The 72,089-nt window shown below is 41.8% G+C and overlaps 1 protein-coding gene across 1 annotated transcript; it reads left to right on the top strand.

The window, feature by feature from the left end:
* The first annotated feature begins 27,854 nt into the window (after window positions 1–27,854).
* On the top strand, window positions 27,855–49,893 carry CBX6 (chromobox 6). Its single transcript, XM_063426383.1, has 5 exons — window positions 27,855–27,931; window positions 36,454–36,497; window positions 46,302–46,367; window positions 46,956–47,022; window positions 48,194–49,893. The coding sequence occupies exons 1-5, from the start codon at window positions 27,863–27,865 to the stop codon at window positions 49,037–49,039; spliced, it is 1,092 nt and encodes a 363-aa protein (XP_063282453.1). The 5' UTR covers window positions 27,855–27,862; the 3' UTR covers window positions 49,040–49,893.
* The last annotated feature ends 22,196 nt before the right edge of the window (window positions 49,894–72,089 follow it).

Below are 72,089 nucleotides of genomic sequence, written 5' to 3'. Positions count from 1 at the left end.
AAAGCCTTATGCAGCACCCGCAGCCCACTGGACCATCAGGGAATCTACTGGACTACCAGAATATGTATTATCGTACCCTTTTCTGCCAAGGAGGTAAGCAGGAGGGAGGAAATGTTATTTAAAATTACTGTGGTACTTGTATGTGTGGTGAGACTGTGTTTAACACAGCATCCCTACATACTGTCACTCCCACCCACTCTGCCTTGTCAAACTCACCACCCTGCCATACTAACCCTGTAACACCCCCCCTCACCTTGCCACACTAAGTCTGTAACACTTACCCCCTCACTTTGCCACACAAATCCAGTAACACTCACCCCCCTCACCCTACGGCATTCACCACCCCTCACCCTGCCACACTCACCATGTAACACCCTCCCTCAACCTGCCACACAAATCCCCAAACACTGATCCCCCTCACCCTACGACATTTACCACCCCTCACTCTGCCACACACACAGTCACATTCACCTTCTAACTCTGTCACACTGACCCATCCCTCAACTCTTACACTCATTTCCCCTTCACTCTGTCTCACTCACCCCAAACACTTCCAACACTCACACCCCTCATTTTGTCACATTTCCCCCCCTCACCCTGCCACAGTAACCCCTTACTCACCTTATCACTGTCACTACTTGGAAAATAGTCATCTTTATACAGTCACCTCCCACACATGTAACAGCCTTACCATAAACACAACACACAAAGACCACAAGAAGCCCCACTTATACACAATTTGTTAATTGTTTGTTTAGCTAGTGTTACTACTCTCACTGATAATCTAGTAAATTTATGTCCATGGTTTATGACTTTCACCTATCTGATCCTTCATATCGTTTTATCCCAAATGTTCTCTCCTTTAGTTTTGCATCTCTAATTGCCTCAATAGCCCCATGTCTCCCCACCCATAATAGTGTGTTTTATTTCTGTTTTTTTTTTTCTAACCTCAGACCTTATATTTCAGACTGGGCCCCTTAAAACAGCATTAACACCCAGCACTCCCAAGCAACCAAGTCCTGCAGAATCTTCTGAGCAGAGGTATCATCTCTGGAAGATTGCCCACCCCATGGTCATTACCTTACTTATAGATAGTGCAAATCAGCTGGTTTCCTAAACACATCAATCAGGTCACTAAACCTCTCCTCACCTGAAATCTCTGTTAACCTACTGCATCCTTACAATGGTCTAAACACTCATTGATATTTGTGTGTGTTTGTATATATGATCTCCATATCTATATAATACACATTTTCTCTAATGTTCTCACTTCTATTTTTCACTTTAACCCTAACTTCTCTCATTACTAAAATATCCCTATCCTTTCACTCACCTGTCCCTGGCAACACAATCGTCATTACTTCCACCTTACTCCCCTCCCCTCTCTATTCATTCCATGCACTCTACACATACCTTTCCAGCCTATCTCCACCAAAATCCTCTAATCCCTCCTACAAAACTTTCAAATCCTACTCCCACCTTCACTTCCTTTCTATCCTTCTGCTCCTAGCAGCTGGTGATGTCTCTCCAAACCCCGGTTCCATCTCGGCAAACTCACCACATACTAATCCAAGGACCAACACTAATCTCATACTCATCATACAAAAAGTGTCACATATACACATTGATGCACTGTCTACCTGTGTATGTGCCTGAGAGTGTGTCTGACAGAGAGTATCCTTGTGTGTGCGAATGTATGTCTCTGTGAGCATGTTTGCGTTTTTGTCTGAGACCCTATGTGTATGGGGTAGCTGATGGTAAGAGGGAGCGGGGGGTGTGATGGTGAGAGGGAGCGGGGGGTTGATGGTAATGTGAGAGGGAGCGGGGGGTGATGGTAATGTGAGAGGGAGCGGGTGGTGATGGTAATGTGAGAGGGAGCGGGGGGTGATGGTAATGTGAGAGGGAGCGGGGGGTGATAGTAATGTGAGAGTGAGAGGGAGTAATGTGAGAGTGAGAGGGGGTAATGTGAGAGTGAGGGGGTTAATGTGAGAGTGAGGGGGTTAATGTGAGAGTGAGGGGAGTTAATGTGAGAGTGAGAAGGGGTAATGTGAGAGTGAGTAATGTGAGAGTGAGAGGGGGTAATGTGAGAGTGGGGGGCTAATGTGAGAGTGGGGGGGCTAATATGAGAGTGGGGGGGTAATGTGAGAGTGGGGGGGCTAATGTGAGAGTGGGGGGGCTAATGTGAGAGTGAGAGGGGGTAATGTGAGAAGGAGGGGGTGATGGTGAGTGGGGGAGGCTGAGGGTGGTGACGGAGGGTTATGCTGAGGGTGGTGATGCTGAGGGTGGTGTGGGGTAATGCTGAGGGTGGTGAGGGGTGATGCTGAGGGTGGTGATGCTGAGGGTGGTGGGGGGTGATGCTGAGGGTGGTGGGGGGAGTGATGTTGAGGGTGGTGGTGGGTGGTGAAGATGAGGGTGGTGAGGTGTGATGCTGAGGGTGGTGGGAGGTGAGGCTGAGGGTGGTGAGAGGTTATGGGGGATGGTGAGGCTGAGTGTGGTGGGGGGTGAGGGTGAAGGGGTGGTGGGGGTGAGGCTGAAGGTGGTGGGGGTGAGGCTGAGGGTGGTGGGGGTGAGGTTGAGGGTGGGGAGGGGTGATGGTGAGGGTGGTGGGGGGTGATGGTGACGGTGGTGGGGGGTGATGGTGACGGTGGTGGGGGGTGATGGTGACGGTGGTGGGGGGTGTAGCTGAGGGTGGTGTGGGTGAGGCTGAGGGTGGTGGGGGGTGATGGTGGGGAGGGGTGATGGTGAGGGTGGTGAGGAGTGATGGTGGTGGGGGGTGATGGTGGTGGGGGTGAAGCTGAGGGTGGTGATGGTTAAGGTGGGTGGTGGTGGTGGGGGGTGAGGCTGAGGGTGGTGGGGGATGGTGAGGCTGAGGGTGGTGGGGGTGAGGCTGAGGGTGAAGGGGTAATGGTGAGGGTGGTGAGGCTGAGGGTGGGGAGGGGTGATGGTGAGGGTGGTGGGGGTGATGGTGACGGTGGTGGGGGGTGATGGTGATGGTGGTGGGGGGTGATGGTGACGGTGGTAGGGGGTGATGGTGACGGTGGTGGGGGGTGTAGCTGAGGGTGGTGGGGGGTGAGGCTGAGGGTGGTGGGGGGTGATGGTGGGGAGGGGTGATGGTGAGGGTGGTGAGGGGTGAGGCTGAGGGTGGTGACGGAGGGTTATGCTGAGGGTGGTGATGCTGAGGGTGGTGGGGGGTAATGCTGAGGGTGGTGAGGGGTGATGCTGAGGGTGGTGATGCTGAGGGTGGTGGGGGGTGAGGCTGAGGGGGTGATGCTGAGGGTGGTGGGGGGAGTGATGCTGAGGGTGGTGATGTTGAGGGTGGTGGTGGGTGGTGAAGATGAGGGTGGTGAGGGGTGATGCTGAGGGTGGTGGGAGGTGAGGCTGAGGGTGGTGGGAGGTTATGGGGGATGGTGAGGCTGAGGGTGGTGGGGGTGAGGCTGAGGGTGAAGGGGTAATGGTGAGGGTGGTGGGGGTGAGGCTGAGGGTGGGGAAGGGTGATGGTGAGGGTGGTGGGGGTGAAGCTGAGGGTGGTGGGGGTGATGGTGACGGTGGTGGGGGGTTTAGCTGAGGGTGGTGGGGGGTTTAGCTGAGGGTGGTGGGGGGTGATGGTGGGGAGGGGTGATGGTGAGGGTGGTGAGGGGTGAGGCTGAGGGTGGTGATGGTGATGGTGGGTGATGGTGGTGGGGGGTGAAGCTGAGGGTGGTGGGGGTGATGGTGACGGTGGTGTGGGGGAGGAAGCTGGTGGTGGTGGGTGTAGCTGAGGGTGGTGGGGGTGAGGCTGAGGGTGGTGGGGGTGATGGTGGGGAGGGGTGATGGTGAGGGTGGTGGGGGGTGATGGTGGTGGGTGGTGAGGCTGAGGGTGGTGATGGTGGGTGATGGTGGTGGGGGGTGAGGCTGAGGGTGGTGGGGGTAATGGTGAGGAGGGGTGATGGTGGTGGGGGTGAGGCTGAGGGTGGGGTGATGGTGGTGGAGGTGAGGCTGAGGGTGGTGGGGGGTGATGCTGAGGGGGGTGATGCTGAGGGGGGTGATGCTGAGGGTGGTGGGGGGAGTGATGCTGAGGGTGGTGATGTTGAGGGTGGTGGTGGGTGGTGAAGTGGTGGGGATGAGGCTGAGGGTGGGGAGGGGTGATGGTGAGGGTGGGGGGTGATGGTTTTGGGTGGTGAGGCTGAGGGTGGTGATGGTGGGTGATGGTGGTGGGGGGTGAGGCTGAGGGTGGTGGGGGTAATGGTGAGGAGGGGTGATGGTGGTGGGGGTGAGGCTGAGGGTGGGGTGATGGTGGTGGAGGTGAGGCTGAGGGTGGTGGAGGTGAGGCTGAGGGTGGTGGGGGGTGAGGCTGAGGGGGGTGATGCTGAGGGGGGTGATGCTGAGGGTGGTGGGGGGAGTGATGCTGAGGGTGGTGATGTTGAGGGTGGTGGTGGGTGGTGAAGTGGTGGGGATGAGGCTGAGGGTGGGGAGGGGTGATGGTGAGGGTGGTGGGGGGTGATGGTGGTGGGTGGTGAGGCTGAGGGTGGTGATGGTGGGTGATGGTGGTGGGGGGTGAGGCTGAGGGTGGTGGGGGTAATGGTGAGGAGGGGTGATGGTGGTGGGGGTGAGGCTGAGGGTGGGGTGATGGTGGTGGAGGTGAGGCTGAGGGTGGTGGGGGGTGAGGCTGAGGGGGGTGATGCTGAGGGTGGTGGGGGGAGTGATGCTGAGGGTGGTGATGTTGAGGGTGGTGGTGGGTGGTGAAGTGGTGGGGATGAGGCTGAGGGTGGTGAGGGGTGATGGTGAGGGTGGTGGGGGTGAAGCTGAGGGTGGTGGGGGGTGATGGTGACGGTGGTGGGGGGTGTAGCTGAGGGTGGTGGTGGGGAGGGGTGATGGTGAGGGTGGAGAGGGGTGATGGTGGTGGGGGTGAGGCTGAGGGTGGTGAGGCTAAGGGTGGTGATGGTGATGGTGGGTGATGGTGGTGGGGGTGAGGCTGAGGGTGGTGGGGGGGGTGAAGCTGATGGTGGGGGTGAAGCTGAGGGTAGTGGGGGTGAGGCTAAGGGTGGTGGGGGTGATGGTGGTGGGGAGTGAAGCTGAGGGTGGTGGGGGGTGAGGCTTAGGGTGGTGATGGCGGTCAGGGGTGAGCCTGAGTGTGGTGGGGGGTGATGGGGAGAGCCTACCTTTCCCTGGTGGTCCAGTGGGCTCCCTGGTGGTCCGGTGGCCACTGCTCCTGGTCTGCAGCTCCGCAGAGCTGCAGACCGTGTAATCTCGCGAGATTTCAGAGCGTTTCCGTGGTAACCCGCGGCAACGCTCTGATTGGCCAATTCTCGCGAGTCACATGGTCTGCAGCTCTGCACACTGCGGAGCTGCAGACCAGTGTCTGCGGTGGCCGGCCTGGCAGCCAGGAGGGGCCTCGCACCCGGCGGCATACCGGGCAAGCCGCCGGGCCCCCTCCTGGTGTCAGGTCCTCGGTCACTGACCGAGGACCTGACACTCTCTGCCAACAGGCGGTTTAGGCGGCCGCGAGGCCCCAGCCAGTGCGAGGCCTTAGGCGGACGCCTAAACCGCCTAATTAGAGAGCCGCCTCTGCTCCCCCTCTGACACTGCTACCCCTGCATCTTAGTCCTTTGGTGGTCTTCAACTTACCCACAGCCCAAGAAACTCTGAATGTAAAGGTGGTGGTGTAGGGTTTCTCCTCTCCCCTCACTGCTCCTTTAAACCTTTACCCACCCCCCTTCCCTCTCATTCCCATCATTTGAAATACATTCAATTCGCCTTTTCAAACCCTTCTCTGCTAACATTGCTGTTATTTATCGTCCCCCTGGTTCACCTCTTCTATTCCTTGACCACTTTGCTACCTGGCTCCCCTATTTCCTCTCTTCTAACATTCCATCCCTAATTCTCGGGAACTTCAATATTCCTATTAACCCACCTTTGACCTCTGCAGCCTCTAAACTACTTTCAATTACTTCCTCCCTCAGGCTATCACAGTGGGCTAATTCTCCCACCTATGTAGCTGGCAATACCCTTGACCTAATCTTCACTTATGCATGTACAGTATCTAATATCTGCAACACTCCGTTTCCTCTCTCTGATCACCACCTCTTGTCATTTGTTCTCATGTACCCCCTCACCCAACAACCTCAGCCTAACCCCCCTCAACTCAGGAGGGACCTTAATTCTCTTGATCTCCAGCAGTTGTCAGCTGATATTGATTCACAACTGCTGTCCATCCCTTCCCTCTCCTGTCCTTCACTGGCCATCTCTGCATATAACACTACCCTCACCTCTGCCTTGAACGCTGCAGCACCGCTCCAAACAAGCACCTCGAGGAGGACCCGCCCCCAACCATTGCATACTAAATCAACACGCTACCTGCAAAGATGCTCCCGTTGTGCTGAACACTCCTGGAGGAAGTCTCGCACTGTGGGGATATTTATGGGATAATAATAGTAAACAGTTGAGAATTGCCCACTATTTCACTTCTCAGATCCCAAAGATTGTTCGTTATCATGTAAGTGAAATGTATTCCATATAAATAAAATCACAATTTGTTATAAAAATAGATACAATTTATTGTGACAAATTAAATAATAATAATATGTAACATGCGTGATAATAATCAATGAATATTTTGTATAACATGGTATGCAATACAATGGCAATACACATTCCAATGGTTAACATAGCAATTGTCAAGACAATATTTATGATGGGCTTCACAGAGACAAAGAAAAACTTTCTTTCACACAGCTTGCAGCGTAAGGCCATAAAACTTTAGCTAACAGTTAGAATAACCCTTTCAATGCTGGCTAGACCTCCTAGGTAATTAAGACCTATTCTCATGTAATTTGAAATAAAATAACACCTAAACCAGCTCATTAGTCATTTCCTGGAACCATCCAATAAGAGTAATCTACCATGTTCTATAAGCAGAATTTTAACTTGCCTAAACAGATATTTTATCTTATTTTAGAGCAAATCAATACACCTGGATAAATATCACGATATGCTAACATGTGATGTAATGTCTAATATATAATTACTCTTTTCCATCTGCAGAATGGAATGTTTAACTATATATTCCTTGGTTAACTAAGATTTATAAATATCGAAATCTGACCGTGATTTATCCAGTCATATATCATGCTTTTAGAAAATGTTAATTAATTTAGATTAATTAAATAAAACCAGCATAATTACCAGTTGAGTAGACATTCTCATCAGATGAGTAGGTAGCTAAGTGTCAAGGAATGTTTCTTTCTCGCTCTGACTCACTTGCTTCTTACTTCTTGTCTTTCTTCTCCCCTTGCTTACTTCGTTGCTCACTTTGACTTAGCCTGCTTCCGACTGCCTTGCCCCCGACTGCTCACTCTCTTGCTTACCTCTCTCTTCCCTTTGTCTTAACTTTTTAAAGGGAAAGATTCTCTGTTCGTCACTAGGTGACAGACCAATAGAGAAACTGGAGGTGTGGTTACCTTCCAGATAGCAATTTAAGTATTTGGTCTATAGAGGGCAGTCTCGTTCCACTAAACATTCCTATCCAGGAAAGAGATAACTTTACCTGGTGGCTATTCTGACGTTATTTAGCTTATCTTTATGGTTATGTATAACTTAAGTTTTCTGTCAGTTCAAAGAGTTTGCCTCAGTCTTAGTGTCTGCAATTTCTGTCATAATTTCTAAAATGACAGTTTAAACTAAAATTGACCCCTAACTTACAATGGGATCTTGTAATATTTAGAAAGTAAAATTCATTACTAATCTTCTCTGTCACTAATGTCTGGGTTTAGAATTATTTCTATTCCATTAGCATCTAGACAGAGAATCCATCCCCCGTTCTCATTTTTTATCACTTGGTTTGTATATACAATGCATTCTTTAGCTCCGGCTAGGTTAGTCACAGAAAGGATAGAAATGTGTGTCTTTGTTAGCTTGAAATCCAAAATGGAGTCTGCTCTGTTCTGAGTGATTCAGGCAGTATACACTTTTAATTTCTATCATAGCCCAAAATGTCTGCCGATATAAATATCCTGACAGCACCCAGTCAGACTTTCTCCATAATAGATTCATATTGTGTTCATACAGCGCAGCCCTTGCCCTTGCCAAACAGTCCTACTTTTCCTCTCTCATTAGTTCATGCTCCCACAATCCCAGACTTCTCTTTGACACCTTTAATTCTCTTCTTCGCCCTGCTGTGGCCACCCTCCAAACTAACCTTACTGCTCATAACTTTGCATGTTACTTTACTGACAAGATTGAACAGCTAAGGAAAGAATTCTCCCCTCCTTGCCATTCTGTTCCACAACCACACATAGATCATGCCTTTCCTACCCTTCAGGCATTCTCCCCGGCTACTGACCAAGAGGTGGCTGCTCTTCTCTGTTCCTCTCGCCCCACCACTTGCCCGCTCGATCCTGTCCCATCTCACCTTATTCTCACCTAGATCTCTCTCCACTTGTCTCGTGCCTTCCTTAACTCACATCTTCAACTGCTCTCTCTCTCTTCTGGCATTGTCCCTGCTGACCTTAAACATTCCACTGTAGTACATATACTAAAAAAAACAGCCCTCGACCTGTCCACCCCCCCTAACTATCGTCCCATATCCCTGCTCCCTCTTTCCTCAAAGCTTCTGGAAAGACTTGTCTTTACCCGTGTGTCTCATTTCCTCAATTCCAACTCTCTCCTTGACCCTCTTCAATCTGGTTTCCGCCCTCTCCACTCTACTGAGACTGCGCTTATCAAAGTTACTAACGACCTAATCACAGTTAAATCCAAAGGCCACTACTCCATACTAATTCTTCTTGACCTCTCAGCAGCCTTTGACACCGTTGATCATTCTCTCCTTCTTCAAACTCTTCAATCGCTTGGTCTCTGTGACTCTGTCCTCTCGTGGTTTTCCTCTTATCTCTCCCAACGCTCATTCAGTGTCTCTTTTTCTAATGATACCTCCTCCCCTCGTCCTGTCTCGGTTGGAGTCCCCCAAGGCTCTGTCCTTGGTCCCCTTCTATTTTCTCTTTATACTGCCTCTCTTGGCAAACTTATTACCTCTTTTGGATTCCACTACCACCTGTACGCTGATGACACCAGTTATATCTCTCCTCCCCAGACCTCACCCCTGCCTTCCTGCAACGTGTCACTGCTTGCCTTTCTTCCATCTCTGACTGGATGTCGTCCCGCTTTCTGAAACTCAATCTCTCTAAAACTGAGCTCATTGTCTTTCCTCCTCCTAATACTGATCCTCCTCTCTTGCTCTCCCTTCAAGTTTGTGCTACCCACATCAGTCCATCCTTGCAAGCGCGCTGTCTTGGCGTCATACTTGATTCTGGCCTCACATCCAGCATGTTGCCAAATCCTGTAGATTCCATCTTAAAAACATAGCCCGCATCCGCCCCTTTCTTGCACCAGATACTACCAAGGAGCTTGTCCATGCTCTAGTAATTTCCCGCATGGATTATTGTAACCCTCTCCTGATTGGTCTTCCCAAAAGCCGTACTGCACCGCTACAGTCCGTAATGAACGCTGCTGCCAGACTGATTTTCCTCTCCAGTCATTTCTCTCACACCTCACCCCTCTGTCAGTCCTTACATTGGCTGCCTGTATGCTACAGGAGTCAATTCAAGGTACTAATTCACACCTATAAAGCACTGAAGAACTCTAGCCCCTCTTTTATCTCCTCACAGATCCATAGGTATGTCCCTTCTCGGTCTCTCCACTCTGCCCGTGACCACCTCCTGTCCGTTGTCCGCACCCGTACGGCCAACTCACGCTTGCAGGACTTCTCGCAGGCGGCTCCCTTCCTATGGAATAGCCTGCCTACCTCCATCAGACTCTCCCCTAGTCTTGCATCTTTTAAGAAGTGCCTTAAAACCCATCTCTTTAGGAAAGCTTATGGCCTCCCAGAGTAACCTCTACCTCACATACCTGTCTCTTGCTCTCTCCGAAAGGGCAACCCACCTTATTTGACTGCAAATTCCTGTCCTAATGTGTTTTACACCCCACCTCCTATAGAATGTAAGCTCGATTGAGCAGGGTCCTCTTCAACCTATTGTTCCCGTAAGTTCTTTGTAATTGTCCTATTTATAGTTAAATCCCCCTCTTATAATATTGTAAAGAGCTACGGAATTTGTTGGCACTATATAAATGGCAATAATAATAATAATAATAATAATAATAATAACAACAAAAACAGTTTATAACCTGCAGTGGATCTCACTGATTCCAGCATGCACCAGCTGCCTCCACTTTAACCCCTTAAGGACCAAACTTCTGGAATAAAAGGGAATCATGACGTGTCACACACGTCATGTGTCCTTAAGGGGTTAAAGGAGAAATAAAAAAGTGCCCAACTAAGTCTTTGCCCCAGGTGAAATAATGTCTAGGTCTGCCATTGCCAGGAGGGTACCAGACATTCTGATCTAAAATACACAATGTCTGAGGGGTGTGTCTACTAGCAGGTTTATAGGTCTTGTGAGTCTGATAAGTGCACTTCTCTTCCTACATCATATTCATCTTCCAATGTAAGAATTCCATAACGTTACAGATTGTAAAGTATTGATTGGCTGCAAAGAAAATCTATGGTTTGTCGATATTACATGCCAGGTAACCATGCAAATCTTAAAGATATATGGAACTATTTTACTCTTGCTCTCAGAGAGAGGTCTGCCAAGATACTGATAGATTTGTAGTCCAAGCTGAAACTAGGATTAATGTCAAAGGGCCGTTTTATATAATAATGCAAATAAAAAATAATTTAAAAACCAAATAATTATTATTCTTGACCAATATCTAAAAAAAAAAAAAATCTTCTCTGAAAGCATTTACTAAATTTGAAACTCCAGGTAGATGCGAGAAGGAAATATATATAAAAAAATTATAAAATAAAAAAGATTACTACATAGGTCAGATGCACTGCAAAAATGTTAAGAGAGGATGAAGGTAAGTAGTAAAAGAAAATATAGTTGATGCCATTAATCATAAAGAAAAATAAATAATTGACTTTGTGAAGCTATTAGCAAAAGCCAGAAATCTTTGTGTACGCAGCCTAAAATGTACAACTGGAATTTTTTTAAAACATAAAGACATTTGAAATGAATTTTCTTGTGGGTTTTTACATATTACTTAAAGTAAATTAAGTACGTTTTATTATTAATATGTTTTGTAAACATTCTGGAAATTCTCTACCAAAAATATGATTTTTGTGTTTCTTTGTTGCGTTTTTGGCATATGTTCACTTTATATTGTTACTGCTTTCAGTTTCTACTTTGTTAGTCTATTTCTTCTTGTTCTCTCATCTTTGTACCCCTAGCGCACTTTAGCTTGGTGAAGGTTTTTATGTGTGAAAAGTGTGTATCCTTTTATTTTAATTTTACAGAAAGGGCAGATTTTAATTGGCACTTTTGTAAATTAAGTTTGTTGCACACCCTGGTTTTCCAGCAGACAATAGGTCCTCTTAATTCCTGATTTGGATAGCTCAGTCGAGGCAGCAATTACCCAGACCATATGCCTTGCAAAGAGCTGCATTGGGAAGTCTGTGATTTGACAGACACCTAATTCTGGGCGGGGTTAGAAGGGGAGGGCTTGCAAAGGCAGTAGTTTTACAAACTGTTTTAGATTTACTCCAATGAAAAAAAAAAACAATTAAAAAAAACGCATCTTTTAATTTGTGATACAGTTACTAAACAGTCATTTGTATTTATTTCAATGTAGTGGTTATAGTGCTAGGAGCACCCTGGTGATTCCCCTTCCCCCATGTAAGTAGTCCAATCATTTAGTAAGCTGGAAGTGAGAGCTGAGAGACAGATTATGGTGTCAAGTAATTCTGTGGGATACAACTTTTAGATTTAAGTTCTAATAAGTTTAGATTTAGTTATTACATAAAAATAACTCTTCCTAACACTTTCCCACTTAATGTTGGTAAAAAAAAAACACCTAAAAACAAAAATCTGTTTAAAAAGTGGAGACAATTGTATATACAGCAGTTTCATTTAAGCAGATTATAAATGTCATAATGTTATAAAGCGGTATGAAACTGAATAATGAAATCCACATAGTAACAGAAAATATGAAGGTTTTTAAATTAATATTTAATCCAGTTTTGTTTTATTATTGTCCTGCTATGGTTACATAGAGGCTTAAATTGGTTGCATGGCTCCTATCACTTGGCTCCTAACACTAGTTTCTATGTAAATCTTCTGGTATTTGTTACATAGGATCCTTTATCCATACAGTTAGACATATAAAATGTTCAGCTTGAGGGTGAACATAGAAATGTGTGTAGATTTTTATGATAAATAGAAGATAGGTTTGTAGTAGCTTTTAAAGCTTATTAATTATATCTGGCCATTACAACATAGATTAATTAACAGTTAAGATGCATGATGGCCTGAACAACTCTGTTAGTGCAATAGACTATAGCAAGCATGTCAAACTCAAAGGCCAGTATGGGCCAAATAAACAAGGTTTAAGTTTATGTGGGCCAAAAAAAAACCCCCAAAAAACCCGTAAACTTTTCATAGAAACGTAGGTTTATTTTGAAAAGTACAGTAAAAAAAAAGAAAACGGCATCCCCCTCTACTAAATCCCAGCACCCTCTATACTAAAACCCAGTCCTCCCCCTCTACTAAATCCCAACATCCCTCCTCTACTAAACCCCAGCCCCTGTTTAAAAAAAAAATTACACTCACATTGCATCTGTCAGTATGCGACTTCGGAGTCCAGCCTCTGGTATACCCCCAATGGTGCCGTCCGCACCCTGTGCCAAAGCGCATCCTCCCGCTACTCCTTGAAACCTTGGAAAGGTGGAGCACGTTGATGTGACGTGGCTTTGCATGTCTCTGTGCACCTCCAGGTCCTCCACTGTCCAGCCGCGGCCATCGCAACACTGACCAACACACACTCGCTGACAGACACACGCACTTACAGACACACACTCACTGACAGGCACACACACACACTGACAGACACACACACAAACTTATTCACTGACAGACACACACACTCACTGACAGACAGACACACACTCACTGACAGACACACATATTTACACATTTGTGCACACTCACAAATCAGTGTGTTGCTCCCTACCCTTCCTGCTCCTCACGCGTGCTGTTTAGTGATGCCGGGTGCCGGAATGACGTCATATTCCGGCACCCGGCATCACTACAGAGGGCGCGCGCGAGGGAGCAGTGAGGACCCGGAAGACTGAGCTCCCTTCGCTGCATCCTCCTACCTCTTCACCCGGCTGGGTAAGTTTTAGCAGAGTAGGCACCTGCAATGTGGGGAGAGCAGGTGCCTACTCTGCCTCAACATGTCAAACTCACGGCTCGCTGGGCCGCAAATATATTCATTGTGGGCCGCATGCGGCTCGCAGGCCGCGAGTTTGACATGCTTGGACTATAGTAATCTTCATTTACTGAACCTATATTTTGCAATTCTATGCTATAGACTGACTGGCAGAAGAGAGAGGGAGAACCTTCCAACAGACAGGTTCCCTTTCTCTGGCACAGCAATTAGCCTCATGTACTGCCTAGTTGCTCTAGTCACTTGTCATTATGAGGAAATGTCCCCAAGCAGGGCCAATCCTACCAGAGCAAGTATATTTATCTCAAGATATTCAGTTTAATATATTAGTCATTTATGTAATAAAAACTGTATTCACGGGGGGCGGAGCTTGCCGGCGCAGCCGAGCGGACGCCATCTACTTGGGCTCCGATAAGATAACTGATTCCCCGCGGAAAAAAAGGATGTACCAGGGGCAATCACACCCCGGCGACACCACCATCAGCTTGGGGGATTGACCTGCTGCCCACCGATGCCCTTCTTCCAGCCGCCGAAATCGGGCAAATCTAAGCGCCGGTCCGGGGCCTACAAAGCACCGGCCTACATTAGCTGGGACACGCTTCTTGGAGGTGCAGTACTTACCAGAGCTGACGAGATACCTCCACAACCCCCACAGAGTCCCACAGCAAACCCGGTGGACATGAGGCGCAAACAGCAAAAGCCCTCGCACGGAGATGTCCAGGACTCAAGGGACATAAGCACAATGCTGCAAAAGTCGGCACCATCCAAAATGGCGGCCGGGAAGAGCGGGAGCACGAGGAGCACCTCAGACAGGATGGAACACAAGGGGACACAGGCCCCAGTGGTGAGGGATGACACGGATACCACACATCTTGACTCCATAACCAGCAACCTAGCCACTAAACAGGACTTACAAACTCTCTTACTGAACATACAGAAACTATTGGCAGCGGACACAGCGGCAATTAAAAAGGACGTCCAGCAGGTCACAGACCGCGTCAGTGCCACAGAGAATGACATGCAAGATGTCCGCACAGAGATATCAACTATGCAAAACACCCTAAGCAAACTTCAGTCCGCTAACCAGGTACTTACCTCACAAATTTCAGCACTAGAAGACCGCCACAGGCGTAATAACGTCAAGATTCGCGGGGTCCCTGACACAGTAACAGCAGAGGAACTGCCCCACTACCTGCGACGCCTAGTGGCCTCTGTGCTACCGGCCCCAGCGGCGAGAAAATTTACTATTGACGGGGCGTACCGCTTAACTGGACCCACCAAGGCACAACCAGCTGCCCCCAGGGATATTATCCTCCGCTGCATATCATATCAGGACAAAGGACACTTGCTGACAGCCCTGAGGGACAAAACCCCATATACATTCGAAGGCTCCCAGCTCACGGTCTACTAGGACCTCACAAGGGCCACCCTACAATGGTGCAGATCTCTACAACCAATCACATCTCAACTACGCACGGCAGGGATCGCATACAGATGGGGGACCCCACGATCCCTACTGGTATCACACGAAGGAGCCACACACAAGCTGGGAACTGTCTCCGAAGGACCAACGCTCCTGAGTGCACTGGGTCTACACATGTCCACCGCTATCCCATCTGGGCCGCCGAACCCTGGAGGCTGGGATCCAGCTAACATTGCGATATTTGAACCAAGAACTGGTGCAGCCACGCCCCCACCAACCTGACTATATAACATGCTACAGAAAACCGCACCAAGGCTGTTACCCATGGTGTGCCTGCGTTTCCTTTATGTTTGCTTGTTTTCTTTTTCTTTCATGTTATCTACAAATGTTCTACAGCTCTCTCACACTCTTGACCACCCTGCCAACCATGACATACATGCTGTAACGCAGCATGAGCAATATAGCCTGACACGGCCTTAAAAGGTGTCTAATATACCGCACCTATGCGCGGTCACAGACCGACGATCCCCGCTGGCAAACACATTTTATACACCCCCCCCCCACACCCATGGTTAGGGGCACCCCACGCAGAGGAGAACCTCAACACCAGAGGTGCTCAGACCTACACTACTAGCATGGAGAAGGGCTACTGCCCCCCTCATAACACAACGGGCACCACCGGTCACACTCCTTACTTCACCCCTCACTCTTACTCTACTCTCCCAGTTCAACATGCAAAACACAACCCTCATGCAATCTCTAGATCGAGTCCTACATCACCCCCTCAACCTGTCATTTGTAAATGTAATCTTGACTCGTGTTACCTTGTTTAACTACCATATAAAACGGTGCCGATACCCTAACAAGTGATGTGATCTTGTACTATCATCTTAACTGTATTGCTGATGTTTTGAAGCGTTAATATGTCTATGCAACGCACCAACAAAATAAAGAAATTTACACAAAAAAAAAACTGTATTCACCTCCTATAGGTGTGTTAATGTTAAATGTATAAAAATCTATGTTATAACCCAGCGGTTATATAGATATATTTTCCCGGTGCTATGATGAAAGCACCGAGAACTGTGCCTCCCTCTCCCTTGCCGGCTCTGTGCCCTCTCCCTCTCCGGCCCGTTAGCAGTGTACTGCTGGCAGCCGGCAGGGGAGGGAATACCCGGGGAGCTCTAACCTGCAGCTCCGCCCGGTTCTCCTCTTGTGAGCTCAGAGCGTTTCCGCAGTTATCACGGCAACGCTCCGACTCTCTCTCAAGTGAACTCTAGCAGCTCCTTAGGCTGCTAGAGTTCACTGTCATCGCTGGGACCACCAGGGCTTCTCCACCAGACCACCACCAGGGATTAGTACTGTCCCCCCTCCCATGCTAAGGTAAGCAGGGAGGGGTGATATAAAAATAATATTATTATTTTATTTAAATTAAAAATATTTTATTAATTAAAATTTTAAAAAAATAAAAATATATATTTATCTGCCCTCCTACCACCACAGACCCACAATAACTCCCCATATACACACATTTACCCCAATACATGCACATTACCCCCATACACACACACTGCCCCTCCATACACACACACACTGCACCCCTCATACACTGCCTCCTCACACACACTGTACCCCTCACACACACACTGTACCCCTCACACAACCTGCCTCCCCACACACACACAATTACCCCCTATTACCACACACTGCCCCTCCATACACACAAACAGTGCCCCCCAAACACACACACTGTATCCCTCACGCACAAACTGCCCCACACACATACACACTGTACCCTTCCCACACACTATATCCTTCACAAACACAATGCACCCCCGTACACTCAATGCACCCCACACACAACCTCACACACACATGCACACACATGTACACTGCACCCCTCACACACACACACACTGCAACCATTATACCCTCCACTACTCACACACACTCCACCACTCACATACATATTGCACCCTTCACACACTACTGCCCCTATCCCCTACTACAACCCCTATCCTGGCAGATCTTAAACAGTTTGACTACTTACTCCGGAAGGGCACTACTGGCACCATAAACACTAAAAAGTGCTGTAGTGGTTATTGTGCCTGGATTGTTTCTTTAAATAATCTGCCAATGCCCATCCCGAGATTGGGTTCTGGATCTGCGCTTGAACGGCAATTATTTCTTCTGAGCAGGGGCCCAGTACAGCTGTGCTGTGCATATATACAACCTAGGAAATTATTTTAACGTGGGGCGCCTTGGAAAAATATTGAAATATTAAGGGCGCCTTGATGTATCTACAATTCTACTGTCTGTGTTTTAGACTAACTAAACTAAACTAAAAACTGAGCATGTCTGCTACCCAATGTTTTGTGCAGATTATTTACAATAGCTCTTTGGTCTCCAATATTGCCCTTTCTCGTGGGGAAAATAGAGTTTATTTGCCAGAATGTGTACAAAGATGACAATAAACACCTGATGTATTTGTGTGAACACTGTACCCTTTGCTGGTGACCAAGCTGACAAAAGGAAACCATCAGTGGTACTTGGAAACCAAATACTTCAGCATCATTTTTCCAGATCGGAGATTCTCATTTAACTAGCCATAAGTACTTTATTCGGGTTTACTTTGGCACCATATTCTAATTGGGGTATTTATTCTTTTAGTAGTTGAGTTGTACTGTTGACAGTATACTGATAAACCACAGTTAACTGCAGCAATTACTAGCCCATCCCCACATGCAACTGCTTATGTCAGTTAGTGTCTTCAATATGTTAAGTTTGACAAAGTTAACTATCACTGGGTGATTACATCTTAAGTGACTTGTTTAACCCACTAGTTAGGCAGCAAAACTTGCTTTACCTATATAATTACTCATTGATTCCATTTTAACTGTTGTGTATGCTTCCACTGTTGTGTATGCTTCCACAAATGTAAAAAATAATTAGAAACAAAACAAAAAGAAATGTTCTGGATAGTGTCACTGCCTAATGGACTAAGATAGCTCATCAGAAAAAACTCTTCAACTTGTTAAGAATATAAAAATGCTTCTTATTGATTCTTAATAGATGATTCCTTGCATGACCTAATAACTACTGGTTGTAACTGTGCAAAGGCAGAGTCATAATTTGGTAAAGGACCAAGTACTATTATTCCATTATTTTTCATAATCCCTGAGGGATATTCTGGACCTTCATTTAAGTGCTCACACTTCTGGGTGGCCTTGTTGAGTTTTGCACTTCATTTTTAAAGCTTAAAAAAGACCAACATAATTTGGAAGGTGAAGTGGGAAGCAATTTCCTATTTCATTTTCCCACATTGGCTTGGGTTAAAGCCATAGTATACAACTATGTTTAACACCTGCATATTAGGCATTGCATGTAAAAACGCAGAAGTAAAAGTATTATTCATTTTTTCATCAATAATAGCCTGTACTTTTTTTGTTGATAATATCGTCCAATTTCTACACACCATTAAATACATCTCTTTATTTATTCAATATGTACACTTCATTTATTCACGAAACAGTGAATTATACTGACTTGAAAATTAAATGTCAAAATTTAGGCAAAAAGTGCTGATATAGAAAAATTCTTCAATTTAGCTATAGTCTCATCTAGGCTATTTTGGTTTGTTTGTTTTTTACAATTCAGGTTTCTGCATTATTTTAAAGCAATTTAAGAATCTAAAATTATTAACAACTACAGTTTGTATAATAAATTGAACTGGAAAGAAAGCCAACCGGGGACAAAAAAAATACAAAAACTGTAATATAAAATTCCAGATTATACAAACTCTGTGCTGTCTGGACTCTGTGAAAACCTCTTTGACTGAGATTAAATCTGCCAGAACATGTTTTCCCATCCTTCCCTTCAGCAGAAAGGAAAACCACAAAACAGAGAATCCCAATAGAGTATGTGAGCATTATTACCACTCTGCATGCACAGGAGTTGCCAACTGTGACGATCGCCAACCAAAACAAGATGGCCACCACAATATCCACTCGACCACCGAAAGCGGAAAAGTCACGCAGCTGAGGGGATTGATCATAAAAATTTAGACATAAAGAAAAATATAACTTGCATTGAACGGAAAGAAAAACAAAACCGTAAGAAAACCCAACAAAAAAAAAAACTAAATCAACAGAAGGGGAATAGAAACCAGTAATACATTTGTTTATAGACAATGATCAAACACTCTGTATTGTGTAATTTTTAAATACCTCGATGCTTCTACTTCAAGCCAGCAAACTCCAAGATTTTAAATAATAATAATAATTAAAAATTATAATGCTATTCAGCTGCTTTTGAGAGACTTTTATCAAGACCTAATTAGCTTTTGGGAGATAAGCTTGTTCCAAAATTATGTAAGTCTGATAAAAAAATATTATAAAATGCTGGGGCGGAGCTTGACCGTCGAGGAAGATGGCAGCATAATCTCAGAGCTCCCTCTTCCCGGCTCCTGAAATCCGCTACCATCCGCATGTACTGAGCCACAAACAAACCCAGAGAACGCGCAACAACTCCCACAACGCACAGCCGACCGCAACTCAGAGGTATGGGGGGCGGGAAAAACAAAAAAGAACAAACCCCGTCGGTCGCTCCGATGTTCCGGCCCCAACACGAGCAAGGCCGGCCATCTTGCCGCCGAAACCTAGAAGAGGCCTGCTCGGACTCCGACGGGAACGAACATAGCACAGCCCCAGATGCCCCCCTAACCCTGCGCACCATGCAATCCATGCTCAAAGAAGCCACCGCGGATATTAAATCCCACATGGCGGCTGAACTCGACAAGAAACTCTCCGGCATCAAAGAAGACATGGAGGCCCTAACGAACAAGGCCCTCCACGCTGAGACCAGCATTAAAGACCTCACCTCCACGTCCCAAGCACACACACAGGACATCACCTACCTGTATGCTAAAATTGAGACAATGGAAGAAAACATGGAAGATATGAACAACAGATCTCGCAGGAACAATATTCGGATCCGGGGCCTAACTGAGACGGTCACCACAGAAAACCTACAAGCCACCTTGCAAAGCCTATTCAAGTCAATACTGCCCGAGGCATCCACTCACGACCTCCTACTCGACCGAGCACATAGAGCCCTGAGGCCACAGACAATGAACCCGGACGCTCCCAGGGATGTTATAGTCCGCCTACATTTCTTCACCATAAAAGAAAAGATTCTCAACCTCACTAGAAATTCCCCACCGCAATACAAAGGGGACCGCCTGGCCTTTTACCAAGACCTCGCTCCATCCACCCTGAAAAAGCGGAGAGATCTCAAACAACTGACCCTCACACTCACCCACCACGGCATCAGGTACATGTGGGGCCACCCATTTAAACTGATAGTCCGGAAAGATAATCAGACCCATATTCTCACAAGCCCAACAGAAATGATCCCGTTCGCGGACTCACTAGGCCTCACCCTACTGCCACCCCCGACGCATACGTCCACAAGAGCAGGGGGCATGCACCGGGCACAAAGAGAAAGGCTTGCGAGATCCCCACACCGCACAAGCGACAACCAACATATAGCGAAAGCCGAGAGTAACTCCACGAAGACACCCCTCAACGAACACCCTGGACTCTACTTGCCACCCACAAAAAAGAAAGACAACTTGAGATACACCTGCTACAACGCGGACCGTAACCCACCTTGCCCGCCCGCCAACTCTAGGCTCGAAAGGGCCCTCACAGGACAGGCAGAAGATGGCCTTCCCCATGACACCACTAGCTACATCCCAGCTTTGATCCCAAAACCTACATAGCCTGCTGCCCTACGAGAACTACCTTCACCGACTCCCCACGAAGCTCCACACTCACCTCCGGCAAAGGCCCACTCGAACGGCCCGATTCTGACCCCCACGATCAAACAGAGCACTGCGGAGCTAGAGACTCTACCACCGATTCCATACAGACCGGAGGTAACAGTGGGGTGCTATAACGGACACGGGGTTAGATGAGCACAGCTCAGGCAGACAACTGCCAAACTACTACTTGTAAATTATCTTAATTACCCGCAAAACCTATGATTTTATCTCATACCGTTATGCTACCCAAAGACCTGACTCAGGCCGGGGCACCTACCACGATAATCATAGAATACATTGACAATATTGCATGCACCTGAATACACAACCTACACCTTGACCTTGTGAGCTAGCACACGTACAAAAGCATGCCAAATCACTCAACCATTAACACACTCACAGGGGCGAACCCACTGCCCAGCCATTGTAACCACAAACCCTAGCGAGCAAACGAGAATAGGAGGCCAGGTAGAGGTGTTGAACACGTGAGCCAGGCACCACACACCTCAGCCAACAATGGCAGCCGCAACCCACACGGCATTTGGGACAACGCACACTTATCATACTAGATGCAAAGACACCCCACGCAAAACCACAACACCACACCAACCAGACCCTTTCCACCGTGGCAAGAGCTAAACTCTACCCACACAAACCACACGCAGAGGCTTTACACCACACAAAAACCATTCACACACAGTCCAGGACAACCAGGGCGAGAATTGTAAAATGTAAAATGTAAAATGTAAAACGTAATCTGCGAAATGTAAAATGTAAAACGTACAATACAACATGTAAAATGTAAAATGCAAAATGTAAAATGCAAAATGTAACATGCATGGCAAGAAATGTTTAATTTTATTGTATATAGTTCACAGGTTCTTCTTTTTCTTTTTTCTTTTTTCTCATCTTCCATATTGCATGTTGAAACCTAACAAGGTGACCACGTATTCTGACCCCGCCTCACAGACACACAGAGGCCCTAAACCCTCTCATACTAAAAGCCAACAGGTAGTGGTGACAACCCACCACACACCACAAGAGACCACGACGTCACCTGCACCAAGACCTAACTGTTCTCTACCCACAGATACCGACTCAGAACCACACCCCAGTACTAACTAAAGCCGGGAGGGACGAGCCGACGCTGCCAACACAGACGTACGACCACCTACTCACCTCCTCGACCCACCGACGGATTGACCCCACCAGACTCACACGGACACTCTGTTCCCCCAGGACGACCTGGCAACACGACTATAAGACCAGGTTAGCACCCGACACCTACACCCATATTCCCCCCCGACCCTCTTAACCCCCCCCCCCCAACCCCCTGCTCCCCCAATTCCCACACTATACCCTTGACCCCCATCTTGCCACACGACCCCCGAGAGAGGAACTGGAGATGCCTTCACTACCGCACACACACCCCATTTCAGGACCAGGGGATAAGGGCGACATTAAACCCTCTCAATTCACATGTATATCTATAAACTGCAAAGGTCTGAATAACCCAGCTAAACGGCACCGACTTCTCCGGTGGGCCAACCGCACCAAAGCCGACCTAATTTTACTCCAAGAAACCCACTATGAACAGACAAGAGCCTTCCCTCTCTTGAGCAGACACTACAGGGAATGCTACTTAGCTAGCTCACCACAGGGGAAAAGAGACGGAGTAGCCATTTTAGCACGCAAGACCTGCCCCATCACCTTCACACGCACAGTAACGGATCCCCAAGGGAGATATATAACAGTGGCGGGACAAATAGGGCCCCATAAATACGCTTTCTCCTCAATCTATGCCCCCACCTACCCCGACACACACTTCTGGAACACATTCCAGACACACCTCCGCCTTTTCTCCTCCCACCACCTCATAATAGGGGGAGACTACAATGCCACAATGGCACCCGAATTGGACAGACGACGAACAAAGACGCGACAAGCAAGACCCCTGCCTCCCACACGAAATGACAAATCACTCCAAGCCTTTGTCTCCCGCACACATCTAGTAGATACCTGGAGGATACTCCACCCCACTGAAGCAGACTACACATTCTACTCAAACCCACACTCTTCTTATTCCCGTATAGACATGTTCCTCACTTCCCCCTCCTTACTCCCACACATCACAAAAGCAAACATAGGATCAATCACATGGTCAGACCACGCGGATATACTCCTCTCCTTTACCCTACCACACACGACCAGGAATTGGTCCTGGAGACTTAACCCAACCCACCTCCACAACACTTCTATCAAAAATAAAATCCAAACCGACATAGCGGACTACTTTGACATCAACAGAGGCTCCGTTACCTCAGCATGCACCCTGTGGGCAGCCCATAAAGCGGTCATCCGGGGCAAACTGATAGCGGCAGCCTCGGCACACAAAAAACAACAGCTACAAACACTAGAAACGCACCTATCAGCCCTAAGAACACTGGAACACCAACATAAAACAAACCCCACACCTGACCTCATGCCCCAAATCCAGGAGCATAGACGGGAAATACAGACATTCATGGCACAGGACTCCAAAAAAGCCCTCCAATGGACCAGACAGATGTTCTACGAAAAGTCGAACAAGGCAGACACGCTCCTAGCCCATAGACTCCGTAAGCGGACACGCAACAAACACATCCCGCACATAACAACGCCGGACGGACAGAAACACACCCTTCCGAACCAAATCGCAAAGGTCTTCCATGATTACTACGCCTCATTATACGATCACGACCCCGAATCACGAAATAACCCCTCCCAAACGCGAAATAACATACAGGCCTTCCTAGACGACATCCCTATGCCCAACCTCACGGAAGCTGGGAAACAAACACTACGCTCACCTATTACACTCGAGGAGATAGCCCAAGCCATGAAAACACTAAAGCCCAACAAATGCCCAGGACCAGACGGTTTCTCTGGTTTATACTATAAAACCTTCTCGTCGTTGCTCCTACCACACCTCCTACACTTATTCACGTCACTCATGGATGGGGAGGTCCCGCCTACAGACATGATAAAAGCCAACATATGCCTGCTCCCCAAACCCCATACATCACACACAGACCCAGGACACTATAGACCGATATCGCTGCTCAACACCGACATTAAACTATTCACCAAAATCTTAGCCAACCGCCTCCACCTTATCCTCCCCAAACTAATCCACCCAGACCAGGTCGGATTCATCCCACACCGACAAGCATGCGATAACACCAGGAGAACATACGACCTAATCTGGATAGTGAACCACCGACGACAACCGACCCTCCTCCTTTCCCTAGACGCCGAAAAGGCATTCGACCGAATACTATGGCCATACCTATTTACAACCCTCGAAAAAATGGGCTTTCCCGAAATCTTTGTAGAAACCATACAAAATCTATACTCCCACCCCACAGCGAGCCTCCTCATCCCGAACACCCACCCACCTTCCTTTACAATTTATAATGGCACACGACAGGGATGCCCCCTTTCCCCCCTTCTATTTGCCCTATCTTTAGAACCCCTCCTACAGAAAATACGCCAAACCGACATCATCTCCGGCATCCAGATCCGCGGAGAGGAATATAAAATCTCGGCATATGCAGACGACCTATTATTGACGCTAACGAACCCTACGACCTCCCTGCCCCCACTCATAACCCTTCTAGAAGATTATGCTAAAATATCGGGGTACAAATTGAACATAAATAAGACCGAAGCACTACCACTCCACATCCCTGAAGACGATATAACAACACTCAAAACAAACTACCCTTTCCGCTACGAGACACAGAGCATAAAATACTTGGGGACACACATACCGGGGGACCTACAACTCACGTACCAACTGAACTACCCCCCACTACTAGAAAGGGCGAGCCAAGACCTAGATAAATGGCAAAACCTAACCATATCGTGGCTGGGGCGCCTAGCCTCGGTTAAGATGAACCTCCTACCGAGGTTCCTCTACCTATTTCAAGCCCTGCCAATCCCGATATCCAAAACAGACTTCAAAACACTACAATCCAGAATAGACAAATTCATTTGGGCAGGGAAAAAGGCCAGAATTAAACGCTCAACACTCTACATACCACATAAGAGAGGGGGCCTGGGACTACCAAATCTATGGGACTACCATCAAGCGGCCCAATTAGCACAGATCCAAAACCTGCACGCACCAACAGGACTCAAATTATGGGTTGACATCGAACACAACTTGTCTGGACGGGACTTCCCCTCCCTGTACATTTGGTTACCAAGACAAGACAGACCACAGATACCCCCCACAACGCCAGCACTTATCCACTCGATCCAACTATGGGACAGAGTAACCCGCAAACACAACATCATCAACACACCATCCCCTCTAACGCCAATCCTCAGAAACAAACAATTCCAACCCGGGATGACACCCCAACACTTCGCGAGATACGAAGACAATAATCTGGTACGATTCCATCAATTTTTCTGGGGACAACAACTTTTACCCTTCGCACAACTACCTAACAACACCCCATACACCACTTTCGACCACTTTAGATTCCTGCAAATACGGAGCTTTCTCACCCAACCACATATCCAACAAACAGCTACTACCGCGCTCACCACCTTTGAGAAAATGTGCATGAACACCCCAATGCAAAAAGGCCAAATATCTACCATATACGGCATCCTACACCACACTCAATCCACTGAAGCATTATCTTACACGAAGGCATGGGAACGGGATATAGGCCCCATCACTGACCCGTCAGACTGGCAAGACATTTGGGAAGCCACAGCAGCAATCTCCATTTGCGTAACACACAAAGAACAAGCGTACAAAACCATGCTCCGCTGGTACATCACCCCATTAAGACTAAAACAAATGCGCATAGCACCCTCAGACCGCTGCTGGAAGGGATGCAACGACCAAGGCACCTACATACATCTATGGTGGAACTGTCCACATATCGCCCAACTATGGCAAGACATAACACACATGGTAAACGGGGCACTACACAGCAATCTCCCACTGGACCCCTGGCTCTGGCTCTTGTCTAAACCCCACGAGACCCTTACCAGGGCCCAAAACAAAATGACGGCCCGGATCGCGCTGGCCACCCGGAGAACCATAGCCAGACACTGGGGAAGCAACGCTGTCCCGACAGCGTCTGAAGTACTACACAAAATTACAGAAACCATGGAGATGGACAAACTGTCAGCCCTAGTCCACGACACCACAAACTCATACCACAAAATTTGGGACCCATGGCTAACCAGAACGATACTAACTCCCCAATAACTTCACACCCGTAGAACCTCCTTCCACCTCCCCTCCACCCCGCCTACCCCCCCCCCCCACCCCCCTTCTCAACCTGATACACACCCCCCCCTCACCCACAAACGAATCTCGGATACAATGGATAACCCTCTTAGAGGACACCTACCCAACCTCTAGGACGTTTAACGCCCACCAAACATTCTCCACAACCATCATCTCCCCTCCCTAAACTGGACTCTTATGACCCCTAACCCAAAATAACAGGACGGAGACTAGGACGCACGAAAACGACACACCAAGACCAGACGTACAACGCAAAGATAACCCCAAAACGCAGTTTAGCCCCGATTCCCAGGGGCACACGGGAACCACCCGAGTACCACACCCGCTCACAGCAAGTATGACCTTGTACGCAGACTACCACCCAGTAACCTTCCCCCCCACGCTCCTCAGGGGCTCATAACTCCCTTTTAAAGTTAAGGCTAACGTACTTATTGTTATACGACAGTGATATAACCAACTCTGTTCAGCAACATTGATGTATTGTAACCCTCTCTCGATCCCAATTCTTCTCTGTACCCCCCCCTCTCAACCCCCCAAGAAAAAAAGAAAGAGAACGAAAACAAACGAGAACGTACCTATAATGTATGTGAATGCAATGACTACTGTGTATTTATGTTATAAAACATGTTCAACAAGAAACTAACCCTTATCCCACACCTCTTTTCTGTACCCCTTCCCCCAAAAAAATGACAAAATCTTTTCAAAATAAAGAATTTATAAAAAAAAAAATATTATAAAATGCTGATTTCACCTAATTTATATAAACGTTGCTAAATAAAATCAAAACAATATAGCAGATAACATCAATACAATTCTATAAATAAATAACATGTCATAAAGATAACACATTCAAAATAACAGATAAACAAATAAGCAATACAATTTATTAAGTAACCCAAATATAAAAAGGATGACATTTATCCTCAAAGTAGCAAAAAAAGAAATAGAAACATTGCCCTTATCACTACCTGATCTATTAATGCAAACAAAATATTTCTGTATACCATGTTCATTACGGGGAAACTCGAGTGCGTTCTGAAATGCTTTATGTGTGAAGAGTGCGTTCTCTTTTATTTATTTTAATTTGACTAAAAATGCAGATTTCAATAGGAATTGTCACTTTTATAAATGAACCTTGTTACACCCCCCTGGCTGTCAATCAGGCAGCCGGTCATTTTGACGGTAATGGACAGACTATGCAGAATTAGTATTATTATTTTATTATTTATATAGCGCCATCAGATTCTGTAGCGCTGTACAATGGGAATATGCCAAACAACTGAAAATGCATGCTATATAAAGGAAGCGGAGAGCAGGGTGGGTGGAAAGTACTTTATAGTAGAATATTTTACAGCGCTGCGGAATTTGTTGGCGCTTTTTAAATAATAATTAAACATGGAGGTTATTTTTTGCAGTGTGTAAGGGCTCTCAGAGATTGCTGGAAATTGATGGTGAACATGGAGTTTATTTCTTGCAGATTAACTATTTTCACCCAAACTCAGATTTCGATTCCCTGTAATTAATTTATTGAATAGCCCTGACTATGTGAATGAACCCATAATTCTATAATATTGTTGTATCCCTGCTAGTAACAGAACATTTCTGAAGAACAGGGGTGTGTATCACTGTATTTCTTTATTCTAGTAAATGGTGTGATAGTTATAAGGTGTATGGGTACATGTACTAAACACCCACGGCAGGGTTTTACAGTGAGGGGTTTCTGCAGAGTTCCCGCCAAAATGGTCGGGGTCTCGGGTACGCGCACTCCAGCTTCTATTTCGGACGGGCCGCGCGCGGCTCGTGCCCGAACGCTGGCGGGCGTGGCCAAAGAACCGGCTCGGAGGAAGGTCAGCAGTGACGTCACATGGACCCGCCCAATCCGCAGCAGCTGAAGGGGACAGAGTGGGTGCCCTAAACGGGAGGGGGCGTGGTTTAGAACGTTGACAGCAGCAGTGGGCGGAGCCGGAGCCGAGGTGACAGCGGCGGGAGGGGGCGGAGCGTTCTGGCTTTTTCGTCTATTCGCCGGGGGTCTACGCCGATCATGGAGCTGTCTGCAGTCGGGGAGCGGGTGTTCGCCGCCGAATCCATCATTAAGCGGCGGATCAGAAAGGTGAGAGCTGGGAGGCGAGTCCGGACACGCAGCCACCATAGCGAGCGCTGTCTGCGGCTGCCGTGCCGCTGATCTGACGCACACCGTGCCCTGGCCTTCACTGCGGCGCTATGGCGGGGGCTGCCGCTCACCGTGTGCGGGCCGGGCACAGAGCGAGGCTGGCACAGAGCGGGCCGGCTGCTGTCTTAATGAGAGACACCATCATCGCTCTATAGGAAATACGGGAGGGGGCGATAATGCCGGGTAACCCCCACTGACCCCGGGTTTATACATTCATAGCACAATTATACTGAATGGGAAAAACAAACTGCAAAATATACACTGAAATATCCAACCTTTTCTGAGTTTTTATTATTATATTATATATATATTTGTGTGTGTGTGTGTATTCAGTTTTTATGTGTGTGTGTGTATATATATATATATATATATATATATATATATATATATATATATATATATAGTGAGTAAACCCTGAATTTTATTACATTTAAAATCCTGTATTGAGAATTTTAAAGCTAATTTGAAAGAATTTTCCAGCTTTTTTTTTTTTTTCTTCTAACATCAAAACTGAGTTTAGAATAGTCCAAGCTCTGAATCTGGTCTGTAGAATTTTATTTTTCATTTTTATCAGGTTTGATATTTGGATTTAACTTGCTAGAATTCAGGGTTTTAGAATGTAAGCCTGATGAAGATTTGGAATTTAGTGAACACAGCCAGCTGTCTACTATAAAATTGTAAACTGAAATGCAAAAAAAATACCCATGGCTGATAGCGGAGTTAGATAATGCTAACATGTAAGACGATATTGGCCTACATTTTGTACTCTGTAAAATAAAAAAAATAGAAAAACTTGAATGAGCCCTGAAGTCGGCGAGTTCAAGATGTGTCTGTAATATCAAACCACCGTGCATGGTAATCTGACAAGGCCCCTCTTTACTTGAACATTTAGTATAAAATCCCACTATCCACTCATATGCTAAAGCATTAGATACTAGCGGCAGTAATGATGGCTCCAATCACCTTTTCCCATTTGAAGCATCCTGCTGTGAGATGACGAATAAGTTTGTGTTTTTTTATTCTTTCTTTCCCATATGCATTGCAGTTGCAGCGGTGAATTTGCTCATGTCCTCAGTCGCCTACACCCCTCCTCCTAGTAATTTTTATTTGGATGCCATAGTAGTTTAATGACTGAGAGGCCCTCTTTCCTTCGCAAATGATCCTCCCCCAGTCGTCTGCATGTTAGTACTACATTTTTGTATATATTTAATTTTTTTTTTTTTTCTTGGCTGCTGGCTTTTAACTACGGCCATGCCACATAGTTTAGTTTTCTGCATGATAACCACATGCTTCCTGTGCAGCTGTGCTATTTTTACAATATCCGACCTAACATATGAAGAGGTGTTTCTCAAACCTTCTGTACTCTCAAAAATGTCACTGCTCTGTGTCACTTGACATTGTCAAAGAATAGGTAGATCTAATCACAGTGTATTTAATTCATACTTTAGTTTAGAAACAGTGTTCTCTTGCTTTTGCTTCCTATCTTGCACATACTTCTTTCAGGCCTCTGTATTTGTTTGCACCTGTTTACTATTATTGTATGGGTAACGGTTGGAAGACTCTGATACAATATGAAAAAGTGATGCAATATTGCAAGATAAATCATGTAGCAAAAATGAAACGGTCCTCTCTCCTTTTTCCACAATGGTTAAGCAGAGTTTTGATCAAAATTGAAATTCCTTGTTCTAATTAGTAGTCTTTGTACATCACTTAAGTCAAGTGTGGCCTACAATGCGCTGGGGTAATCAAGTACTTGACCTACAGCTATTCATCTCATGATGGCTGTACTTCTTATCACAAGGTAAAATCGTAAGTGTGAATTGTGAATGAAAAAAATAAAATTTTAGACCAAACTAGGCAAACTGGAAATATAACTGAATTGAAGAATTTCCCTGATTTATATTTTGGCCTTCATTTTAAAATTCACCTTAAATAGCTAACCAGTCACTTGACTGAACAACTCCCACTGAATTGGAACTTCATTGGTCTGTGTTTCCTAATTTGCTTTCTCGTGTTAATACTGGAGTTCATTTTCACTTCTTCAACTATTTCTCCCGTTTGACAGCTTTAATTAGTGGATGTTACTCCTGGCGCAGTGTGCATTTCAAGCACACAGAATTTCTTCCAATATCTTCAAAAATCTTGGAAGAAGTAAATAATTTAGCACTAGGTTTCAAAATGAATAGTTACAACATCAAGAATATTCTGACAAAATAACAAATCTAATTTGTACATTTGCCAGTAATGATTTATCCATCTATATTTAGAGGGAAAAAAAAACTGATTTTCTGTTAATCTTCCTTATGTGTAAATGACCCAAATTAGCCTCCTTCATTTTTTTTTATGTAAGTTGTATTTGTGCAGTTGAATAGATATATTTATTGTAATAAGTAGATATAGTTTTTCTATAAAACATGCATAAATACATCCCCTTTAACATGTTTATTGAAAACATCTATTTCAGTATGCATATCATTATGTACATCTTCAAGCACAACCTATGCACTCATGATTGCCTTTTTTATATAATCTAAAATACATTGCAGATTCTTCCTCTGGCTTCTTGTCGGTGGGTAGATATTGGCAATGTTTTTATTTATGCAGTTGGATTCTATATGCCGAAGTTAGACGGTAAAGTGGAGGGGGGGGGGGGGGGGGGCTGCAGTTACTCTCAATCTAAATTGCTGCAATTATAAGCCACTCTTGTATTAATGCAAAGTTGTTTTGGTAGATAGTGACCCTTTAAATCTCAAACTAGTTCCCCAGCCTCGCCATCCCCTCCACCCCCCCTCCCAATATTCCCTTAATGTGTCATTGGTTTTGAAATTTTAAATCTTTGAATTGCAAACATAAGTCAAAATGGAAAATCCTTCATAGTACCATTATTGATCACGGAGTGTTCATTGCGAACCTTAACGGTCTTTGTAATCTATAAGAAGTATAATCTTACAAAACTATTTAAAGCTGTTGTTATATAAACATTCTCCAAGTATGGCTATCTGGACTGATTGCTTTGCACAGTATTCTTAAATAACAGTGGATTTGTTTATATCCAGAAATTGAGTCTTTAGGGTTTTATTGTGACTTCTTCTGCATTAACTATTTAATCTATACGCAAACCAATTTTCTGACCTCCTGCATTATCCAGCAGAACTCAACCGTATATAAAAGGGATTGCACTCAAAGGCCTTGTCTAAAATAAATATGTGCAGCTTATGTACTTTTCAGCATTTCAGCTAATATACATGTTCTTCAGGTCCATGACAACTGAACCAGCAAAATGTGATATAGCTGGTTTACTTTAACTATATAAACACTGACAAAGCCTTTTAGAAAAACTGCTTATCTTCGTCTTAGTATGCACTGTTTAAATAAGTGACCTTCCTATAAATTTATACAATATTTGCATTTCTGAGCTTTGAATTGCTAGCATTATCTTATCTGTGCCACTTTGCGTTCTAGAAGTTGTACACCTGTTCCATAGGTGTGTTTCACGGCTGTGAACCCCCTTTTTTTTTTTTTTTGGGTCAATGAAAAGGTGTGGATATTGGTCCGGGATTTTTACAAATGCTGGGAATTTTAAAGGAACACGATGGGGTTTAGGAACAAAAACCTGTATTCCTGACCCTGTAGTGTTGAATACACCATCTAGTCCCTCCTGTGGGAGGTATTTTCTGTCCCTCATCAGTGACCTCAAGGAGAGAAAAATATTTTAAAATAGTTTTTTTTGCCTAACCTATACATTTGTTGGCAAAACTGCTAGCACCATGTATAGTTAGTTGTATGCTCAATTTAATGAGCATAGGTTGTTTGGGCCATGATAGGTGCCCTTTAATGTGTAAGCTGTAGAAGACCTGAATGGTTGAAGCTTGAATTAATTCACTAATTCAAAAGTAAATAGAAAATGAAAATCCACTTCAAATGCTAGCGATCCAGAAGTTGAGTATTTCTATGAACTCAAAAAATCTAAAACCTGATGACCTCAACATTTATGAAAGTAGAGTATAGTGGAAAATATAAATTTAAAACATTTGCTAAACGAATCCAGACAAAGCACAACCAGAATTATAATCTCTAGATCACAATTACCTCATCAGAAATCTTTCTGGGTATTCCAAGAAAAAGCACTGAGCTTTCCCCCCACCCTCTCTTTCCCCCAAGTGATTTGGAAAAGTCTGATCAGTTCCAGTCAGCTGTTACATTTCTTTAGTATTTGTTTGAGGTTTGTTACTCAACAAGAATAAATACTTAATCCTATTGGAACAAATTACAATACAGAATATGCATTTACTATTCAACAAATGTGTACTGCTGGGGAGCTTTCATTTGATACCAGCATGGATACATTTTTGTAAATACAGTACAACTATGCATGGACGTTAACACAGCCTTCTACGTTGCACTGTGCACACACCTGTAAAGGACAATTACTTCTCAGAAATAGAAATGATCAATTTTTTCCCCCCATTTGTAACAAATAAAAACCATAGACTCTGTTTGGAAAAAATGTCATGTGATTTGCAGAATTTGAAATAAAGTCAGAAAAGTTTCTCATGACTTAAGACACCCCAACATGGTTAGGCCTTCCTATTCTGTTTTCTGTATCTGTGTATTTTGTTTGGGCATTTGTAAATACAACTTTTAAGATTATAAAGGACCACTTCACACCACAAAGGCACTTCAGCTTGCTGAAGTGCTTTACAGGTGAGGAGTGTCACGGCAAGGGTGCTTAAATTATTATTGCACTTTGGATAATGTCCTGTAATGTAATTTGTGTGCTGCATAGATGACCTGCCTGTCTGGTAGAGGTGGTATTGCCAATGTCAAAAGGGGTTAATTTGATTGTATGGAATGTCAGAAGGTTTATAGCCTTAATTTCTCTTTAAAGCTGGGACCCTCACAGAGGTCAGATGACAGAAGGGGTAATGTCAATTGCATAGGAATGTGAAAAGGGTCAGATGGGTTACCACATGGATGGATGGATCCTGTGATTAATCAAACACTCTGCAAGGTGTGGGATTCTACACTTGAAAGTACCTCTTAATTGATGAGTCAATCTTTTTGATATGTTAATGGCCATTAGCCTTGTTCCAGTATCATATGCAAAAGAAAAAAACATTATTTACCCACAGAATAGTAATTAAGCCTCATTTTTGTTATATTTGGAATGTAACAAGCGCCATCTTCTAATCAAGCCCAAACATGATTGGTATAACTTAACCATAGGGGAAGGGGTTGTGATGTCTGCTATATTGGGTCGTAAGTAAGGTGTGTGACATATCTATGGAATGGAACAGTAACAAATTTGTAGATGCAATTATTATTTCTGTGGCAAGTACATAAGAGAAGATAGAACCAAATGTTTCCATTTGGATTGAGGTAGGTCTGGGGCACAAGGTGGTGGTCACTTATTGTCTCTATAGATATGCCTTAACTCCACCTCTGGGCGAGGCGTGGTAATCCACATGGTATTTCTCCAATGGTACTGAAGTGTGCATTGTAGTTGCTTGATGGGCCAGAATCTAATTCTAAGTAAATCACCATCTTTCCTACCAGAGACCCCCGGGGGCAGAAGTTTTACTTTGAAAAGCTGAGTAAGTGATTAGGACTTCTGTTATCTCATCCCTTTTGGTTTTATCTGTTGTTGGTGTAAATATTTTGATTGGCATCCATATTTTTGTATGCACTGTGACTAATTTTTGCTCATAAGTGTTCCTTTATTAAGTTCTGCCTTTGTCTGGTAAAGAATAACGTTACCTGAAGAGATTAATTCATATTTTGCAACTACATAGATATTGTGCAAAGCTAATTTTGGTGGGTTTTTCTTATTAAGTTACCAGGGGGACCAAGGCACCCCATTTATAAATTGTCTTGCTGGTGGCAGTGTTAAAACAGTAAGTTATATTATTATGCTTAAGTGTGGGTGGTGTTAAGGGGGATTTTATCATTATTTCCGGTCTAGTGCAGACAAATAGTGAACGTTAACCCTTTCACCACCACAACTACATCACGCACACTCTTGAAGTAGGGTGCATTCGTGACAAAGAGTATCCTAGTTTATTCTCAATTTGTAAAAGCGCTGATTTCTATGAGAAATCAGCTCTTTTATAAATTAACTAGGGAACACCCCCTGGCTGTCACTCAAACAGTCAGGGAGCTTTGCAGCCTTCTTGGGCATGCCTCCCCCTCCCCACAGACGTCAGATCAGCTCCAGACCTCAAACCGGGCGTGTGCAAGTGCAGGAGCTGGTGCACGTGGGCACCAAGTCAGAGGTTTCTCCATGAGAAGCATCTGGTTATTTCTCTGTGAGGAGACTGATTCTCTTCTGGGGGAAAAAAAGGAGGGCTTGCCAAGGCAGCTGTTCATAAAGGGCAATGAGACACTGGGAGTGGGGGAGGGGGTGTGACAGCTGGGGGAAAGACACAATAAGGGGAAATGAGATGCGTGGAGCAGCTGGGGGGGACGCAAAGCTACAAAGTTGGGCTGGGGGGAAGAGACACACAAATTAGACTATGGAGAGAAAGAGACCCACAGAGGCTGGGATGTGGGCAAAGACCCACAGAGGGGCTGGGTAAGAAACACCCAGAGGGGACACAGAGGAGCTGGAGAAGGGGCAAAAGAGACAGAGGCTTTACCTAAACCCATTAGATTTTAGTCATGTTGATTCTATGGGAGATTTAGTCAACTAAAACAATTCAGATGACTAAAACGGCTTTCTAGTCCGAAGACTGGCTAAAACTAAATTGAAATATGCTGCCAAATTAACACAGGTTTACAGTCTAGACTAGAGGAAGTAGTAGGGATATAGTAAGATATCCAAGTGGAAGCTAGAAATTGGTAGTAATCTCAGAAATTTAAGCTATAGGCAACAATTACATTGTGCTATATTCTGCTTTTCCAGTAAGAACCTATATAAGTAAGAGTAAATATGTAGAGCAAGAAGGTAGAAATAGTTAATCAGTCAGTGGCAAGACCATATCTGTGGTGAGAGCAGTGAACTTCATTAGGAAGGTGAATTAATCACCAGGTCTAAATACCTTTCTAAAGAATTGGTCATTTAAAGAAAAGAAAATATTAAAGGTGTAGTTTGTGCACGAAAATCACTTAATCTTATTAATGTGACTATTGCACATGGATGCTGACCCTGCTTCCTTGCAAATAAAAACAGCTTTTTTTTTTTTTTTTTTTTTTTGTTTTTTAAGAACTTCGGGCTTCTGATACGAAGAGGATCCCATTGATTTAAATAGAGCAAATACTGTATAAAAGTGTTTTTTATAATTTTATAGAGGAATATTATAACTCCTTTTTAAAGGAATGAAACCTATGGAAATACCGGATGAGGTAGTTATTTAATAAGAATGAAACCGCAATTAAATAAGTTATGTAATTTACACGGTTGCAGTAATGATTTCAGGTGATGAGTGCATAAACAAGCAGGTTGTGTCACGTGATCTGTAGAATTTTTTTTTTTTTTTATTATTATTATTAATGGGAGAGTCTGGAGATTGAGTGAAAAGGGATAATTGCCTAATGTTTCTTACCTCAACGGCTACATATCTCTGCTTTTATGGAATTGGATGTTTGGATCCATTCCAAGAATTCAGGCACTTATGGGTTAAAAACCAGAATTGCTGTGCTAACATTGCATTACCAAGTCTGCCAATTTATTTTCAGATACCGTAAATGCTCGTCTATAAGTAGAATGCAGTTTTTTGACCAACAATTGTGAAATATGCTATGACTCGGGGATAAGTCGAGGGTACGTTATTCAAATGGGATTGTTCAGTTAATGAACAGACTCTGACCACCCCTGGCTGTTAACCACAAAGAAGCATTTCCTAGGTGGCTGCCATTCGTCTATACAAACGCACATGTTGTCTCCCGAACGCAGGTAGCGGTACATGGTCGTTGATGGCATGGATCTCTGAGTTGGCTACGCAAGCCTGCAAACCACTCTGAAACTTGTACCCCTGCCTGTTCCACTTCCCGACCAACTAGGAGAACGGCGTTCGGGAGTTGACATTGCCCCGCATTAAAACTCCCGAACGCCGTTTGACTCCCCAACACAGTACAAAATTCTGTCAGACTAGCACTGACCTGTGGATAAGTAGACTCTGCATTTTAAAATGAAGTTTAAGACTAACATTTCTTGACTTATACACGAGTATATAGGGTAATGAAATTTCGTTGTGTGTGTGTGTGTGGTGTAATGATTTGATGTGTTTTGCAGCATTATATGGTTTCTTGTTGCCTTAAATTTCAATTATAATTAATGTATCTGAAAAAGGGGGGTAAAAAAGACCCAAATCTAGTCATTTTTCAAGCAAGAGGAAAGTTTATTTTGTCATTTACATTCTTTGTGTGTCTGACCTTCTTTATGACGAATATATGGATAGCATTATTCTGATTTTTTTTTTTATTTTTTTCTTTTTTCTCTCCCTATTTATTTTGCTTTTTGACAGGGCCGTATTGAATATTTGGTGAAATGGAAAGGCTGGGCCATAAAGTAAGTAAGCTGTTTTTGTGTTTTCATTAATACAGTACTGTGTGTATGTGTATATGGTACATCATTTTTATATTCTACTATTAATCATGTGTTTCCTGTATGCATCTTAGCAGTACCTGATTTTAATTGTTTTTTTAGGTTGCAGTTAAAAAAATATATGTATTTATTGAAATTATAAGTCAATTCCACATAATGATTGCTTACATTTTTTTTTATATACCATATATATATATATATATATATATATATATATATATATATATATATATATATATATATATATATATTTTTTTTTTTTTTTCTTGAGCTGCGTCTTAATATTCAATGGCAACTGAAATCTAACTTTGTTTTAAGGAACTCCATTGGTATCCAGACACCTTAATCTCATTGAAGTGGTCTGGGTGCAGTATCCTTGCAGCTAAAAACATTGCAGTTATAGATAAACTGTAATGTTTGCATTGTAAGGTTAAGACTGCCTCTAGTGGCTGTCTAACAGACAGCCACTAGAGGCGCTTCCTGCAGTTTCATAGAGTTTACTTGCATCAGGGACAGATGGACACTAGAGTGTTCCTTTTAAAGAGAAACTATAGTGCTGACCTCCCTCGCGTGGCGCCTTAAAAACACCTTCTGTCACTTACCTAATACCAGCACTGATATCCCTCTGTGCTGGATCAAGCTCAGTCTCCGCTCCTCTCCCTGCCAACATCAGCAGGCGTGGGGACCTAATGTGCATATACGGCGCACGCCCTCGCATTGAGACCTCCCCCACAGTAAAGTATTATTCACATATTTTTTTGAGGGGGAGTTTGGGTGATGCTGGATGTCCTCATGTACATTGAAACTCTTGCCTTGTTCTGTATGAGCTAATGGCATGCTAGCTATTGTGGTGTGTTTGGTTTTGTTTTTATTACAAAATTATAATTTTGGGGGGGGAGGGTTGTTTTTTAAAATTTGTGAGTAAGTGTCCCCTTATTTTGCACAGTTCACCATAGTAAGACCATACAATAGTGGCAGCTGGGAGAGACTTTACAAAGGGTTTGGTCACAAACAAACATGGGGGACCGTTCCTATTTAGCAACTCAAGTATTGTTTCTGACATTTATGACCATGAAATAAAATTAGACTCTAGATGAGTGTGTGTCTGTGACACATATACTTTAATGCTATTATCAAAAAGCACAGCAAATAATACAAAAGAAACAGCAAAAATGACAACTTAACCCCTTTTAAAGATATAAAATATTTAATTTTGATAGTGTAATTGCTTTGCAAATATAACCTTCTCACAATGAAGTCACGTTTGAAAGGTAGTTTACAATAGGTATCATGGATCATTAGTTGCTATCTCATGAACAATTCAGTATTTCCATTAATAGTTAACAGAAATTATATGAAGGCGACATGTCCACTTGAACAAATTCCTCTTTGTATAATCCCTCTTGTAAAATATCGGCACTTAGGTTTGTAGAACTGGTTAGTTATCCAAACAAGGATATACGATCTTGGGCTCAAGGCGTTGGGCTGAGTCAGACTTGGCTTTTTTATTTTTTGCATACACATGGAAAACCCACAACAGTGTTTGTTGTGAAATGAATACACTATATCTTATATATATTTTATGTACAGCTTCCCCCAAGTGGTATCCCAGCATATACCCCCCATATAAAATAGCCACAATATAAGATACAAAAGGAATACGGCAGACTGATCTACAAAAAGAAAAATAATTGCATAGTGTAACACACCGTTAAATACAAGTGCTGCACAGCTAGAAATGCACTCCTAAAATAAGTGGTAATTAAATCGCCTCTGGGGGTCCTCCCCTTAGATGTGTACGGGGCAATCCAAGGATCTGCTCCTGATCCCTCACATGGATTCCACACCAGTAATGATTCTCTGACTCATGGTAAGTATCCAAAAGTGTTACTTTATTTAATTCCAAAATAAATTAAAAACGTTATAAATAAAGACTAGAATTGGTCTTGCATGAAACGAAACATATGCTTTTTAAAGTTAAGGGATGATTAAAATGTGCGTGCGCACATGCGTTCACACACTTCCCACGAAAGCTTGTCATTAAAAAATTATGTTAGTCCAATAAGAAAGGTATTACAAGATACAAAATTCTATCTGTCTGTGTGTGATATAGTGTACATACGTATTATATGCTCACTAGCTAGTTCTGGGACAACTATTTCCCTCCCATGCACAATTGAACACAGCAAGGGTATAACAGTGTTAGCTGGAGATAACAAATGGTTTGGTCACAAACATGAGACATTTCCTCTTTATAGGAACACTATAGTCACCCAGACCACTTGATCTCAATAAATCTAGGTGCAGTGGCGCTGTACTTTTTCACCCTGCAATGTAAAACATTGAAGTTTTTTAAATTATTTTTTTAAGAAAGTGCACGGTTTACATTGTAGTGTTAAAGCCACCTCTAGTGGCTGTCACAGTGTGTAAAACTCTGTCAAGTGACTAAAACAGTGCTGGAAGTATGCATGGCACTCACTGCCCATATGCATTAGTTCAGCATTGGATCGGACCATCGTGGAAGAGGTCATGACTCCTTAACCACTGTGATAGGCTTGCGCTGGCAAAATGAGCACTCTAAGGGTATTACACGATGCCTCGATATCGAGGCATTGTGTAATACCCCCCACACTGCCGAGCACCAGAGTTGCCGTATGTGGCGCCCGGCAGTGTAGAGCAGAGCATCGGAAGCCTTCAGGCAGGCTTCTGATGCTCTGCCTGTACGGAGTGTCACGACGGGTTGAGGCACTCTGTAATAGTTAAAAAGAAATAAAATAATTACATAAAAAAAATTAACATTCTACCCTCCCTCTCCCTCCCCATGTAATTACCGATCACCACCGTTCCCCCACCGGCGGTCGGTCTTATCTGAGGGGGACTGTCTAGGCTCAGCCCAGACAGTCCCCCCTCTGCACTGTAGGACCCCCAGGGGCCATGTGACCGCTCTAAAAGAGCGGTCACTTGGCCACAATAGGTGTCCACAGTGCTGCCAGCAGGGGGACTGCCTGAACTGACAGGCAGTCCCCCTGCTGGTGAAAAAGTAAAAATTAAAATTAATAAATGTAAAAAAAAAAAATCATATATATTTCTATCTAACGCCATACTAAGTGTATTTTTTTTATTAATATAAAAATACTTACTGTAAAATGTGTGTGTGTGTGTGTGTGTGTGTATATATATATATATATATATTCGAACTGTATTTTGATATTAAAATATAAATATATATCTATGAATATCTCCGACTGTAGACTTACTGAGTACGTTCGACTAAAAATGGTCGTTAAGGACCGCAGACGTACCTAGTATGTCCGCGGCAAATATAATATGTTGTAAAATAATTGTACATATATTATGCATATATATGATTTCATTATTAGTGTACTTTGAGATATACACATATATCTCAAAATACACTTATAATGTAATCATATATATGTATAATGTATTGTAAAATGCTTTAATTATAATATTATACATACCGTATATACTCGAGTATAAGCAGAGTTTTTTTTAGCACATTTTCTGTGCTAAAAAAACCCAACTCGGCTTATACTCGAGTCAGAGTCTGTATTATGGCAATTTACATTGCCATAATACAGACAATGGGGCTGTGGGGGCTGCAGAGATCTTACTTACCTCTCCTGCAGCTCCTGTCAGCTCTCTCCTCCTCCGCGCCGTCCGTTCAGCACCTCGGTCAGCTCCCAGTGTAAATCTCGCGAGAGCCGCGGCTCTCGCGAGACTTACACTGTGAGCTGACAGAGGGAGCTGAACGGACGGCGCGGAGGAGGAGAGAGCTGACAGGAGCTGCAGGAGAGGTAAGTTACAGCTCTGCCAGCCCCCCTCTCCCCCCCACTGAACTGCCAATGCCACTGGACCACCAGGGAAGGAGAGCCCCCCCTCCCTGCTATGTATCAAGCAGGGAGGGGGGACGAAAAAAAAAAGATAGTAATAATAAACAAATAAATTTTTTTAATAATAAATAATAAAAAATAAATAATAATTAAATTAAATAAATAAAAATAATAATAATAAAAAAATTTAAATAATAAAAAAAAAAAATTGCCTACCCCCCACCAAGGCTCTGCAACACATACACACACGCTGCACTCATACACACACACGCTGCACTCATACACACACACGCTGCACTCATACACACACACGCTGCACTCATACACACACACGCTGCACTCATACACACACACGCTGCACTCATACACACACACGCTGCACTCATACACACACACGCTGCACTCATACACACACACGCGGCACTCATACACACACACGCGGCACTCATACACACACACGCGGCACTCAATACACACACACGCGGCACTCATTATACACACACACGCGGCACTCATTATACACACACACGCGGCACTCATTATACACACACACGCGGCACTCATTATACACACACACGCGGCACTCATTATACACACACACGCGGCACTCATTATACACACACACGCGGCACTCATTATACACACACACGCGGCACTCATTATACACACACACGCGGCACTCATTATACACACACACGCGGCACTCATTATACACACACACGCCGCACTCATTATACACACACACGCCGCACTCATTATACACACACACGCCGCACTCATTATACACACACACGCCGCACTCATTATACACACACGCGGCAAATAAATATTCGATTAATATATTTTTTTTAGGATCTAATTTTATTTAGAAATTTACCAGTAGCTGCTGCATTTCTCACCCTAGTCTTATACTCAAGTCAATAAGTTTTCCCATTTTTGGGGGGTAAAATTAGGGGCCTCGGCTTATATTCGGGTCGGCTTATACTCGAGTATATACAGTATATTGGAAATAAGTGTGTGTGTGTGTATTTTTTATTTTTTTAAAATAAAAAACAAAACAAATAGAAACACTAACTTTGGCCAGCATTTGTGACTAAGTGGCTACTACAAAAGACTGGGAATACCCTGGGTTGTCTACATTTGGAAAAGGTATGGCCATGATGGGGTTATTTCACATTCCTGGGTTACCATATGGTCTCAAAATGCTGAACACATATTGGGGTGTTCTTTGGCAGCAACCCTTAAAGCTCTCCGTACATGTATTCTTAAATTGCTAGGTGTGTCAAACAAATCACCATTTTTTTATAATTTTTTTTTACATTTGGCATAGATTGGTGGTAAAATGGTTGCATGAAAAGAGTAAAAATACCCCAAGTTTAATATCTTAGGTTGTCTTCTTTTAAAAAAAATATACATGTGATGGGTTATTCAGGGATTCCTGACAGATATTAATGCTACAATGTAACTTGCGTTAATTTTGAAAAAAAAAAATGGTTTGGAAATAGCAAAGTGCCACTTGTACTTATAGCCCTCTAATTTACCAAAAAAGAACATGCTAACATTGGGCATTTCTAAACTCCGGACAAAATGTAGAAACTATTTAGCACGGGTGAGGTTTGGCGGTGGGTCAAAGTTCGAAAAAAATGTTGTTTTTTTTACATTTATTATCATATTTATATGGTATATTATGATATGATGAAAATAATGGTATCTTTAGAAATACAATTTAATGGCGCGAAAAACGGTATATAATATGTGTGCGTACAGTAAATGAGTAAGAGGAAAATTACAGACAAACACCGCAGAAATGTAAACACAGCCCTTGTCCCAAACGTTAAGAGAATTGAAAAGTGGTCTGGTCACTAAGGGGTTAATGACGTTGCAGGAGGTGGGAAAAATGAGCGGCACAGTGGGAGCCTCTGCATCGGAAAAAGGCAAGTAAATCATTTCTTTGACGAACAGGAAGGGTAGAGCCTTACTAGAACTAGAGATAGGATCACTAAAATTTTAGGAATACAGATCTTTAGCAATTTGGAGTATTCTTTCTCAAATTGACAACCATGAAATAAAATTCAGATGTCTTTGTTCACAAGGTCCCCCCCGTGTACCTGACCCCATACTGTTTCTGTCCTATGCCCATTGTCCTTCCATCCTGATCTTACGGTGAGGTAGAAGTTCATACCCTTTTATCATACCAGCTTTTACCAAGTTGGGGCATTAATCGTGGGCTGATATTTTAACTCTGAGTGTTTCTTCTAGGAGCACTTTGGTTTGATATAAAACATGCTATTGGGCATGCTGGGTTGATTCTATGCAGAATTACAACTGGATTCATACACATTAACGTTAAAAGGTTCCAGACACCATTGGCATTTGAAGAATTCAGTGTGCAATGACACAGCGGGTTAGTGGAGTTTAAGCCATTACTGGAAAGTGTTCTGGTTAATTTCATGCTGCGAAGTGCAAATATTTTTCAAGGGTTTGTCCTCTCAGGAAGCTTCATTCACAAGTGTGTTGGATTTGTGGAATTTACCTGTCTTTCAACCCCTTAAATGGGCACAATTCACTGCCCAAATACAGAAAAATAACAAACATCACTAGTAGAAATACCCCAAATAAAAACATGAAAGCACATTTTCATTAGGCGTATATCTAAAAACAGCTTGCAAAACCTGCTGCCTTTGCAAACCTTCAACTTCTAGCTCCGCCCAGACATTCTGTGGCTGTCCAATCACAGACGCTCAATGAGAAGTCTTTGCAGGGCAGGTGCTCTGTGCAATTGCTGTCTTCAGGTTAAACAGCTAGCTGTAGGAAGTAATACGATAAGTGGTGTGCCTGAGAGCCATAGGGGTGGTAACAAGGTTAAATTAGAAAAGTGCCAATTTTTTATTGTGTTTTACACTTTTTGTAAAATGGGGGAGGAGGGCAGAAGAGGACACACTCTTTATACATAAAGCATGTCTGCAAACTACAGTGATTTAGGGGTCTGGAGTATCGCTTGAAGGACACCGCTTCAGTTTGCTTGCTTTGTACTTAAGGACTTAATTTTGGGAATTTTTCCTACGTGTGTTCACGTCCAATTTCTATCTTTGGCATTTATTGCACAAATGTCAAGTCTCCCACAAAAAGCTGCACCCTAGAATCACAGAAGCTGAGCACAATCACAGTGATTTCAGTTGACTTAAAAGGTTGTATGCAGCACTTAAAGTGAACTTATCGATCAGTCTGGGGCACCACTAATTGTGGCTCCAGGTGACCTAGGGGTGCCCAGTATATTGACAGATGCCTGGGTCTCCCTTGTGTGAGCAGGGATTTAACCCTGCTCACACCAAGTTGTAGAATTTAAATCCCCATTGAAAGATCTGTCTGAGTGCAGCTCTCAAGCGCTCCGTGTAGCTCATCTGTCAGTGGGGTGCCTCTGATTCTGGGTTAATGATACCTGGGGCTCCCCTGTTACCAGCAAGTAAAATGTTTGTGACTGGGTTCTTTAAAATAGAAGTCATCTAGGATCAGCTCAAGCGGAGGACAAGTTTATTTTGGCTTCAAAGTCAGTTGTTTTATTTATTTTTTTGCTTTTTCTCTAGAAGGTGTGACTGCAGCAATCATTTAAAGCAAACCTTAATAAGGTGGTGGAGAGGGTCTTTGAACACCTGTTCTGTGACTGCATTTCCTCCCTTTTAACAAAAGTCTCTTTTCCAGCAAATTAAATTAAGCAGTTCCTCTGACAGAGTGCGTGAGTCTAGCTACTGACAGTCTTTACTTTTGAACCCTATGTGATGCAATTAGGAGACAGACCTGTGGTTTAATTAGCTCTCACTCAAAAACCTGATCTGGCTTAAAAACAGCTTGCATGGCTGTGGAGTACTGGCCAACCCTGATCTGCACCTCTGGGCCCAAAAATACAATCTACGTAAACTTGTACATACAGGTTTTTCCCTAGGGCTCTTCACATCTGTAAAGGGGGAAAAGTGATGGATTTGTTGTTCTAATATACCTCCTATCAAACACTTGGCAAAGCACATGGTTTACTGTGCTGCTTTCATGTAAAGTCAAGAAAAACTGCCTGGTCGTGTTTCATCCTAATAGCATGTGGAAAAAAATATGCCATGTACATAAGGGATTTGAATATAAACCAGTCTAGTTAAAATTTGCTGTTTGTGATGACACCTTATGTGAAGGTCTTAAAGGAGAAAATGCCACTTTACACCAATTGTAATATTCTGTTTGTTTAACCCTGTATTGAGAAAAATTATTTAAAATGTGAAAAAATAAAATCTAAAAATCAACTCCCCTTTATATCACTACTTTATATCCCCACATTTTGGCTCTGTGTAAGTCATTGTTAAAGGGACACTATAGGCACCCAAACCAATTCAGCTCATGAAGTGTTCTGGGAACACTGTCCTTGTCAGTTTTTATCCATGCAAATTGCAGTTATTGGGAAACTGCAATAATTACATTGCAGGGTTAACTCCAATTCTAATGGTTGCCCTATGCGTGAGCACATCCAGCATCCACTAAAACCCAATATTAACCCATTAAGGATACATGACAGATATTCCATCATAATTCCCTTTTATTTCTGAATTTGTGTCCTTAAGGGGTTAAAGCATTGATTTAGTGCTTTCCTATGGGGTTGTCCTAATGCGAGCTTGGGGTGCATGCGCGTTAGGTTCCCCATGTCCAGGGAGCTTGACACCCCCAGCGCTGAGGGACATCGGCGCTGAAATCAAGTGAAAAAGGTTTTTTTAACCCTATGTGCTCTGTGGGTACAAGGGAGGGGGAGCCTTCCTTTCTTTCCCCTCTTAATTTGTAGTGTTAAACTGAATTAATTTTATTAATATGTTTTACTTTTGTATTATTTTGATTTATCTTTTAAAAATATATTGAATGTTTAAAATTATTTTAAAAGTTTATCGAAAAATATTAAAACATTTGGAAAGCTTTAAACAATACTATTAAATCAAGGCCATAATTTGATACATTTAAATAAAAATGGAGCATCTCCTGTAAAAAGGTTGATACTAGCCATAGGTGACTTTAAATGTTTTTGTTTTTTCTGTGTTTGGGAGACTTGGTGTCCGTTTGACCACTTCACTTCCAGAATACAATATAAAGGCTTTTACTTTTGTGTAATTTCAGTACAAAATGTATTCCATAAAGCCTCACTCCTCCTGACTTTAAGAATGATTAGGAAGCGGATAAGTGAAGTGCTACAGGTGTTAACTGCCCCATCCTTATATCAAAGTCTACTATATATATATATATATATATATATATATATATATATATATAATCTCCTAAGTTGCTGCCTTGTGGCTGGTATACAGCTTGCGTGGAGGATAATCTTATCACTCAAAGCCGAAGGCAGTACTTGCATATGCCATATAGGACCCAAATGCTTCTCTGAGAACCAGTTGTGAGGAGACAGTCTCGCCTTCGAATCAGAGATAAATACTCTCCATTTTAGAATGCTGGGGTACTGAATCCAACACTCCAGCATTACAACTAAATGTACTAATTTCTAAAACTGGAGTGTCCCATTAAATTGTTGTTTTGGTGCTTGGAGACCTTTAAGAAAACTAAGACTAGGATAATCGTATGTCATTTGTGTGTGCTGGTCTTATTACATTAGTATACTTATTCATCTATCGAAGTGTACAGTGTTTTATAAAAAAAAATTCTCTACATTCCCATGCCAAATACGCCTATTTAAGCTACCTTTACGCCCCTGCCATTGTTAAGCTCACACTGTCAGTCAGCGGTTAATAATATTATGGAACCTCCAGTTTTGCAGTGGTGAGTACATTTTAAAGCCTGTCTAGCAGCCTATTCCTTAAAATTAATTAATTACATTTCATATATATAATTTTATTTTTTCTGACCTAGATCATTTGATATAATTGTGTTGCAGGTACAGCACCTGGGAGCCAGAAGAAAATATTTTGGATTCCCGTCTCATTGTAGCTTTCGAGCAGAAGTGAGCATTTTTATTCTTCCTCAAATGCATTATCTTGTTTGATTCTAAACGCCATAATAACTAGATCTTAATTTAGTAGCTATATTGCGAGTAGTCTGTGCCTGCCGTATCTTCGTATTTTGTGTGTACCTTTTTTTTTTTTTTTTTTTTAATATTTTTATTTTACCAAACTGTACTCAAGCAGTATTAATAAATGCAGGTTCACCCTTGTTTTCTTCTGTACCCTTACCCCAACAACAATGAAAACAGTTTAAAACATTTCAAAAATAAAGAATAAAAAAAAAAAAAAAATGCCGGTTCTACCAGCACTAAAATTTAGGTCTTTCTGCTGCTGAGGTTGTTTAGAACTTTCCCTATAACATTGCTTTCATTTGTATGACTGTCAAGCTTTAACTGGATATGTTGTCTAGTGTATGTGCTTAATCACTTCTGTGGTAATGACAGTATACAGTGCTTCTGTAGTAGAATATTGTGTATGTACCCTTAGATGGTGGAAATGTGATTGCTCTCTAAAATGTGCTATTTGTTCCTGAGACTTGTATCGTGAATTGGCTCATTGATTTAATTGTATTTTCATGATTTGTACAGGGAAAGAGAGCAAGAAATTTATGGACCTAAAAAACGAGGCCCTAAACCAAAAACCTTCCTCTTAAAGGTAAAGTTAAACTGATTTTTCTTGATAAGACAGGATAACAAATCTTTAATCTGAAAGAAAAGTGTTCTATGTACTGTCTAAAATGGTGGGATTTCAACCAGTGTACCAGTGCATTAGCAAAATGCATAGGGCTTTTCAAAGTGTTCCTCAATAATAACTTGCTTAAATTTGGAGTTTGAAGAGTGGGTTAAGTCCAAATGAGGCAAAAATAAAGTTGTGTCTAAGGTTGAGAGTCTGTCCAGAACAACTACTTTTGCCTTAAGTTTTCCATTTGGAGTTAGTTTGTGAAAATTCTGAATATAATAACACTGGAAGTGTTCTGTTCTTAAAAAATAAAATGCGGTGCAAAATTATAAGAAGGAAGAGTCCCCAATGGAATGCAATGCATCTGGTGGTTTAACTGGTTTCCTTTTGTGATTCTCATTTTAGTTCTTTAGACCACTTTTTACAAAAGAACACTTTTTAATAAAGCTTTCCAAGAGACTTCGGTTCTGAAATAGGTTGAATTGTGATTTATCTACTGGAGTGTCTGTAAATAAAAGGTTTACCTTAGCCTATAATCTAGTAGTGAGTAGGTTTGCTTGCCACAGCTCCCCTCTTCCTGCCCTCATAGATAAGCTTCACAGTTGCCACGGGGCTTCTCCTAGAGAAGCATAGACTTGCAACTTGTGTTGGTGTGTAAACCAACAAGGATCAGTGCAACCATGTCCTTTTCTAAGATAGCCAATATCTTTTGAATTAAGCACTTTTTATAAAGTGACAAGGGAGAAACACTCTTAGTCCCTAAAGCACTTCAACAAGATTAAGTGAATTTAGAGGTTTGGAGTGTTCTTTTAAATAACCATTGTTATTTGTCATACTTATATTTTACCTCCATCTACAGAACTTTCCAGGATTAGAGCCTCCCTACTTTTTTGTGTTACCAGAACATAGATTGCAATTAATGACACATTTGTCTTGTAGACCATCTAAATCTGGGCTGTAATTTTAGTTGAAATGTTTTCTAGGAGTCTGAACAATACAATGTGATTTCTGCTCATAAAAATGTTGATTAATATTTGTATCAAGATATTTCTTCAGTCTTTACATTTACTGTAGTGTAGTCCTACTTATTACTAAGTAAACAAGTTCTTGCTTTATCAGTTTTTTTTTAATATCTTCTTGTTTCCAGGCCCGAGCCCAGGCTGAAGCTTTACGTGTGAATGATGTCCATTTCACCGTCAAACCAGGTTCTAGTGCTTCTCCAAAACTCCACTCCAGCGCTGCAATGCACCGCCTGAAGAAGGACATACGCCGTTGTCACAGCATGTCTCGACGCCCACTTCCCCGTCCAGACCCTTCGGCCCCTTCTGGAACAGGCTCTGGCTTGCGCCCTCCAGTGTCTCCTTTCTCTGAAACTGTTCGGATAATCAATCGAAAGGCAAAGCCTCGGGAACCCAAAAGGAACCGCATCATCCTCAACCTTAAGGTGATTGACAAAGGTGCAAAGCCACCTCTAGGGCGCCCCAAAATTCCATCTCGGAATAGGGTTATAGGAAAAAGTAAGAAGTTTAGCGAGAGTATGCTGCGCAATCAGCTTCGTCATTTCAAGTATGGAGCCTACCCACTTTACAACAAGCCTGTTCTGCGTGGTCCAGATGCTGGTAAGCCTGAGGAAGCTTCAACCCTCCAAAGCATGGCAGATGACAGCTCCAGCACTTCTGGATGCCCTTCCCCAGCCCCTTCTGACGACCGCCCTCCTAAGCTGCTACCTGAAACCCTTAGCCCTGCTGTTCCTGATTGGCGAGAATCCGAGGCTCTGGATCTCTCCATCCCACCAGAGTCATCTGCTAGCAAACGTGGGCAAGGAGAGCCTGATGATTCTGATCCTGAAGAGGAAGCTGGAGATTGGCGTCCTGACATGTCCCCTTGCTCCAATGTAGTCGTAACAGATGTCACCAGTAATCTGTTGACAGTCACCATTAAAGAGTTCTGCAATGCTCAAGATTTTGAGAAAGTAGCTGCTGCTGGCAAATAAGAAGTGGAAAGAAATATTGTCCGCAAGAAACACATGGGGGAGAAAATGTATGGAATATTTAAAAGTTAACTCACGCTTCCTGTCAGAGGTCAAAACAAAAACCTTTCCATACAAGTTTTGGTTCAAATTTTGGAAGTGGCGCTTCACTCTAAGACTGTCTTGATTTCATACACTTGAAACTGCTCTTCATTCAAGAATGTCTCTTAGAATAGCCCTACTTTGTAACTTTGAACTCCTCTTTTTTTTTTTTTTTTTTTCCCCCTTTGGCAGATACAATGATTTGTGTACATGTATGCAGTGGTGCTTTATTTTATTTCACCCCCTCCCCTCCTTTTTTCCTTCTATCTCATCTTCTCTAACGTTGACAGAATATTAAGAAGGTTTGGCTTGGCCTGCTCAGTCTGCTGAGTTAATTGCACAATTTGTGCAATATTAATATATTTATCTTGATTTTTGTGTAACAGCGAGGCAGCAAAAATAATTTAAAATTGAGGAAATCCAGAATTTGTCAGTTACATACAAAACACTCCTAATTTGAGTATAGATATTTGGTCTATCATGCCCCCACAACCGCTTGTAAAATTAATATTAAAAATAAATATTTAAATTACAATTTCCCTTAGTTTGAATCTAAATTGGCAATTCAATTCAACAAATATATTAAAAGCTATACTATCTGTGGGGCACAAGATGGTGCCCAACCAAAACAAAAAAGTGAGAAAAAGAAAGCTCGAACCAGACTATCACTTTTCTGTTGGTGATAGTTTCTTGTTACCTTATCCAAAGAAATGTGTTTAAGTGGTGTGAGTAAATCATGCATTTGAGGTAAGTGAAATTTTTTTTTTGACCTTTGTGGCAAGACACTTCATTTTTTTTTTTTTTTAAAGCTACATTGTCAACCATAATGTTTGGACATCTTTAAAGAAAGGGCATACTACCATATACATGTAAACTCTAGTAATCCTTTAGTAGTGCAGTAAGCATGCACGGTATATATTTTTTTTTTTTATGTAAAAAAAAAAAAAAATTATATTTATATATATATATATATATATATATATATATATATATATATATATATATATATATATATATATATATATATATATATATATATATATAATTTTCCAAAATGGCATGTAAAGACAACATTTATAAGGGGGAGAAAATGTGAAATACTGAATTAGAATAATTTTTTTTTTTTTTTTTTACCAACAATAAAAGCACAGCCCAAGAAGTTAATCGGTTGTGTTAAAATGTCCGTAGGTACCCATCCCACTTTAAAGGGCAGACTGAGCAAGCCAATTATCACATCCATTATTATTAAGCCCTTTTTAATTAGACCCTGTAACATGAATTTTGAGGAGCTTTTGAATGTAATCAATTGAAAGTTGTTTTGTTTGAGTTTATCTATATATTATTTTTTTTGTGTGTAGGATGTGTTAATCCTGCTAGATTTTACCCATGAATTCCAAAACTGCATTTTTGTTTTAGTGGGAGGGGGTGGCTGCTTTGTAAACAATGGATAATGTGATTTTTCTTCAGACAGAGATTTTACACTTGTCAGATTGGATGCACCAATTATATACAGTACAGTTTTGTTTTGTTTTTAGAAAAAAAAGTGAAAGGCCTCAGATGTTTTTCCTCAGGCCTCTGCTATTCTTAATTTCACCGGTGCTAACAACTATTTATATGTCCTTTTTGTTTTCAAACAGGAGCTTCTTGTAGGGTGTCACAGGAAAGATGCCTTACTTGATAAGATCTGCTTTTATTCACAGACTTGCCACTGCTCTTGGGTCGTCCTATCAGCAGTTAATAGACATTTGGTGCTAATATATGTGTATATATAAATATTTCTATATCTCGAAGATGATTACTGTGCTTCAGTGCATTGTCTGTGTAAATGTAGTCTATCAACGGAGACACTTAACAGGGATACCTGCAAGTCTATCTTCTGTGTTTGTTTTTTGTTATTTTGTCAGGGGGTCGTTATTGAGGCCCCCTTGGTCGTCTTGGTGCTAAAGTGAGTGTTATTTTCGCTTGATGTCTCTTCTTTTGGAGGTATTGTGCAAAACGTAGCTATAAGAGGTGCTAGCAATCCTGTTCAGAGCATGGCAACTGCTGTTATTTTTTTTTTTTTTTTTAATCTTTATTTAAATTGATTTTGGTTCTTGTGACCTGCAAAAATTAGTGTTATGGTAAGATTCCTGAACTTGGAAAAACACCGCTCTTTTCTATAATACACATCCAGAGATCTGTTACAAAAGGCATGGCAGTTTTTATTCCCCCCGCCGCTACCTTTTCTTCCCTAAATTATTTTGTATGCTATGGCCCATATATACCTTGGAAAAGCTGTAATGGGCTGTTGCCTTTAGATTAACAATTGCTCCTGTATGGCATTGATAAATGTGACAGGTGTGAAAAGAATAAACCGTATAAAATGTTTTCAAGACCATAAAGTAAAACATTATATTGAAGGGCCGATACATTCTTGAGGGCCAGATATAAGCTAAGCATCACATTGCACAACCAACAGGCACATGGGGTTAACAGAATCTTGAAGTTTCACATTTTTTTGCTACATTAAAAATCCTTTATTTTAATTTTGTATTTTTTTGGGGGGGAGGGGGAGGAAATCCAACTTCATGACTTTTATTACCAATATTTAAGGTTAAACTGGCACAGCTTGTTGTCCTTTTGTGCTGTTGCATTGTGGTGTTCAGTGGTACTTCAAATGCATTTGTTTGAACTGCCATAAACCTTTTTTGTTTTTGGCTATTAATTTGAGCAATCATATTCTTCATTTTGGTTTACAAGTTATGCAGTATAGTTTCCATGTGGTGCATTGTATGAAAACCTGGGTAATCTTTGTTATGCACTCCAAACCGTTACTGCTGTGTAGGTTATCTTCCGCCTGGGAGGGATGCAGTTAAAGGTACACTCCAGACCCTTAAAAGCACTTTAGCTTGCTGAAAAGCTTTCTGTGTGAAGTGTGTCCTCTTTATCTCATTTAGCAAAAGGTTTAGATTTCAATAGAAATTGACACTTGGCTTTCAAGCAGACATGTACTGTTACTTTCTGGTTTCATTAGTTCAGTGGAGCTAAACTCAAGATGCAGCAATTGCAGAGTGAGTACCTGCCTTGCAAAGTCTTCTCATTGAGCTGTATTGGGAAGTCTGTGATTGGACAAGAAATTCTTGTCGGGGTTAGGAGGTGTTTGCAAAGGCAGCAGATAAGAGAACTGCAGGTTTTGCAAGGTGTTTTTAGATTTACCCACAATGGAAAAAAAAAGCATAATTAAATGCTTGCAAGTTTCATTTGGGCTGTATCTACTAAACAGTGACTTTAACATATTTTATTTTTATTTTGGCTGAGGAGTGTTCCTTTAATATTGTAAAAATAAAACTTTTGGGTATTGTGGAGTTCTAGGAAAAGTATTTAAAATGCTTAATGGTGTGTAAAGACCATCTATATATATTGTTATATTTTTGAACGATGAAATGTAGCATCTGCAAAAAAAAGTCCACTTTAATTTCATGACATGACGGTTCTAATTTTAATACTATATTGCACTTATTTTTCCGTCCACTTGATGATTCAGAGGATCACGTTTTGCACATGTATTAAAGTGTAACTTCTGTGGCTTTCCCCTTTTAGAATATCATTTTGCTATATATTTGTCATATACTTCCAAATTACCATGTTCTGTGGAGTAGAACAGTTGCAACCTGCACTTTTAAAAGAAATTAGAACATAAAAGGCTTGATTTGAAAACTTATTTCATAGTAATGCATTTATTTATTCAGCTGCCAGTAATTGTATTCTTGAATATCTGTGGTATTTACTTTGAAGCTTTTGCATGTTTAAAACTTGTAAAAACTGTAGTGTTTGACTTTCCTGTTACCTCCTTCATTGCTATTTCAAATCCAGCTTAAATGAGATTGCATGTTCTTGTGCAATTATGAAGAATAAAGTTTAATTATAGCCTGGGGGATTCTGCCTAGACCTATCCAATCTGTCATTGTTATTGGCATTGATGATGAAGTGTTAGGATAATTGACTATGTACTTTTGATGCATGTCTCATTTTTTGTGTAGTCTCTAAATATATTACCTAGGCAACTAGACATTTTACATGTATAGTATTGTCCTTTAGCACGCCTCCTGAAAGTCTAATTTAGAGGGGGAAATCCTCTCCTCTCCTTTTCCCTTCTTCGTGTTATGGTTATATAGCTACACACATTGCTATAACTTTTTCCAATCTTACCTACCGTGCCCTTTCTCTTTTTTTGTAAGGCCAAATCAGATTTGACTCAGACCATTTAGTTTAAGGCTTGTCATAACACATACTAAAAATGACACCTTGCACTTTCCCCTCCTAATTTTGCAGAGCAAGCAAATTTTTCCCAGTCATCACTCTGTATTTTGCGATGGCAAACAACATTCTTTGTTGAAAAACAGTTGTATGGTTATCTTAACAAAGATTGTAAAATACATAAGATGACTGTGTTATCCAAAACACGTGTGGCAAAATATTCTATTAAAATGTTGTTGTATGTTTCCCTTTGCTTTTTTGGTGTATACTGGAGCATGGCCGCAGAAAGCATTTATAGGTTTTTTTTTTTGTTCGGGTTTTTTGGGAGCTGTCTTATTTTTAAAGTTTTGTTTTGTTTCCAACACCATTTATGACAGATGACTTGTCAGGTAATTTCATAACTAGTAACTTGTGCAAACCTTGTTTTAGCTGGGTATTGGCACTGGAAATTTATCTGTTTTGGAATGTTTTTTGTGTTTTGTCAAATGAGAACTGTTTGACAATAATGAAGGACTGTGCTCATAGCTTCTTGGCACCATAATCACTACCATAAGCGGTATTGTGTGTTTTTAGCTGTTGCTTAGTCTGTCTGTGAAAGATCAATAAAGAAACCCTAATTGAACTGCAAACTTTCATTTTAACAATCTATTAACCTTCTTATTAGATTTTTTTTCCCTAGAGGAAGCTACACACATTTCTATTGTATAGTTAGTGATATGCTGCATAGTACTGCTTCTTCATAACTGCCAACATTGTAATCAGAGCAGGGGTGGGTTGGCAAGTACTGTGACATGTCTGGCTCTTTTAGAGGGGTGTTTTACACCTGGAAGAAAGGTTAAACCTGCCATAAATTGTGCTTACTGTATACTTTATATCTGGGTTCCCTGGGATAGGACCCCAAATTCTGAATAGTCCTCCCAGGTCTATTTTGGATAAAGTATATGCTCCTTTTTTGTTGTAATACCATGGGAAGCTTACGATGGTATTCTTACAATATATATATTTTTTATCTTTTTGGACTTTTTAAATCATGTTTAGCTTTTAGTTTAATTACATCATACAATATTATGTAAATGTGAACTTAAATCTTTTTTTTTTTTTTTTTAAAGTGTTTGTCAGGCAGGTTTAGATTTGCTTGCACACAAGCGGTCTGCAGGATGTTCTTTCTGATCAACCTAAACGTCAAACTATTATTACATGGATAGCTCAATTATTTTATCCTGTATAAAAACGAATAGACCAGCTTAAAAAATGGCACCGCAGGAATGTTCAAATGTGTAACCAGTGCCTGCATCAGAATAATTTCATGTTGGCTGGCAATGATAACGGACACACCCCTATATCTGAAATCATGGCTGTTAATGAAGACAGCAGCTCCCAATTACAGCAGAATGAGCAACTTACAAGCACTGTGTATATAATTATTGTCATAAATCAGTGTTTGACAAGTTTGTACTTGGCATTTATACATGTATAGATGCAATTGTGATTTTGAATCGGGGCACAAAATTGTCATGTGCCCACTAGCCACTGGTTAGTAAATTTCATTCCAAGTAAGTATGTCACGGACCACTCTACTGGTTGAGAGAATTCACTGCTGTTTGCTAGCAGTGGCTTAGTGTAACAATGGACACCATGAACCTTATACTCAAATTCTTTCATCTGGCAGTCACTGTAATGGTGCCCAGTGGTAAATTCATTGTTGGGTTTCGTTTTTTTTTTGGGGGGGGGAGGGGGGGGTTGGCACCTGGAAGTGAAGTATACCAGGGATGCATGATTCCCCATAACTGTAAGAGTTAAACAGCAGAGCAAGACACCAGCAGCTTAAACCTCTGCAGAGGGTGTAGAACGACAATAAGGCACCCGGCCTCACCTGACAAAGGCACTGCAATGTGCAGAGAGTACATAAAAAGCTGCAACAAATAAACAAAACCTGCATGCCTCCCTCGTGGATTTAAAGGGTAGAGAAGGAATGTGTAAGTTTTCCTTTAATCTTCTTAGATGCACTGGGACACCTAAAAAGACCTGTTGTGATAGCAAAATTAATCAAATATTGGTCCCATCATTCATTGTGATTTAGTTTTGTTTTTTTGTTTGTTTGTTTTTAATTCTCATAATATAATTAACTTGCAAATATATAGCCAACATGTATTTTCTCCCTTTTTTTTTTTTTTTTTGATTCCTTAACCTTTGTCATTTGCATGGCTGTACAGACTAAAAAAAAAAACAAGCAGCTACCCCACTTGTAGGCCTGGCTTTTAACCATTTTCCCACCTCTCTTATATAAATTCTCTTTATCATACAAATACATTTGTGGAAATTGAAGTATCTGAGTCAACTTACAACTACAGTATATACCTATTCATCTTGGTCCCTCATCTAGTAGATTAGTTCAAACAGTTGAAAATTTAGATGCCAGGTAACCATACTAGGGGGAGCATGGCTGCATTGTGTCAGCAGGCTTTAAAAATCCTGTCCTATCCTGTATGAATAGGGTTTGTTTTTGTTACTTATATTGCCACTATATTGAGCATCTGATTTTAGATTTGATCAGTTTTCTGGTTGGTAGGTGATATGGCTGCGCGATTTATAGTACACATTTTGTTGCCCTCATAAACTCCATTTCAACTTTTTTTTTTTTTCTTTCTCATGATGAATTCAACTGTGTGAAGAACTTTGTTTATTTTTAATAAACCTCCACCACAAAGAACGTTGATGGCCATGTGAAGGAGGGGAGGACAATACTTGTCGAAATATGATGATAATGTTGATCCTTAGATCAGAAATAGGATCTAAAGCTAACTGCTTGTGTCTGTAGCTTCTCTTGTCGGCAAATCTTATACTTTTCATATTTTTTTTCTAGATGTTTATTAAATTGAAGTACAGTTAACTGGCTCTTATAATGAAATATTTATAACATGTTATATCTGTAAATCGCACACTGTATGCATTATATTTACAGGGGATTGCTATGTACGAATTTGCACTGTTGTCTAAATCTGAAGAAATTGAGAAAATCTAGTCTGAAATTCCAGTTAGTATGCAGTTTTTCCTGTACAATACGCAAATTGTCTGTAAAGGAAACAACATGCTTTAGATCAGTGTCCTCAGTAAAGAAGAGCTTATACCTCTTTATTTCTGAACTTGAGTGTACGAAACTGGTCCCACATTATATGTAGCCCCAAAATTGGATTACCTCGAGTTAATGCCTTTCTTGTGAAACGAGAGTGAAGGATAAATCGGTTTTTAAAAACAAATGATAAAATGTATTTTGTAATTAACTGTTTTAATATATATTCTATTTTATTTTGTTTTTGCATGATACATGGGCTGGAAATGGGGGATATATATATATTTTTTTCTTTTCTTTCCAATGCTATGTGCTAAGGAAATAAAAATCAATATTGTGTGTTTAAAATTGGTGCCTAGCTGGCAATAATAGTCTTTGTGGGTTTCATAATGGCAGGCCAAGCCTGCATCTATGTATTTCTGCTCTGTTTTCCAGATTTTATATATCTGTTATACTACATATATATAAATATATATATTCATGATCTGCTGCGCTCAGTGTTTTATTGGATTTTAAAAGTAAAGAACATAAAATAAAATATTACATTCCAAAAATTAAATCTGCCTGTTTATTTAGTGTTTGATCACTGGGAAGGATTCAGGGGAAAAGGGGAGTTCACATAAGCTCTGCTAAATGTGAGGGGATACTTTTTCTTATTAACTACAATTATTTGATTTCCATCATACTCCATTGGACTTTCTTCTTTCTGTTTTGTCTTCCCTATATTTACTGTACCGAGGACCTATTAAAGATTGACATACAAAAAAGAGAAATGTACAGGCACTCTTCCATCTGATAGGTGCTGGATATCTGGGTAACCCACTCCTGGTACCTCAAAATAATATATACAACATCAAATGATACCGCACTCTGTATTAAATAATGCTATAGAGCTGATTTTTTGCAAATATAAATTTATGTAAAGATAATGACAAATCTCAAAGAGTATAATTAATGAAAAACGTATCTATAATCTCACCCTGACACCTAAACAATAATAATAAATATAAATATATACATTGAGCCCCCAATAGAATCCGAAAAATGACAATACAGCAACATGCACAAAGTCACTACATGATAGAGAGCCCTCTATCTATTATACAAAATGTACACTAGAGTCCATCAACAATGTTGAAAAAATGTATGTGGAAAAATGGAATATATCCCAAAAAAGGAAGAAAAAAGAAAAATATCAAAAATATTTACAGTCCAGATATGTGTACACTGATAGTTGTATGTGAGTGTTGCTCCAAGTGCTTAATGGTTAGATCTCACCAATGTATAAAGTTAGCGGATTCTCTCTATCACGTCCTGGTTGTATCAAAGGGATTTTCTCCAGTCTGTGAACAAGTAAAGGAACATCCAGTGAGTCCTCCTAAATCTTCCTATGTTTGCTGGATGCTGTAGAGGGTCTCTGTTTTTGATCGGTGGGGTGCTGAAAAGGGCTGCGCACTCGGAATCCAACGATCCCTTCAATGGCCCTCTATTAAAGATTGAGACCTATTTGACTTCCAGTGTCTTCTGATCAGTTTACTCTGCCACAGACTTGTCGATGAACCCATTTTCCCTTTGTTCCCTTTGTTTTGTGTCCTTTATTGGTCAGCAGGCTGTATTAATGGCCTGCAGCAGCCTTCTCCTGCACTCTGAACTTCCAAATATGCATCCTATTCCCACATCCAGGACTCCTCCTGGCTGCCCCATCAAATTCTTCAAGGGACGATTATACAAATAGCTGCATTATGGTTTAATAAACACCACATACCATGAATCTGACTTTCAAATCTCTCTCACTTGACTTGTCTTTCTCCTCCTCTTCTTGTTTAAATGTAATCTGTTCTTATTTGTCTCTTCCAAGTTCCTCATTACCTTCGCTTCTTAGTATTCTTTACTAAAGTGAGAACACAAAGTAAACTTCTATTTTAAGGTAAAATGGCTGAACTGAAAACATTTCTAAATCATGTATGGGTTTACTTTGTGTTATTAGGCCTTAAATTTGAAATTGACTCTTAATCTTTCAGTCACTGCCTGTCTCTGTCATTGCCTTTCTCGATCAGTCCATTTCTCTTATTCTGCTTTTCATTGTCCATCTATCTTCTCAAACTATTTTGTCTGCCTACCTCTTTCAATCTGTCAGGCTCTCTAAAGCTGCCACAATCTGCCTGCCAATCTTTCTAATGCTAACTGTAAAATTCTAAATGGCAACATTCTGACAATGGAAAACTAAGGAGAAATTCACCCACTCTCCTATTGTCAAAGCTTGGCCAATATTAGTCTGAAATGGTGAGTGATTGAACGAGGCCATGTAGTGATGGGTTTTTAGAGGGCAGAATTCTGCCACACACAACACCCAGCTCCACATTGGAGCGTGCTTTAATTCTGGCCACTGCTGCTCTGGCAAAAGAAAAGGTAAGGGGTGTAAAATGGAATTTGAGTCTGGGTCAAAAGGAGGGCAACAGCTGAGTGATATGGCCACAGGGAAAAAAAATCTTGATATACACTGAACAAAATTAGAAACGCAACACTATTTGTTTTTGACACCATTTTCCATGAGCTGAACTCAAAGATCTAAGACTTTATCTATGTACACAAAAAGCCTATTTCTTTGTTCACAAATCTGTCTAATCAGGTTGTTGATTGTGGCCTGTGGAATGTTGGTCCACTCCTCTTACATGACCATGCGAAGTTGCTAGATATTGGCAGGACCTGGAACACGCTGTCTTATACGCCAATCCAGAGCATCTCAAACATGCTCAATAAGTGACATGTCCGGTGAGTATGCTGGCTCTGCAAGAACTGGGATGTTACAGCTTCCAGGAATTGTGTACAGATTCTTGCAACATGGAGCTGTGCATGATCATGCTGCAACATGAGGTGATGGTCGTGGATGAGTGGCACAACAATGGGCCTCAGGATCTCTTCATGTTATCTCTGCATTCAAAATGCCATCAATAAAATGCACCTGTGTTCGTTGTACATAACATATGTCTGCCCATATCATAACCCCACCGCCACCATGGGCCACTCAATCCACAGCGTTGACATCAGCAAACTGATCACTTACACGCTGTCTGCCATCTGCCCTGTACAGTGAAAACCGTGATTCATCTGTGAAGAGAACACCTCTCCAAAGTGCCAGACGCCATAAAATGTATTTGCCCACTCAAGTCGGTTACAACCACGAACTGCAGTCCGGTCAAGACCACGACGAGCATGCAGAGAGGTTCTTCCACACAAGTGGTTGAGCTGCTGTTTTTGATTTGTCACACTTAAGCACTTTTGATCTTTGCACACTCCATCTGTTTTGGAGTGTTTTTTTTACTAAAATCTAATAAAAATAAATACGGGATGTTTTGGTATGAGAGCCAGGAAATAACAGACCCAGTTCTTATGCGCAGAAGGCTTTGGGGTATTGCTTGAAGCCAACCTTCCAAGCCTTCTAATTATTAAGATAAAATGTTTTGGGGGTTAGGACTTGAGGGTATGACTGAAGCCAATATAACAACTTCAATAAGCTGAAGTTGTTATAGTGCCTGCCGTATCTCTTTAAAGTTCATATGCATACTGGGGGGAGGGGGGGATGCCTTGATAGAGCAAGATATCAAAACTGTCTGGTCATCTGGAATTGAATATACCTTTTACTTTAGTGTCAAAGGGGAACACTCATTTCTATCTGGGAACAGTATAGATGATTTGCATTTATTTGTCCCTAAGAGAAATAACAATAATAACAAAGTATTTAACCAGGAAAGGTACATTCAGATTACTCTGGATTTCAAGTATGTCCTGGGGATGTTACCGTAGCACAACATCCAGGGGTTGTTACTATTACGTTGAATTCAATGCATAAAGATTAGGAAGAAAGGTTTAATCCTGTAAAACACAAGATGATATTAGTGCTATTGGACATATTTAGCCATTTCTCTTGATATTTCTACATTCCTTTTGTTAAACTGTAACAAGAAATGACACATATTAAAGGGAATAGCTACTTAGATTAGTGTGCGGGGAGCTTATCTCTTTATCACTGCTTTTGATCTCGTTACAAGTATTTAATCTTTTTATATTCATATTAATTAACTATTAAAGCGGCACGGTCATGACGAACTTACCTTTCCCCAATCGATTCCTCTTCTCTCCCTCTCTCAGGATCTGTTTTTCATTTCTACTGTACTGTTCTAGTAATGTTTACTAGACATGCCCCTTCTTGCGGTATAGCGAGTAGGGGCAGAATTTACTAATACTAAGTAATCTTTACTTAGTATTAGTAAATGTGGCTGAAAGACCAATTTAGGTCTTTCAGCCTTTTTGGTAGATAACTCCCTAATTCCCACAGTATCAGGTGGGATACTGTATCAGTATCTTCTAAGCGGCTGCAAGATGCAGCCACAGCACGAATAGGATTCGAGTTTCATTCATTTAAATGAAGTTCCGATCCGAACAAAGTCCCGAATTGCATCCTAACATGAATGGAGAAACTATTCTCATTCTGTTAGGACGCAAATCGGCAGTTTTGCCGGCGCTCTGTCTAAGTGACCGGACGCTCGGCAATACTGACAGGAAGCATCGCGGGAACAGGGAGGAAAGGTAAGGATTATGGGAAAATTGCTCTGACCAGCGGAAACAAAGCACACTTTTCTCCTCCGCTGGTCATAGCTGGTCATGGTGTAGGAAACCTCTATAAGAGAAACAGTCCGTACTTTGTCTTAATTTTTAAAGAAAACTAGAGCAGACAGGAAGAAATGAAAAACAGATCCTGAGAGAGGGAGAGAAGAGTAATAAGTTGGGGAAAAGTAAGTTCGGCATGACAGTGCTGCTTTAAAAAAAAGTTAACATACATGCTACCTGCACTAAATTGCAGTATTTCTTTTTAATCCATAGCATTCCTTTATTTAAGTGCATCCTAGATCTGTGCCCTCACTAAAACTTTTTCAAAATTGCTTCATTAGACCAATCACAGTATCAGAGTTAATTTGTAATATATTAACTGATGAAGAATGGGTTGCCAGATTAATAAATACCTGACCGTTGAGAACCAGTGTTTCGAGAAACATTAGAGGTCTGAATCCCACCCTCTATTCTGTACGTTTTGGTCATGTGTTTAACCCTTTAATTACTGGGTGTAGGTAACCTTTTAGCACAGTATAAAGTGCTTTTTAAATATTGTTTTTTTTTTTTAATTCTTTATTTTTGAGTGCATGGGTATAAATTACAGCTTACTCTGCCACGACAGCAATCGTAAGCATGACCAAATCGCAGTGTTAATACAGTAGTGACATATGAGCATTGCACATTTTTATATTAGAGTAATAACAAATAATAAACTAAACCTAAGTAAACATTTGTTGCTTAAAACAAGTGACGGTGGTAGCCTGAGTTGCGTTAAAGTGTCAGCTTGGTTAAATAGTGAGGTCGTTGGTGAGGAGGTAAAAAGAAGAAAGAACAGGCAGTAATGCTGATCCTTGTTAGGCTAGTCGAACTAGTGCTGTGAATAAAACCTGTCGTGTGGTTGTGCGTGTTGCTGTGCAGTCATTGCTGGCAATTATAATGTGCTGTGAGTGAGAATCCGACTGTTCAACAGGCGTCGGGTACAGTTATTGCTCAGTTTGGACTGGTGTGTCATTATTCTGCTTATTATAGGTCGGTGGTTTTAATAATGGTCGTGCGCGTCTGTGCTATATAGGAGGCCTTGTCCGCTATCCTGCTGCATTGCACAAGTAGTAGTAATACGTCTTACTGCTAGTTCCTCTCGCGTCTCCCCGTGGGTCCTCTTGACCTTTAAATATTGTTTAATCGACTGTCAAGACTGTTATTGTGGGACTCCTCAGGCAATAAACCTCTCCTACTGCAAGTAGCACAATGACTTGACTTCCCCAAGTTGACTGATCCCCCTGGGAGCAATGTAATGGCATGCTTTAACTGTCTCTCTAAATAGGTTGTGTTTATAAGTGTGTATATATTTTTCAAGGAAATCGCTTATATTTATTTAAAAAACAAAAAGCAACTCACCTTTTAGTACATGGCCCGATCCTTCAGCCATATACATATACCTTGGGTCAGACAGTGTTTGAAAACCAACAATTAGTCTCTATGGTCTTCCCTGCTTCTGCAGAGACCGAAGCAGGGAATAGGTAGGGATGAGTTTTTCTATTTACTTTTAAACCTTGATGAAAGAATTATATTTTAAATATATATATATATATATTAGGTGAAAACTGTCCTTTTAAAGCTTGTCTTTAAGTGTGATTTGCCATCATGGTGATGAATCGGCCTATGGGCCAATGTAGTACAGTACACTACAATGTCAGTGTTATGGTAAGTTAGTACTAAGTGTTTGTTCATTTCCAATCTATCAAACAATGAACTGTTAGTGTTGGTTAGAGAAGACTCTGATGCCCCATATTAAATAGCCCAATTTTTCTTCCTTTGTAACTTGTATGGCATGATGAGGCAAAGTGCAGTTGGGGCTGGTTTTTATTTGTCCAAAGAGGGACGTGGTACCAGTAAATCAAAACGTGAAAAATGAAATTGGTATGCTTTTGACCCTTGATAACTTGTTAAAAGTCTGGCAAATTGCTGTACTTTGCAACAGTAGCAGAATTTCAACTGGTCTTTACAGTAGTGGAACACACACAGTGCGTGAAATTAACCTCCAATTTGAAACTTGTATGTGAACATAAAAATCTAAATATAACCAGCAGTTTTGGCTGGGTTGGTGATGACATTTTTAAATTCCAATTGGCAAAATGCTCTTAAATATCCTGATGGGTCTACTTTCTCCAAATACATACGGTAGTTATAGAACGGTTTTGGATTCCGCAGTTGCTATTAATGTTATAGTCTCATTATGCCAAATTTGGGAAAGGTTTAGTTTATAAAAGGCAAAACACTCCTTGTCCAATATTATGTAGTGAACACTGATTTTTATTTTTTTTATTTTTTGGGGGGATTGAATACAAAATTACAGATATACCCACGCTATTACTTTATCTGATTTAGAACAACTTTCTAAATCTGTGACTTGGGCCTAAATTTTGTTTTGAAGTCTCTACCTTTCAGTGTTTAGTGAATAAAACCTGTATGTCAAATTGTGGCTCTTGTCCCTGCCAAACTTAAGTCGTTTGTTACTCTCCCCTCCCCCTTCAAACTACCCATATGTATGAATGATGTTTTGTATGCCTTACACACCAATGGGGAGGGTGAATGCAGAATTAAACACACACAACAAAAAATGAAGTCCGGAGGGGGAGTCAATATAAATTTCTTCCCTGGGTGCCAAGTGACCTAGGTAGTGCTCTGCTTCATTGGATGGCAAACACTTATGGCACCTGTCAATAGGTGTGATATATATATATATATAGGGCAGCAAGTGAATAGTCCATTCTTGAATTTCATGTGTTGGAATTAGGGAAAATGGTCAAATGAAAAGATGTGAGTGACTTTCACAAGGGCCAAATAGGAATGGCAAGATAACCGAGTCAGAGCATCTCCAAAACAGGAAGTCTGGTGGGTGTTACCGGTATGCAGTGGTTAGTACCTACCCAAAGTGGTGCAAGGAAGAACAATGTATTACGTGAAGACTTGTGCACATACATCCTGTCCAATCTCGATACAAAAATGGAGACTAGATAACGCATGATGTAAGCATCACCCACTGGATTGAGCTAGTGGGTTGTGCATTAAAAGGGTAAAGAGGGTAAATTCAGTTTAAAACTGTTCTGCTGGTAGAGTCCTTTTAACTCCATTAGCTGGTTTGACCTGTAGTTCTTGTTATTACCTATAAGCTTATCTTTGTGCTTTTTGCTGTCTAATTTAAATTCTAAATAAAATATAATGCCAACATCAGTTTAACAATTTTAATAATCTCAAGGAAGTTTGAACAAATCTCATATAATTCTCATAACTCTTCTCTCTTTTTTGTTTTTTGCTCTCTGAACACTTACTCCTTCTCTCTCCAACTGCATTTCTGTCTCCTTCCTTTATTAAGGAAGTTCATGGTCTTTAAAACATTATAGATGTTGACCCAAGAGTTCTAATATAAAAGACGAGAGAATCGCCTCTCGGAACATGTCACCGTGATGGATGGAAGCCCGTGGTACATTTCCATGGCAATGGTGTCAGGTGAGATTACATGGCAATCGCTCTCTGTGCAACTACCGGCATTCTAACTGACCGAGTACGTCACGTTGGTTATAATACATGTTGCATGTACAGAATAGATACATAGACAGATAATTGTTGTATGGCTGTTAAACACACTTTCAGATTGATACTATCCTTTGTTCGGCAGAAAAAAATTGTGCTTCCATCCAGCAGATGGCGTCAGATCACATTCTGTTTCCGAGCAATCAGGATGAAATATGTGAATCTCCGACTTTTTATCTTTTTTTTGTGTAGCTTCCATCTGCCCTATTTGTACCACAGTGGTGTTTCTGAGTCACTCTCCTCTTCATATCTCTCTCCTTTTATTGGGATCTTTTCATCCACATTTTCATTGTTACATTGCCATGTGATGACTTACCACCCCCATTACACATTGCATGTCCTGTCTTGTCATTTCTCCCACTTAGAAAGAAAGATACAAAGAAATGAGACACATTTACAAATCTGTGATATCTTGCTATGTATGTCGTGTCCTCTGATGTAGCTCTGTTAGCAGTGACACACGGTGTATGAAAGTCCCACAGGAGGAAAATTCACGTCTGTCCCCACTGCAGATTCAAAATAAAACATAGCGTTTCCTCAGTAATATTGTATATACACATTTATCTTATTAATTAACAGCACTGCTTGTATTAGAAAAGGAAACACAGGCTATTCATTGATGATGATGCACTTTATGCCAAACCTGTTAAGGCAGGGGTGCCCAAAAGGTAGACCCCCAGATGTTGTAGAACTACAACTCCTATCATGCATTGCATGTTTTTGGAGTGCCTTTAGAATGGCAAAGCATCATGGAAGCTGTTGTTTTAAAACATCTGGGGATCTACCTTTTGGGCACCTCTGATTTAAGGTATTTCTGGTGTTCTATAGAGTTTTAGCGATCATAAAATGGAAAACAAATTTCGATAACATTCTTCAAGGGGAACCATCAATTTTTCTGATTTTTAATATTATGTTTACATATCTCATATGTTTAACAAATGTATGTTTGTTTGTTTTTTCTTATCCAATGCAATGCGTGCCTAGACTGAGCTGAATTGTGATAGCAGATACAAAATGTTCAGATGATGTCGCTTTCCAGAGAAGTAATGGGTCTCATTTAATATTCTTGTGTGCCACGCGATTTTATTAATTACTGTTACTGATCTTCATTAAAAATGAAAAGGCATAGTCATTACAAGAAGACAGGAGAGAATGTGTTATTGAATGCTAATATATGCATTACATAATTAACAACATACAGTTAATCAGCTATTGCCGTAAACCTTCATTATTTGAATCATTCATGTGCACATAAATAGAAGATTGATATGTTTGTAGCTATTAAATGCAAGATTTGGGACTAATACAATGTAGTTTTCATGTTTATCTTTATTTACTAATAGCTATATATTATATATCATATAGTATTAGTGTAGGAGTAGGCAACCTTTGACACTCCAAATGTTGTGGACGATATCTCCATTGATGCTTCGCCAGCTTTATAGCTGTTAGAGCATTACAGGAGATGTAGTCTATAACATTTGGAGTGTTGAAGGTTGCCTATGCTTGGTATAGAGTGATAAGACTAGACTAGACTTTAGATTGCTGACAACATTTTGGTGGGAAATGACAGGATCGAAGAAGACAGGATCAAGGTAGGTGCCGTGCACACCAGACTAGTTTTGGGATGTTTGGGGGACTGTAACCTTTTTTCTTTTTTTTCTCTGATTATTAAAATATTTTAGTAGATGGTATACACTGCTCAGCCACGACATTAAAAACAGTGACAGTGAAGTGAATAACATTGATTATATTGTTACAATGGTACTTGCCAAATAGTGAGGGCTAGACAACTGTCAGAGCATCTCCAAAACAGCAAGTCTTGGAGGGTGATCCCGATATGCAGTGGTTAGTACTTACTAAAAGTGGTGCAAGGAAGGACAACCAGTGAATCGGCGTCAGGGTCATGGGCATACAAGGCTCATTGATGCATGTGGGGAGCGAAGGCTAATCAGTCTGGTTGGATCCCACAGAACTGCTACTGTAGTTCAAATGGCTGAAAAACTTAATACTGGCCATAATAGAAAGGTGAGAACATATAATGTATCACAGTTTAATGCATATGGACCAGTGTAGCTGCAGACCTCTTACTGTGCCCATAGTGACCCATGTCCACCACCTAAAGTGTCTTCAATGGGGGCATGAGCGTCAGAACTTGACCATGGAGCAATGGAAGAAGGTTGCCTGGTCTGATGAATCACATTTTCTTTGAGATCAGGTGGATCAGTGCTCCTCAAGGCACACCAAGCAGTCCAATATTTAGTGATTACCCAAGTGTGCCTAAGGTGTTTAGTTTTTTTTTTTTTTTTGAAACACCTTAGACACACCCAGGTAATCACTAAATCCTGGACTGTTAGGTGTGCCTTGAGAAGAGGGTTGAGGAGCACTGAGGAGAATTGTCAGGTGCATTGTGTCTTGGTTCTCACCGTGAAATCCAGACGGCCAGGCTTGGTCGCCCCGAAATGTGCGGATTTGAACCTGGGTCTGGGCCTGCTATACTGCCTCTAAGCCACTGCCTCAGAGTTTATAACTCACCTAGAAATAACTGAACTTATATAAGTATATTACATTTAATGTGAAGTTGTAATGAAGAATACTACTCCAGATCATTTGGGAATGGTCTCCTACACCACAAACACAGTGGGTTAATTGCAATCGGATGGTTATGAGAATCCGAACTCTCCTGAATAGCTAAGAGACTAATTTCTGGATGCAAGACATTGTTATTCCACCTCCCTTTTCGGTGGTATGTGGCCTACCATTCCGTGGCTTTTCTGGCAGGGCAGTGCTGTGGAATAGCGTATAATTGACCACTGTCATCAGAACATATTGGAACCTGGTTCTGAACTTGTACTGGTTTTTGAAGTTTCCTGCATATTGGTTACCGCTGCTGTCCTAGTCTGTATATTAGTCCCACTGAAGTGGCTTGAGAATCTCTCAGAGAAGAAATTTTACAGGGTCATTTACTAAGGTGAGATTTAAGGTGAATTTCAAATTCAAGGCCAAAGTAGCCAAACAGAAAGCATAGCTAGCTGGACTTTTATAGTTTGATCTTACATTTGAAATTCACTTAGAATTCTAACATTTGCAAATAACACAATTAGTGATCCCTCTGGTAAAGTTAAAATTGTGTTGAAATTTCATTCCTCAAAAACATTCTTCTTGTAGGCATGATTCATGATCAATTGCTTCTAAGGACATCAAGTTAAAGAAACAACTACTCTTCTACTAATGCACTCTTGTTTGTACTCTTGTCTTTACCTAGTTGCCTGACCCAGAATTACATATTGTGGCATTTTTATGGCAGTACTGCCTAAAATCATGGTCTCAATAGACTGTTAATTTCCTGCCATTTACCTGAAGAATACCTATTTGTTGTATTTTTGGCTTGGGATAAATAATCAGTCCATCACATGCAGTCTACTAAAGTGCCAACAGTATCTAGTATCGGTCTCTTTCTTTGTTGGAGGAAGGACCTATGGTTTCCTATTGAATTACGTTAGAATTTGGTAATCACACAGTAATTCGTGTAGGTGTGATTTATAGGCCCCCAGGACACATTGAAGAGTTAGATAATCTACTAGTTGAGGAAATAGCTAAAATGACAATGAAGGGGGAAGTTATCATCATGGGTGACTTTAATCTTCCTGATGTGAATTGGAAAACAAAAATAGCTGCTTGTGCCAGGATTAGGCAGAAAGAGGCTAAGCAAGTTATAAGAGCTTCCAAATCACACACGGAAGAGAAAATAGCACAGTCAGTAAAAAAGGGGGACAAAACTTTTTTTTAGATACATAAATGAGAAAAGAAAAGTAAAACAAGGATTAGTTAGATTAACCCCTTAAGGACCAAACTTCTCGAATAAAAAGGAATCATAACATGTCACACATGTCATGTGTCCTTAAGGGGTTAAAAACAAAAGAAGGAAGGTATGTAGAAGAGGATACAGGTCTAGCTGACTGCCTCAATGAATATTTTTGTTCGGTATTTACAGATGAAAATGAAGGAGAGGGACCTCAGTTAAGAAAAAGTATAAATGAGTTATTTATAACACGTGAGTTTACAGAGGAAGAGGTTCTATTTCAACTGTCAAAAGTAAAGACAAATAAGTCAATGGGACCTGATGGAATACACCCAAAGCTATTAAAAGAGCTTAGTGGTGTACTAGCAAAACCATTAACAGATTTATTTAACCAATCATTGATAACAGGAGTAGTCCCAGAAGATTGGAGGTTGGCGAATGTTGTGCCCATTCACAAGAAAGGTAATAGGGAGGAGTCTGGCAACTATAGGCCAGTAAGCCTTACTTCAGTAGTGGGGAAAGTGATGCAAACCATGTTAAAGGATAGGATTGTTGAACATCTCAAAACACATGGATTTCAAGATCAGAGACAACATGAGTTTACTTCAAGGAGATCATGCCAAACTAATCTTATTGAATTTTTGATTGGGTAACTAAAATTATAGATCAGGGTGGTGCAGTAGACATTGCTTACCTAGATTTCAGTAAGGCTTTTGACACTGTTGCACATAGAAGGCTTATCAATAAACTGCAATCTTTAAGTTTGGATTCCGGGGGGGCGGGGCCTGACCATCATGGCGTATAGACGTGCTTTTCGTGAGCTCCCACAAAAGCCTGACAAAACCAGCGGAAATCTGCTCACCCAAGCGACACAACCAACTCTGCCAGGCACCCACGTGCCAACCGTGATGGAGGGCACACAACGGGCTCTTAAGCAACAAGATTGGGGCCAGATGAAACCACGACCGACAATGCGGCCTGGTCTGCCGCGGGCGGGGGAGGCGGCCCCTCCCCTGTCCTGGAGGCACCCTGCAGCTGCCCACCACACAAGCAAGCCCTGCTACCCCCCCCTCGGACCGGCGGGGGTAATCCCGGTCCATCCTGAGGTGGCAACCCTGAGCGAGAGGAGAAGGGGAACACCGCCACAGACTGCAAACGGAGACCTCCCTAAGATGGCGGACGCAGCGTTTGCCTCCGACCTCAGCGACAACTCACACGACATCCTCACTCGAATAAACAACCACTTCGAGGCATTCTGGAAGAAGCTGGTGGGTAAGCTAAACCCACCTGCCTCGCCACGACCAATCGCTTCCACGAGGCGGGCATCACTCACCCACTCCCATCAAGAGATACGGCACCCGCGCAGCTACCTAATGCCCTCACTTACCCAAGCAGGGCGCCAATACAAGCCGGCCTTCCCGCCCTACCACCGACACGATAAAGTCCGACGCCGCGCTCCACACAGTCAGAGGAGGCATATGTCACAGCAACGCCTAAAGACACAAAGAAGACCCTCTGGGCCTAGACCGACTCACGGATTGTGCTACTCGGTGGCTGACAGGGCACAGAGTTGCGGAGGATCTCGGAACATGAGGCACTCGGGCAAGCAGAAGGCTTACCGGATGGGAACCACCTTGCCTAGGAAGGGAGTGCCATCAGATCGGGAGCGGAGATGGCGAGGCACAGGGTCCAACATGGCGGCAACACCGGGTCAGCCCAACAACGTCCCACAACCACAACAAGGTGTACCCCCTGAACGCATGCCGCGACCAAGACCAGGACTCGCAAAAGCAACAGAGTGGGACTGTGGTATACCTCTTGCTGGGGTAGGCTGACCGGGACTCTAGACACAACTGATGCCCCATACGGTTTCTATCCGCAAATGTTATAGTTTTTCCTGTGTTTTTTTCATTTGATGTTTCCCTTATACTTTTATGTTATGCTCTACAACTCACTGTTTAGGCCACCTCTCCATGCTAGCGAGGAGGATAAGATGATGACAGCATGACCCAGTGGAATATTAGCCTGTCACAGTTACTTAGCATGTCAACCTACTGTGTTAATTACTCATACCTCCTTATCTAGCTAGATCTCTGAGTTACAAAACTAGATGTATGCAGTTTAGTTAGATTTCTCATACTAGCTCACGTTCTGATCTCTAGTAGCTAGTCTTGACTGATTTTAGGCTTATCTATCGGTCTATAGCTGTAGGACCTCTCTGAAGGCCTTTCTAAAGTGTTTTAACTGTTGGTTAACGAAACTGTTTATTCACTACTTTGTCACTCCTCTGAATAATCTTTCCTGACATACGCCTTCTACTAACCTACTTAACAAAACGAGTCACCAAACTGTTGTACTAACGATATCCATTTAAAAAAAAAAGTGCCTGACTAATCTGTGCCACAACCTGTAATGCAACTGTTTACCGTTTTACCCTGATGCCGCTGTCATGGCGCATTGAGGCTACTTGTTATTTCTGCGCACAACTAAAATAAAGAATAAAAAAAAATAAAAGTTTGGATTCCAATATTGTTGAATGGGTGAGGCAGTGGCTGAGTGACAGGCAACAGAGGGTTGTAGTCAATGGAGTATATTCGAAGCTTGGGCTTGTCACCAGTGGGGTACCTCAGGGATCTGTACTTGGACCCATTCTCTTTAATATTTTTATTAGTGATATTGCAGAAGGTCTTGATGGTAAGGTATGTCTTTTTGCTGCTGATACTAAGATATGTAACAGGGTTGCTGTTCCAGGAGGGATAAGCCAACTGGCAAATTATTTAGGTAAACTAGAAAAACAATCAGAGTTCTGGCAGCTGACATTTAAAGTGGATAAGTGCAAGATAAGGCATCTTGGATGTAAAAACCCAAGGGCAGACTGCATAATATTTGATAGAGTCCTAACCTCAACATCTGAGGAAAGGGATTTAGGGGTAATTATTTCAGATGACTTAAAGGTAGACAGACAATGTAATAGAGCAGCAGGAAATGCGAGCAGAATGATTGGTTGTATAGGGAGAGGTATTAGCAGTAGAAAGAGGGAAGTGCTCATGCCATTGTACAGAACACTGGTGAGACCTCACTTGGAGTATTGTACGCAGTACTGGAGACCGTATCTTCAGAAGGATATTGATACCTTAGAGAGAGTTCAGAGAAGGGCTACTAAACTGGTTCATGGATTGCAGGATAAAACTTACCAGGAAAGGTTAAAGGATCTTAACATGTATAGCTTGGAGGAAAGACGAGACAGGGGGGATATGATAGAAACATTTAAATACATAAAGGGAATCAACACAGTAAAGTAGGAGACTATATTTAAAAGAAGAAAAACTACCACAACAAGAGGACATAGTCTTAAATTAGAGGGACAAAGGTTTAAAAATAATATCAGGAAGTATTACTTTACTGAGAGGGTAGTGGATGCATGGAATAACCTTCCAGCTGAAGTGGTAGAGGTTAACACAGTGAGGGAGTTTAAGCATGCATGGGATAGGCATAAGGCTATCCTAACTATAAGATAAGGCCAGGGACTAATGAAAGTATTTAGAAAATTGGGCAGACTAGTTGGGCCGAATGGTTCTTATCTGCCGTCACATTCTATGTTTCTGTTTCTATGAATTTAGTTTTAGCAATCCACATGCATCAAGAGTCATGGTCATGGT

This window comes from Pelobates fuscus, chromosome 7 (assembly GCF_036172605.1).
Source record: "Pelobates fuscus isolate aPelFus1 chromosome 7, aPelFus1.pri, whole genome shotgun sequence".
NCBI classification, from domain to species: domain Eukaryota; kingdom Metazoa; phylum Chordata; class Amphibia; order Anura; family Pelobatidae; genus Pelobates; species Pelobates fuscus.
The sequence above is the reverse complement of the archived record's forward strand: the minus strand, read 5'-3'. Positions and strand labels throughout refer to the sequence as shown.

Coding starts and splice junctions, on each gene's coding strand:
- CBX6 (XM_063426383.1), top strand. CDS start 27,863: ATGGAGCTGTCTGCAGTCGGGGAGCGGGTGTTCGCCGCCGAATCCATC. Junction 46,368..46,955: donor ATTGTAGCTTTCGAGCAGAA/GTGAGCATTTTT, acceptor TGATTTGTACAG/GGAAAGAGAGCAAGAAATTT. Junction 47,023..48,193: donor CAAAAACCTTCCTCTTAAAG/GTAAAGTTAAAC, acceptor TCTTGTTTCCAG/GCCCGAGCCCAGGCTGAAGC.